At 39.9% G+C, this 72089-nt stretch overlaps 1 long non-coding RNA gene across 1 annotated transcript; it reads left to right on the top strand.

The window, feature by feature from the left end:
- Positions 1-18453: 18453 nt before the first annotated feature.
- On the top strand, positions 18454-51913 carry LOC124870581. Its single transcript, XR_007038820.1, has 3 exons — positions 18454-18609; positions 50863-50925; positions 51454-51913. It is a non-coding gene; the product is annotated as an uncharacterized LOC124870581 (long non-coding RNA).
- Positions 51914-72089: the final 20176 nt, after the last annotated feature.

Here is a 72089-nt window from a genome sequence, read left to right on the forward strand (position 1 = left end):
GTGGATGTTAAAGAGACAGCGGCAGAAGCACTCGTGTCAGGGCAAAAATCAGATGTTAGTCATAGCAGCAGTCACACTGCATGATTTTTTCAGAAAATATGAAACACTGCTTGACAGATGAATCCTACACATTTTGCATTTCTTGTGTCAAGCCACTCCTGAACCAGAAAGAACATCAGGTGCATTCCACCTGGGCTAAGGAGGGAAAAAACTGGAAAGTCATCCAAAGTCCTGTTTTTTAGATTAAAGTAAAGTTTGCATTTCATTTGGAAATCAAGGTCCCAGAGTCTGGAGGAAGAGTGTAGAGGCACAAAAACCATGTCATTTGAAGCCCAGTGTGAAATTTCTACTGTCAGTACTGATTTGGGTTGCCATGTCTTCTGCTGGTATTGGTCCACTAAATTTTCTGAAGTTGACACTCAATATAGATATCTACCATGGAATTATAAAGCCCTTCATGCTAGCTTCTGCTGAAAAGCTTTATGGAGTTGCTGATTTCATTTTACAGCAGCTTGGTACCTGGGCATACTGCCAAAGGAACCAAAAGCTGGTTCAGTGACCATGGTGTTACTGTGCTTGAATGGCCAGCAAACTGGCCTGACCTGAACCCCATAGAGAATCTATGTAGAACTTTCATGAGAAAGATGAGAGACACCAGGCCCAATCCATTACACTTCAGCTGAACCACAGGCTGATCGCCTCCATGGTATGCTGCACTGATGCAGTAATTCATGCAAAAAGAGGCCTTACCAAGTATTGAGTGTATAAAATTTTTTAATTAATTTCTTTTTAAAATATCAGTTGTTTTTGATCTTGTGAAATATTCTAATTTTTTGAGATACTGAATTTTAGGTTTTCATCTGTAAGACATAATTATCACAGTTACAAGAAATAAAGGCTTGAGGAGCAACCCATGGCTCAGTGGTAGAGCACCAGATGCAGAGACTACATGTCCCCTGTTTGATTCCCAGACCTGAGCCATGTGCTGCATGTCTCCTTCTCTCTGTCCTTCTTTCTGTTCACCTACCAATGAATGAAGACCACTAGTGCCACAAAAACCTTAAAAAAGAATTGAAGGCTTGAAATATTTCTAATTTTTCTATTAATGAGTATTATTGAATGGTATTTGGTGCGTTAATATTTTATGCTACATGGGTTTAAAGTTAGCTGTATTACTGAAAAATACTGATGCTGAATACCAAACAGAATTTTCACTATTTATATTAATGTTAATAGTAAAGCATTGTTAGTACATAATATGCTTGTTTTGAGCCATTGTTAATGTCTCTGATACATGATGGTGTTTGATTAATTAGCATCAGGTCACTTTAAAAACTTTTTCACTCATCAGGCCTTATTACATAGGTGGATAAATTTCAGCATAAGCATGTTTTGGTGTTCAATTTGCATTACTTAACTCAGGGATGTCCAAATTATGGCCCCTTGACCAGTTGCAGACAGGGGTTCATTTTTGATTGGACTGCAGCAATTTTTAAAATTATTATTGACCAAGGCTCACACACGCTCCCACCCACACCTGGCCTTGAATATGTTGTAGTTACTCAGTCTTACCACTAAATGGAGACACTGCCTCAGATATGGTAGCATCTCTACAAAACAAAGATTATAGAAGAAAATGTAGAATAAAAATGAATATTGTTTTATTGAAGTCAAGGTGAAGTGTGGCTGTCTGATTTGCAATGAATCAGTCACAGCGATTAATTGTTTTAAGACGACACTACAAAACCAAACATCAGGCCTACGCATTCTGTGCTGGTGCTGAGTGGGAGAATAAAGTTGAGCAAATGGCAGCTAGCCTGTTAGGTCAACAGATGATGACAAGTTTTGTGTTACAGAAGAGTTGCTCGATTGTAGGAGTCTAAAGGGCACAACCACAACAACAAAGACATTCTTGAAACAGTTTCAAATGCAGCTGAGCAGATGGGACTTAAATTGGACAAATTGCGTGAAGTTACAAAGGATGGGGCTCCAGCTTATGGCGGGGGGAGAGCAAAGGAATGGCTGCTGTGCAACAAGGTGAAAGAGACCGGAGATTAGGCTGTTAAAATGCACTGCATCATCAACTAAAAAGTCCTCTGTGCAAAGACAGTCCAGCTTGAGGATGTAATGAGCACTGTTGTAAAAACTGCTTGAGTGAGGGTTGTACCACAGAGAAATTCAAGCTTTTCTGTCTGACATTGATACTGAATAGGAAGACCTGCTGTACCACTCTAACGTGCACTGGCTAAGCCATGACTCTGTGCTGCAGAGGTGTTATTACCTAAGATTGGAAATTGATACATTTGTGAAAAAAAAAAAAAACTACCACCTCAAGAGCTAAGTGACCGCCTATAGTTGGCAGACCTTGCATTTTTAGTTGATATTATTAATCATCTCAACGTAGGAACTGCTCTTTCTCTCCCAAAAGAACTCTGAGCTTCCGTTGCTGACTTCCCGATGCTATGTGCAGACCTCAGCTTGGATTTCTCTGAGTAAAACAGAATGGGTGGGATATGCTTTAATATCAGGCTGGTGCACTGATGTCACACTACTACAGAAGACATGTAAGCAAGTCCTCACCAAGAGACATTTTTTATAAATTGTAAACCATTTTATTCAGAGAGGGAGTTCTCCTCGTTCATTCTCATCTGAGTTTACATCCCTCCATCCTGCATTTCAAAATCTAAATGAAAGCTCCCTAACCTGATAACAGACATGGAGAAAAAACAGACTTTCTTTTCATTGTTCTTGGGGTTTATACAGTGCAAATCACTCTAAAGAACTACCTATATGCAGACATCATGTTAAATGCCCAAACAGAGTTAAAAGCACACTGGATCACTTTTACACAGATTTATACAGTGCCGTCACCTTGGGTTGGACTCTCTGATCACTGTCTGCTTTATTTCATACCAACTTGCAGGCAGAAACTGAAAACCTCTAAGCCTTTGGTTTGGACTGTTGTGCAGTGGACTGATGAGTCAAAGCAGATATTACAGAACTGCCTTAAATGCACAGATTGGAATGTTTTTGAAGCTTCAGCCTCTGATTTCAACCAATAAAAGATCCTACAGCGATACCATAAAAAAACAGCTTCTCAGCTAATGACACTGCTTCAGTGTGGAGGCGTCTGCACACTATTGCCAACAATAGGAGCCCTACCCCCCATGTTGTAATGACAACCCCCAAAGAAGCTGAGAATCTGAACCATGAGTTCAGATTCTCAGCTCCTTGTACTTCCCGAGTTCCTATGGCAACTCATGTTTTCATTGAGGCACACTGAACTTTTTTCTTTTTTTTATTAGCATAAATGGTCTAAGATCATGCTGGAGCACTTCAGTCTGATTTATGTCTGGGCTTTGACTAGGCCACTTCAAAGTCTTTATTATGTGTTTTCTTTAGCTTTTCAGAGGTGTACTATGGTTGCGTTTCAGATTATTGTCCTGTTGCATACCCCAGCTCGAGTTCCCAAACTGATGGCCAGACATTCTCCTTCAGGATTTTTTTTTAAAGAGCAGAATTTCCGGTTTCATCATATGAAACATGTCATCCTGGATGTCAAGCAGCAAATTGACACATACCCTAAAACAACTGTTGTTTCTTTTCTTTACTTTAGTTTTAGCCACTCTACTATTGTCTGATTGGTCCACAGAAGATTTAACTGAAAGTTCTGAAAATAATCAAGGTGTTCTTTTGGAAAAACAGATCTCTGTGTTCTGCTTGCTCAGTATTGGTTTTCACCTTGAAACTCTCAGTTGAATGCCATTTTTGTCCAGTCTCTTTCTTATAGTGCAATTATGAACACTTACACTGAGGCAAGTGAGGGTTGCAGTGCTTTACATGTTGTTTAGGCTTCTTTGTGACCTACTGGATGAGTAATGATGAGCTCTTGGTAGTCCAGCTTCTTCTGGGAACTTTCACAACTGTTGCATTTTTATACATTTGTGGATGATGGCTCTTGCTGTATTTTCCTGGAGTTCCAAAGTCTTGGAAATGCATTTGTAAATCTTTCCAGAGTGATAGATGTTAATGTTAGCTTCGTATCTCATCTTTTCTAGAATTCATTTAGACCAGGGCATATTGTGTTGCTTTTGGAGCTTACCCAACTACATGTTGTCAGACAGGGTTTATTTTTGGGATTTGTTGACTCAACAGGTCGGGTAGTGATCAGGTCTGGGTATGGCTAGTATAAATCAAGAAGAAATGTGGTTAATTGCAGCTGCTTCATGATTTACCAAGGATTTAATTACTTTTTTAAGTAGGTTCCAGGTTGGTTTGGATAGCTTTTCTCCCTTAATAAATTAAATGATTATTATTAGCCTTGTGTATTTATTCAAGTTACCTGATATTAAAGTTTGCTTGAAGTTTGAAGCAAACGTTTAAGTGTGACAAAAAGCAAGAAAAGAAGAAATAAATAAATACATTTCAGATTGTACTCTAAGAATATCAAACCATCCAGTTCAAGGGGTCAGTTGCACTGAGGGTCTGAGCCCATCGCAGGCAACAGGTCCCAGTGTGTTTCCATATTTGTATTTAGCAGAGAACACAAGGAAAAACACATTCTGGTGCCTGTTGAGCTTTGGCTTCAGTGTCAATTCCACCTAAATTCTTCCGGGCTTTGATCAGAAAATATTTCTTTTTGGGCTTTTCAGTCGCATCACTACCTGGAAACACTTTGGAAAGTGGCTTCACCCTTGCATTTTTTTCTTTACCAGAAGATGCATGAAACTTTCAAGGCTTCAGTAATTCTTATTAGTCTGTGTAGTTGGAAACATTAGGAAATACTCAAATATAAATATGTCAAGTCTCCCACTGGAGTGCCTTAAAGCAGTGGAGTAGTGTTAATCTGTGTTCAGTATAATTCATGTACAAACTTTATTACTTTTTGATGTACTGCTCCATATATTTATATCCTTTGAAGAGTTTTGGCCATGCTGGTCTTGACGATGTGTCAGAGTTTATTTTCTCTCAAAAGGGGTCTATAAAGGGCAACTGCTGCACATGCTGTTTAAAATGACTGCATAATTTACTGAAGAAAAAGTGATGTTGTGATCTAACTTTGGTGTCCAAGGCTTTTTCAGCTGCCTCACAGCAGAGCTACTGTTTTCTTTTTAACCCTCACACACACACCATTGAAAATGTGCCGCATCTTCTACACCATGCCCAACTGATTGGTGGAGCGTTCTCTGTGTAGCATTAGAAACCCTCAGAAACATGATGTTTTTGCAGACATATCACTCTGACAAAGAGAGGGGTAAAAGTTCTATATCATGAGATTACATTGAGCTGAAATAGTATTTTATCCCGCAGGTGATGATCCTGTAATTTAGGTTTCGGACTATGAAGCTGTTGTGATACACATTTCACTTAGACTCATGCTGATTCATTTTATATGTTGCTGTTTGCCTGTTTTCCACCAGTGGGGCAAGACCCAAAAATGTTTTTAGTGGGTCGAGTGCTTTTGCCTGAGGAAAAAAAAGGAAAAAATCTACACAGTCTATTCATACTAAATTACAGAGGGTTGCAATAAGATCACACAAGTTGACACCAGCCGTTTCCCACCATAGAAGACAACCTTCAAAGTTTGTTTACATATCGTTACCTCATAGCATAATTGCCAAAGTCATATAACTTATGCAATTATGCTATTAGGCTAACCATATGCTAATATTGTGCCATGCAGGTACAGCACAGACTATTTCAGATATGGATTTTCCTGTTTAGGTACACTTTTTATGTTACGTATGTTGCCCTAAACCAAATGTTAAACTGTTTGTCTTCAGTGAGGGGGTACTCAGCTACAGCTACATCTTTTGAGTCTTTTTAAACTACAGTTAAGTCTCAGTAGTTGGACTTCTTTCTTTCAGGTTTGTGCATAGAAGCACTGCTGAGTCTGATATAAAAAGACAAGTCTCAGAAGTGTTTTGGTTTTAATTAAAATCCAGTTAACGGAATGTGAATGGGAATATTACTCCCACAGCATAATTACCTGCTGGTAGTTTTAGTTTATAATTAAACTTGTTTTTGCATTGGCATAATGCAATATTATTATTCTATCCCAGGTTCAAACTGCAGCACCTTTTCAACCTTTTTCATAAAGGTTAGAAATTGAAAAATGTCCTTGATTTGGGTCTGGATTTGTTATTATAAGGTTGATGGTGGGTCCTAATGCCAGACAAGTTGAGAAAAACTACTTCAAAGTAAATTATTTTTCTTTGCAAGTTAGGAAACTCAGTAAGCTTCTGACCTGAATGCAGCTTCTTCTTTATGCGTGTTGGTAACCTTGAGTTAGACGTCTGCTTCCAATAGGTGCTGTCTCTGCTTTGAAACACTACTCTGTAAAGGTAAAACATTAGGTTTTCATGGAATACTGGCTAGAGCTTTGCTGCCTCAATATGATAATGTGAAATTTTAGAACACGTGTTCTAAAGTCCTCTTTTAGTGTGTGTCTGATGAGAAAATGCTCAGGCTTGTTTCTGTGTGCCCCGAGGGCTGAGCCAAACTCAAAAAAGACTACAAGAGAGAATGATTGACTGACCAAAAGAGACAAGAACCTGCACCAAGCAAGAGTCCAATCAATTCTGGATCAAATTGTTTAAAATATGTAATTCTTTTTATTACTTGTAACTTTCTGATTATCATTTAATCTTTAAGTTCCAGCCAGTTTTGCCTCTTTACACCTGTGGAAACAACCCACTCTAGTGAAACAACTTCTTTGCATGGGTATAACTGGGGAGAAAAGGGAAAGAGAAGAACCACCAAGGTATCCTGATAGTGCCACAGAACCAACAGCCTCACAGCCACAGACTGACCTCCCTTGGCAAACAGAATAGTTGTTAAAGCCGAGGTCAACAATCCCTCCAGCCAAGAGAGAGAGAGGACCAAAAACTGAGGAGGCCGCTAACAGAAACTTAAGTTGGCTATGAGAAAGTAAACAGCGTCTGACCAAACTGTAGGTGTCTAGTTCTCTGATGACGGCTGTTTTCTGGTATCAGAATCTGCCAGATTATAAAGGCCTTCCTATAATGGAAATTCTCTATTTTTCCTCTGCAGATATTTCTTCAGGCTTAAATCCAAATTATGCGCAGAAACCTTCAGTTTACCTTTTAGAAAAAACAAGATGTATTAAAGTTAAATGTTTTTTTAGTTTACGATACTCTGAATGTTCGATCTTTTATGAATTTTTCTTTAAGAAGATTTCATGTTTGTTTGTTCAACTTTATTGTTGTTTCTTCATTCAAATAATCATTGACATAGATTAGTATGATTACTGATAGGTAAACGACTAATTCTATTGACTAAATTCAACATTATCATTCGATTTCATTTGAAGTATCAGTATTGTGATTCTGAGAATAAATGTATTTTTCTTATACAGTCCTTTTTAATCAATTCCATTATGCGGTATATACCCTGAGGTTTGTTTTAATGATCTTCTGATTTATTGTATATGACTCTCCTTCCGTTCCATACAGTAAAGACTAAATACTTGACTAAATAGTATGCTTGTTTCTGTTAATATAACCTACAAATGAGACAAAAAGATGAAGACAGCAGGAGATCAATAGTGCTATTAAGAAACCAAACCAATGTGATTTCTCTGTTGCAGTAAGGGGCAGTAATTCTTCATCATATCACCCCCCTCTCCCCACACACCATACGGATTATAGCATATAAGATACAGACTAACACAAAGTGGTGCATAATAGTGAAATTAGAGTGAAAATCATTAGTGCGGTCTAAAACGTGTGATGCACATTAGTATTCAATACATTTATTCTGATACTTCTAAATAAAATCCAGTTAATGACTTTGCCTTTTGAAGTCACCTAATTAGTGAATAGAGTCCACCTCTATGTGATTTAATCGTTCTGTGAAGTCCTGAGAGGTTTGTTAGAAAACATTAGTGAACAAACTGTCACGTTCCGCAGGTTTTAGACTTTGTGTTTTCTTTTGCGTTTTCATCATTTCCTTGTTTATTATGTTCTAATAGGTCTTGCTGTGTTCAGTTCATTCTAAATAGTTCATTGTTGCTAAAAAGGTTGCCATATTAGTCCATTCCTTTGTGTTTAGTTTCTTGGTTCATTGTTGTGTTCTGTTTTTTGTGCATTTGGATGTATTTCTCTCACTTCAGTGTGTTGTGTAATATGATGCTTAAGTTATTTAATATTTAATTAAACATTTTTTGGTCTTTTATGTATTGTCTTATGAATACCAGCCCAATATGGCGGTGGCATTAGAACAATACATGAAAGAGTGATTCAAGCAGTGGCATTCTCAAAACGGCAAACTCTTCACATATATAGAATGAATTCACCACAACTTTGCTTCAAAATATAAGAAAGTCAAGTTTATTTTAACTCTATACTCTAAACTACCAAGCAAAATGAATAAATAAATAAAACTTATGAGCTATGTATGAATAAAGGAACAAGGGAAAAATTAAACTGAATGATATGATAGTTCAATGTGGATATTTTTGTTTAAGAACAATGGTCTATCTTGAGGAATTCGGAAATTGGGTTAAATTAGATGTTAAAACTAATTAAGGATAACAATTGGTATGTCTTCAAACAACCAGTTACAATGCAAAATCAGGTAAGTAAAACATTCTTTTAAGAAAATAATATTTTAATGATTTTGCCTAATTAGAAGTTGGATAATTGATTCTTAATGTTGTTTTAATCAGCCTTCATTTTCTTTGTAAAAAAACTATTTATGGAAAAATATTTGCTGAATTATAAACCAATAATCCTTGGGACAATTTATCTTAATGTTATTTTAACTAGCCATCACATGGAGTATTGGACTACTAAAATGGCGAAAAGGAATGTCTATGGAGTCTCACATGACGACAAGCCATATGTAAATATTTGACATTGCTATCGCTAGCATTAACGGTTTGGGCTAACAAAGGGAGGTAGTTTCTTTGCCAACTTTTAGTTTCACATATGCTCCACAATGGATTAAAAGGGCTTTAGAAGTGGCGCAATTGGTAGAACTGTTGCCTTGCAGCAAGATGGTCCTGGGTTTGACTCCCGGCCGGGGGTCTTTCTGCATAGAGTTTGCATGTCTCTCCGGGTACTCCGGCTTCTTCCCACTGTCCAAAAACATGCCTATTAGGTTAACTGGACTCTCTAGATTGCCCTTGGGTGTGTAAATAAGTGTGTGCTTGGTTGTTTGTGTGTTGCCCTGCGATGGACTGGCGACCTGTCCAGAGTGTACCACGCCTCCCGCCCATAGACTGCTGTGACCCACTATGGAAGAAGGTATGACCAACATTATGACCAATTTATGTCTAAAACATAAATCGGTCTGGTGTTATTAAAATAAAGTTTAATTAAAAAAAAAACTTTAATTGTCATAACTTTAAAACACAACACATAACAAATAGACTAGCCTCAAGGCTTAGAGGCCCGTTTGTATCAGCTTCACCATGTAACTGTTTTATGACCACAAATGAAGCAAAAAACCATGAAATAAACAATATTTAGATTTTTTCATCCTAAACTAATATTCTCTGCCCAAACACCACCTCTTATGTGAACAATTCTGAAGAACAGGAGGACGGGAGCTTCTGGGGGTAGCTTGTAGTGGATAGGACCAGCACATGGGAAGACGTGCGATGCTGGCAGTTCCTACAATGTCCTCATGCACACAGGGGGAAATCCACTTCATTCTGGGAAATATCTGGCTCAGATTCCTTTTTTGCTGATCAGAAAAAAAAGTTCAAGATATGTTTTTAGCATGAACGCTGGGTACCTAAACAATAATTATTACTTAATTTTCGTCTTTGAAGGTACTCAAACACCAGTCAGTCATTTTCTGACTCACTGTTGCCTATTTGACTGACTGACTGCTGCCTATATCCAGCAGTCTATGGGCGGGAGGCGGGGTACACTCTGGACAGGTCACCAGTCCATCAGGGCAACACACAATCAACCAAGCACACACTCATTCACACACCTAAGGGCAATTTAGAGAGACCAATTAACCTAACGGCATGTTTTTGTACAGTGGGAAGAAGCCGGAGTACCCGGAGAGACATGCAGACCTCATGCAGAAGACCCCCAGCCGGGAGTCAAACCCAGGACCATTTTGCTGCAAGGCAACAGTGCTACCAACCGTGCAGCCCACTCAAACACAAGATAATAGTCAATTTTGGTTCTAAGGATTCTTCGAACTTGTAGAGCCTTATACCCACCAGCAAGTTTCAAAGACCTTCAGCTGATGTGTGCTGCCTCTCTGTTAGCTGCTAGGCAGCAGCATAGAGCTAGAGGTGTGACTTGGATAACTCAGTAGAACTCTATCTGAGCCACAGGTTTAATAATGACATATGAACTACTGTAAAGTTTAACATGGTAAAGCATCAAAAGGTACATTTAACATCAACAAATGCTACATTCAGCTAAAATAGTGCAAAAAGAGCTAAAAGTGTGTCCTTATATTATCGTGAACTTAAATCTTAACAGAAATAATAAAGGTTTTCATTGCTGTTAATTAGAAAAGCAAATCCACTCGTGATTTAGTGGTAGCAAATTAATGTTAGCCTGACACTAGCATGTTTTCTTTAGCAAGCTCATGGTCTTGAAGCCACCAAGATGACCCATATAGTTCAGCACAGCCCGTCTACAGCCTGTCACCTTCATTTTCAAAGTGCAAAAAATCTTGAAACAGGAAATAAAGTTAGAAGAAGAGAATAACATTTCCTCTTCTCAAAATCAGATTTTTTTTTCAAAATAAAAGATTGCAAGTGTATTAACATAATGCAGAGAAACGTTTTTTTTTTTTACTGGGTTACACATGTATGTTAGGCTTTCCATTACTCTGTCTGCCTCTCATTACCTGTTCTTACCAATGATCTCTAAGTTCTCCTTATTGTTTTTTAAACAACTTCGTTTTTAGTTATGCTCTACACTTCGGTCCTTTATAACCACAACCATTACTCAAAAAGCATCATGAAGACCAAGTAACACACCACACAGGTCATTAAAAGGTTTGTGAAAAATTAAAAGCATGGTTAGGCTATACAACAATACTTGAATCCTTGATCTTCTCACAGAACTCTGTTCTAACTATCAGTTGTGCCACATTGAGTCCGTTTTCAAACTTTCCAAGATATGCCCGTCCACTTAAACTCAAGGGCTGGGTCTGGACAGTCTTTAATCCGAGAAGCAGCCCAGAGGAGGAGCTGCTGAGATCCACATCTAAAGTGGGAGATTCTGTTGACAAGAAAACTATTAGTGATGCACTGAACAAATCCTGCGTTTATGGTCTGGCAAGAAGAGACTGTTGTAAGAAAGCCGTAGTAACGCCTGTTTATAGTTTACTCAAAGCCACGCTGGGTACACATCAAACACGTGGAAAAAGGTGCTGTATCACCCTGAACACACCATCCCCACAATGAAACATAGCAGACGCAGCATCATGCAAGGTGGACAAGTTTCTTCAGCAGGGACCGAGTCAAAGTTGCAGACAACTTGGATAGAGCTAAAAACAATTTAATCCTGGAAAGAAAACCTGTTAGAGGCCTCAAAAGACTTTAGACTGGGATGGAGGTTAGCTTTCCAGCAAGACATGACAACTGTCTTTGCAGACCCCCTGTTTTATTTTGTGGCACTAGTGGCCAATATATTGTAAGCTGACCAACAGGAAATGGGGTAGAGAGAAAGAGGGGAAGACATGCAACAAAGGTCAACAGGTCAGGGCTCAAACCGTTGACAGCTGCGTCAAGGACTTTAGCCTCAGTACATTCATGCTTTACCCTTGCGCCACAGAAGCTCTTTGCCTCCTACTGAGCTGGAGCTATTCTGAGAAGAAGAAGGTGTCTGTAGATGTGCAAAGCTGGTAGAGACATGCCCTAAAAGGCTTGCACCTGTATATGAAGTGAAAAATGGCTCTAAAAATTAACTTAGGCACTTCAATGTAAATGCCTGCCACAATTTTCAGATTTTTATTTTTAAATATTTGAAAAACAAGTTTTATCTATCTCAAAGTAGCATCTATGTGTTACTTTGTGTTGACCTATCACAAACATTCTCACAAAAACGTTGTGGTTGTAAACCTACAAAATGTGAAAAAGTTGAAAGGTTATGAATAATTTTGCATGGGTTCCTTGCTGAGGTCTTGCCTTATAACGTGGATATAAAATCTGACCAAACAGCCTCATGTTAATTTGATGCTGGTGACATCAGCAGATCAGTGTTAAAGAAAGCCAGTAGTTATTAGTTAAGATGAGAGTAAAAACATATGCTTGTTATAACATTGAATAATTGATTGGACACAACAGAAAGCACTTTTTCCATTAAAATTAATCAGAAAGGTTTCAGAGAACTTGTGTTGCCCTGGAAACCAACAATTCTGCATGTGATTTCTTCCTTACAACTTTGATAACAATGACATACATTACAGTTCTCCTCTGCAATCAGAAAACCTTTTTCCTGTCTATATTACCTTTATGTGAGAACTAAAGAAACTTTTATGTGAAACCTTTATGCATTTCTTAGTCTTCCTGAAGATGTAATAAAGTCTGTAATATTTGGTACTTTAATGATCTTTTTATCAATGTATAGGAAGAGTTAATATAGTCATGTGTACTGACAACAATGAGAAACTGGTTCAAACTAGCAAATCGAAGCTAAAGTTAAATGTAACATTGTGAGACATTTCATATCTGTATTTTTAAACACAGTGGTACAGTTACAGCTCATTGCTGGTGTTTTTTATTGAGCTTAGAACTTATTTGTTCACCACACAAAGTGACCCAGTAGCAACTTACTTCATTATGTTATAGATCTCATCGTGATTTTTCTTCACTGCCACCCCACAACACTGCATACAAACTTATTAGTTATTCTGATTATCTTGTGCTCTAATTAACACAACTCATTTGGGACTCATTAAAGGATTTTTAATGAATAAAGAAGTGACTTAATGTGCTCCAGTAGTGACCTGTGATGATTTAGAATTTCATTAGTATCACCACCGCCATCAAAGTGTAAGCTGATGCTGGCTGATAACCAAGAATGGGTACTAAAGCTTTGAAAAGGTTCAAGTAAAATCCATGTAAATGTGATTGGTTTGTATTGTATATACTGCTATTAAATTATTTTTCTGTATGTTATTTAGTTCTTTGTTATAAAAGAATAGAATTACTATCAAAAGGAAATTCATAGGTTGTTTAACTGAATGTTCACTGCTTTGAAAAAGTAATTACCTTTTTATACTTTGTTGTGTTCCAGCAACAAACTTCGATTTATTTTATTGAGATTTTATGTCTTGGAGCAACACAATATAGAGCAAAATTGTAAAGTGGGAGGAAAATGACAGATGGTTTTCAAATTTGTTTTACAGAAGAAAAATTGAAGAAGAGTGCCATACATTTATATTCTGCCTCATTCAGTTAAGATTTTGTAGCATTACCTTTTGCTACAATCACAGCTGCTGCTTTTAGGGTATGTCTTGATCAGCTTTGCAGTTCAAAAACAGTTATTATCCTCTTTTTTTTGGCAACAAAGTTCAAGATAAAGTGTCTGTGAACATCAACTTTCAGGTTTTGCCACAAATGTACAATTCTCATGAATCTGTTTTGATCTAAACCATTCCATTTTAGTTCTGGTGGTAGGTTTATGGTTGTAGTCCTGCTGGAAGACAGATCTCCACACCAGTCTCGAATCTTTTGCACCCTCTTATCAGGTTTTCTTCCAGGATATTTAGCTCTCTCCATTTGCCATCAACTCAGCTTCCCTGCCCCTGCTGAAGAATAACGTCCCACAGCATGCCACTGCCACCACCATGATTTACCTTGAGGATGGTGTGTTCAAGATGAAGGGTAATGTTAGTTTTCTTCAACACTTGGGGCAAACCTTTTAGCGTGTTTGCCTTCAGGATTATGCAAAACATATGATAATGACCCAAATAAAATTAAACATTTACAGAGTAGAAAACTATCACAGAGCCAGAGGGACATTGAAGGAAAAACAAATAATAATAATAAAAAAAAACTGTCCTGTGTGCTCCTTGCGCACACGACATATTTAATTATTTTTCTCCCTGAATGTTCCGTTACAGCTCAGCGTGAAGCACATTCATGTTGTATTAAATCATTATGGTTCTTCCTTGGTTTGCAATGTTTGGGTCAGCGGGTCATGTCCCTCAAGTGTTTTCATGTTTTCAAATGTTTTTATTGTTGTTTTGTAGCACTTTGAGATCCAAATTTAGTTTTTTGAACAAGCTATTTAGTGCTTCTTTTTTGAATCTCTTGAAGATCAGGCCCATATTATGTAATATGTAGGCCAAAAAGTTTTAATTTTGGTCTTATCTGATCTTAGCTCTGTGAGAGGTTCACAGATTGGGATGTTGTTGTATAGCCTAACCATGCCCTATATCCCAACCTGTCTGGTGTGTTCCTTGGTCTTCACATCGATGTTTTAAAAACCATATATCATTTTCCTTCCACTTCACTACATTTATGTTTGTGAAGTAGAAGTATGGGTATTATGTGAACGAATGAGACCATTGATGAAAGCAAAGTCCCCTTTGGAGTCTCCTTCAGTAGGAAACCATGCAGTAACTACTTTACAGGGATCTTTATAAATCTGAAATACCAAGAATGAACTTATTCCCAGAAAGAAAAAAAACATAGCTGACCAAGGTACAAATCACTGATTTCAATTAAAATAATTTCACAGAGCTTTTCTTTTCCACAAAGAACCGGAACCTCACACTATTGTCTCACTGTGAAAACCTTTAAATGGAGTCCTTCAAGCTAAATGTCTCTGTTCTGCATTTCATCATGTACTTTGAACACAAGCAGACATGACTTGTGGGTATGAATCCTGGTGTTCGTTGACCCCACTGTCCTCAAGAGAGAGTACTGTAATGAATGCCTTCTGAAGACTGCAACATTTCTCTCTAAACCTGACTTCAATGAGGTACTGTAGAAATAAAAGAATATTCATGTAATACAGAGCATTGTATGAATCTATGTAAGTGTGTTTCTCTACAATCAAACATCTCCCACTCATTCAAGGCTGTTATAGCTTTGCTTGAGCTGATAAATATTTTTAACAACACATTACACTACTGTTTAAAATCTGCAGATCTGCAGAAAGAGTTACAAGTATTCACGTTTTTTGACTGCAAGATTGTATTTATGTCTTGCAACAAAAAAATAAAGTGGGCAAATTATTGAAAATTTCCTTTAAACTCAAGCAGACTGTTACTGGACCATAAAGACCATAAAGCAACATGAAGTTGCACTGTTCCATCAAAAGAAAATGCTCCCACATGATGCAGCCTCCTCCACTGTGTCACAGACAGAACAACCCCAGTGGAATCGTATAGTCATGCTAGTTACATTTTATCTGGACATCAGGACTGTCCAGATAAAAGTTTCTTCATCACATAATGAATCTTCCTCCCACCTTTTAATGTGCTATGTTTGATACTCCCTTGCAAAGTCCAAACGGGCATGTGTGTGGCCTGGTAGAAGACATAGCCAGTTAAATGCATTCTGTCATTTCTAACTTTGCTCTCAGACGACTGTATCAGTACACCAAAAAAACTGCACAAAGGCAGACTGTATTTTACTTGTAAAATGATTTTGACAGCTGGTATCCTTAAGCAGAATCAAGATTTATTAAACCTTGTAGTGCTAAAAGAGGCTGCAATTACAAATGTAGTCCTTCAAACAAATTAAAATATGTGAATAACAGAAGCTGTGTTGGGAATTTGACAAAAGAGAACAGGGTTAATTTAGACAAAGGCAAATAACCTGGTAAAGGCCAGGTTGAAAATACTGCATGACCAATCAATATGCAAGGCGGTAAATGACATCATGACCTCTATACCTTTTAAAACCTTTGAGACAAAAAGGCTCAATGACTGAAAGTTACTAGTTGAAGTTGTAAACTTAGCTCAGAATGTTTGGCTGCTAAATTGTGAACATGAATTATCCCATTGGATCATGGCTGAACTGTACTTAAATGTGTGTCCTGTTAAGGATAAACATGATGCATATCATTGTGACACTTTGCCTGCTTGAGTAGCTGACTCGTGAAAAGATGAAGAAGCTCCATTCTTTCTTACAGCCATATCAGAGACAACCCCTAAGCATCCTTCATCTTTTTTGTTGGCCTCGAGAAGTTATTGATTGATACTTTGTTATTCATTGATACTTTGTTATTCATTAATACTTTGACATTTAGCCCCATTCCGTTTTTTTTTTTTTTTTTTGCATAATGATCCGTAATCACATACATTAGAATTCTCAACGACCTTTCAACTACCATATGCAGAGCTCATATTTAGTCAGTTATCATTCTCACCCGTTCCTTTAGGTGTAATAAATGTTCATTACAAGTAACTTAAAGTTTTGTTAGTGGAGCAGCGTGAAAAGGCAGCAACTTAGTGGTCCTCAAGAAATGAGGCACAACATAAAAACTCACAAGTATTATGTGTGAGTGTACTCCAGGGACCACAAGAACAGTAACTAATGACAGAGTAATGAATAATGAATGAGACAGCACTGGAGTGCATCTGCTTTAGACTTCATAATCGGGTCTCGTAAAACAAATGGTCCTTAATCCTTAGATACTATCTTTCACAGCTCTGTAGCAAGTATACACATTTTTTTAGTATATTTCCCTTAAATGAGTTATTGAGTGAAGTGTAAATCCATCCATCCATCCATCCATCCATCCATCCAGAAGTATACATAGTTTTTCATATTTCTTTTTTAAAAGTAATAAAGTTTTGCTATGCATTTGTTTTCGAACCCCTTTACTCTGATACGTGGAAAATAAAATTCAGTGTGACCAGTTGTTTAATTAATTTATCTAATTAGTTTATTCTCTCTCTCTCTCTCTCTATAGATATATATATTTCTAAGGTAATTTCTACAGTCATATTTGTTTACACCTCTGTGTCATTTTCTCTCGTTTTATATTTTTATATTTAAAAGAAAGAAGGAAAAAAATTACATGCAACAGTTTCCTGACCAAACACTTCTGAAGGTGCTCTTTGACAGATAGTTGTCAAATTTTCAGGTCTGGTGTTCTATTTTTATGTTGCCAAGGAAAATTGAAATAGACTTGTGCAAAATTCCCAATGCGGTAAATGACTAGCTATGGACGAAAAATGTAGAAATTATTGTATTTTATTTTTTCTTTGCACAATAAATATGAAATCTATAGTTTTACAAAAAATCCCCACAGTTTTAGAAAACATCAGGGATCTGTAAGACTTTATGTTTTTATTTGATAAATTAGTAAGACAAACTGTAAAATGGTCAAAATGATTGCCATGTTAAATCTGATAGAAAATCTGTGGCAAGATTTAAAAGCGTTGTTAACAGCAGCTTTCGATCCAAGGTCAAACTATTTCATAAAGGATAGGCAAACATTTCAGTCTCAAGATGTGTGAAGCTGGCAGAGGTATCACCCAGTAAAATAAAAGTGGCAATGTGCAGGCCACACTTGTCAGATTAATATTTGTGTAGAATTTTTTATTCCTTAACTTTTCAATTCCAAACTGCTTTCACTCATGTTTTTTTAGTTTAAAAACCTTGTGTTAACTAACAACAAAGAAAGTGTTCAGAAAACTTGCAGGTATCTCTGCATTCATCGGAAAAGGTTGAAAACCAGTACTTGAATACCAGTAACTCTTATCCTCAAGGAGCATGGCATTTAAAGCGTAACTGTACTGGAAATCAATAAAATGATCACATAACAACCTATCAAACAGTGAAGAAACACAAATCAAACCTGTGGTCCTCATAAAATGTCATCCCCACTGTGCCCAAGCTCTTTTCAGTGGACTACAGCCAAATTAAAAACAGTTTGTGTTCAGACAAATAACTGCAAGATTCATTTTGGAAATCATTGTGTCCTTGAGCTAAAAAGAAGATTGATCAAGCGGCTAGTGTTGAGGCAGTAAGTGTTACTGAATTTAAAAGAGAATGAATTGTAACCACTTTTCTTCCTGTTAGCATTTGATCTGCTGTTTTAACACCATTGACAAGTAAATATGAGGTTTAAATGAAAGATTTTATATATTATAGATGAGTGTACAACTCATGTTTTTCACATATCACCATAAACACAGTAACAACAGTAACAAGAGAAGTTGGATTTTACAGTTTGTTGTAATATGTCATAGAAAATTAATAGAAGAAAAATATCGCTCTTATTTCAATCTGAAAAGACTCACAAAGAACAGGGATGGCAATTAGAAAAGTTTTAATGATGTGAAATTACATTATTATATCTTTGGCGCTCGGACCTGGGAGGAAGACATGAATGCTGTGAATGATATGAGCTAAGATGATCATTTGTAAGGCTTAGATTTAGAGATGTCTTCCCCCTGATCCAGCACTGGTGGTGGATTGGCGGCCAGGGAGCGAGGAAGCCAGGAGTAGATGTGAAGAAAGATGGTGGAGATGGAGTGGAGGAGGGATGAGCTCAGCTGACAAGCGAGGAGGAACACAGTCGAAGGTCCTTTAAAAAGAAGGCGTTGGAAGGTGATTGGATGATGAATCAGGCGGACAGGATGCTGATTGGAAGGCCGGGAGACGCACGGGGAAGTCATTGGACGGTGGAGACGGTGAGGGTGAGTCTTTCATTCTGAATTTTTGTTTGAACTCCATCTTTTGGCACTGCCGGATCTGTCGATGTGTTCCATTTTTACATAAAAACTGAAGTTTGAGGTAAAAAAAATATCAAAAAGGTCCTGGGAAAGATGGTTTCTCACTAACCCTGACCTCAAAATTCAATATGGCCATCTTACATGTATAACAAAAACACACATTCATTTTAACACTGCATTTTGCGTTTGCTATGTTAAATATGTGAATCTGTTTGACATTTATGCGTGTGATACAAAAAAAAAAGAAATCATGAAGGGGGTAAAAGACAGTCATAAACGAACAGTCAATTAATTGTGCCTGCCATGTTTTAATAGTGAATCATCTGTAATTGTGTTATCATTGAATTAAAATTGAGGGAATCTCTAAATTTAATTAAGGTAATCCCACTTTTTTCAAAATACAGTAAACTTCTGCCAAAAACAACTCTGTATGAACAATATCTTTACATGTTTACAGTACAGTGACTGCTGGCAATAGTACTGCCTGTACTGGAACCAACATGTCAGTGAGTGCGTTCAGTAGATATTGAGATATTTAGAGGCCAAAAATGTTGAAAGCAGCTCCATTTCTCAGTCTGTTCTGTTAGTCATAGACTGGAGGCTCCAACCTTTGTTACAGTATTTCAGTATTAACCAACTGTCAGTCAAGTTCATGCAACCTTGCTACCAGCATGATGCAACAGTGACACTAACTGCATTTAGATAAATAATTGACCCAAGCTGAACTTTCATTTAATTTGGCAGTTTTTGCTGATAGGCTTTTCCATTTTCCTCTTCTGCTTTCATCTATCAGCAGCAAACACACACAACCACATGCTTTTTTTCTCACGATATGAGTATGTGGAAGAAAATGTGCAAAATTTACAAAGATTAAACCCATAAGACCAAACGAACATCTTGATTCATTGAATTCTTTATATGTTGTGTTCAAATTGCAATGACATTCTCAACTCTCAACACAAATACGTCAGATGACGTACCAACATGCTGGAGTATCTTCATTAGATGCTGAAGTGAAACAGTCTTTCATGTTGGGTTCAAAGGAATTACCTGCAACAACATTAAGAAGAGTACCCATCATTGTTGTTTTGGTTCACTTTTCTTTGCAGAATTAATTTAGTTCAGTCAAAACTGGAAGGTTTTTCAGCATTAACAGCCAGTTTCATGTCACATAATCTCAACTGGATTTAAATCCAGTTTTGACTAGGCCATTCATTTTGCCAAGCCGTTTAGGAGGAGCGTGTAATGTGTGCTTTGGATGATTGTTCTGCTGTCTAACTTCAGTGTGCTTTAGCTTACAGTCACAAACAGATGGCTGGACAATCTCCTTCAGGATTTCCTGCAGGAGAGTAGAATTCATGCTTCCATCAAACTGTCCAGCAGGCAGCAAAGCAGTCCACGTTCATAACACTGTCCCCCACATGTTTGGCTGTATGTATGATGATCTTTTTCTGAAATGCTCTGTTAGTTTTACACCTGCTGTAACAGGATGAACACCTTCCCGAAAGTAGCGCTTTTGTCAGTCCACATAGTATTTTCCTTAAAGTTGTTGTGATTATTAATCTGAGAATATTATTTAATATTTAATGTTAATAATTTAATATTTTATCAAATAATCTTTCGGTCTTTTAAGGGTTGTCCTGTGAATACCAGCCCAGTAAGGCGATGGTATTAGGACAAAATAGAAAGGTGTGAGACGAGCTCTGACATTATTGAACAGCATAAACTCTGCCCATATATGGAATGAATTCACACAATTTCTTAAAATACAAGAATTTAGTAACAAAAATAAGTCAACTCAAAGTCAAACATATTTCAATTAACAAACTCTTTACTATGATAAAATAATCCAAATAAACTACCAAGCAGAATTAAAGAATAATGAAGACTAATGGGCTATGTACAATATAAACAAGTTGATTAAAGATGGTTGAGAACCATGACTGAAGGAGTGATGCAACATTACCATGCCGTGTTTATGTTAGAGAACCAAGAATTATCTTGAAGAATCTGGAAATGAAGTTAAGTTAGTCTTGGAACCAACTTAGGCAATAATCAGCAAACGTTTAGACAACCATTCACAATGCAAGATCAGATAAAGTATTATTTTAATAAAATAACGTTTTAAATAATGATCTGCTGAATAAAACCAACCTTCTGGATGACCATTTCTCAACGGTGTCTAATTAGCTGCTTTTATTTATTGAAATAATATTTAGAGAAACATTATTAAGGGAATATTTTGGAAAGAGCTAAATCTTTCTGGAGAAATGGGGCTTAATGGTGTTTACTTAGTTATCAGATTTGGTAAAATAATGTTTAGGGACTATTATTCACTAGCTTGAAAACTAACAACCTTCCTGTTAAATATTCTGTAGCAGCAAGCACGTGTTCTTACCGGTTAGCGTTGAGCTAACATAAGAAGCTGATAGCTTAGCACCAGAAACAAACACATACCTTTAAAATACCTTAATGTAAGGGTTAAAATGCATTAGCACGGACAACGCTTTATGAGCAATCTTCTGTGTTTAAAATCACCCTTGAAGTAAAGTTTGACTTAACTTTAAAAACACAAACACAGAACACAAACAGGGCACGTGTGCTGCAGATAGCCTGCTAGCACTAAGATAGCCGAGTTTCACACAAACAAAACCAAACTTCATAAGATGAAAAATGTTTAGATCATTTCAATCTAAATCTTTCTATTATTTTTCTGCCCAAACCTAACCTCTGACCATGCTGAGGGAACGTTGTCCAAGGGGCGAAGTTTGAAGAAACGTCCACAGTCAACAAGCGGTTAACTTTCAGCTAACCCGACCTCCGGAGATGATGCTTGAAAGATGGCTCGTTCTGCCCGTCAACCAGCTGTTCATTACCGTAACCACGGTGATGTGGGCTGTTGTCCTTCCTTCAGACTCGGCTTGTAGAAACAGCTTCTCTACTGGGGATTTCTCTGCGACACAGTTTCGGCAGGCCTCGTATGGGGTAAGAACGCTGTCAAAAACAATGTGTATGTAAAGATGGAAATGTGTGCATATTAGTCAATAGTTGTGCATAGGTAAAATCCAAAAGAGGTTTGTATATTTTCTCTATAATAATACAAAATAAAATGTTACAGCTTCAAGAAATTCCAAACACAAAGTTCAAGTTTACAGTTGTGATTTATTCTTTATGAATACAATATGCTATAACAGTTTGTGAATACGATTTCTTTTCTATGAGAATACAAATTTAGAGAAGAAGAAGCAGCCAAATAAATGGACCAAGAGCATATATTAACGACATTAAGACATATATAAACTTTTTAACATTACCTGGCTTTGTACCGTAGTTTCTTGGTCCGTTTATTTGGCGCTAGTGCTGCTTCTTCTTCTTCTCTTCTTCTGCTGGCGGTTCGCAACAAATTCAGAGGTCCATACTGCCACCTACTGTACATCATTGTATAACTCCATCCACTATATTCTGAGCCTGAGATCACGTGACACCAAGTCGCTGATGTAAATTCGTATTCTCAAAGAAAATAAATCGTATTCACAAACTGTTATAGCATATTGTATTCATAAAGAATAAACCACAACTGTAAACTTGAACTTTGTGTTTGTAACATTTTACTTTGTATTCTTATAGAGAAAATATACAATACCTCTTTTGGATTTTACTTATGCTCAACTATTGACTAATATGCACACATTTCCGTCTTTACATATACATTGTTTTTGACAGCGTTCTTACCCCATAGCCTCGGAGAGAAATAAGCAATGCTTATACCTTAATTTCCCCTCTTTATGAATGAAATCACTGGGTACACAAACAGTGCTTCACTCATACTTAACTTGTGCATATGATCGCGTGATCTTATGACACTCTCGGATCCAGTTTGAAGAGTTTGTCTTTTTGCCAGCAAAAGATATTAGTGCGCTGGGCTTCTCCTGAACGGTCCCACTAGAGGCAGTGTGGAAAGAGGGCGGATGTAGCAACAGCTGTGCTTTTATTTGGGTCGTGGCATCACAGGAAGTCCGCAGTTATCCCGTTTCCTGGCTGTGCCGGAAGGTTAATGCACTTTATTTTGAAAGTTCCAGAAAAGTCCGTACCGGAGTTTAGTATTGTATCCATGGCTATGGGTCCCAACAAAGTTAAGCTGATCATAATGATGTTTTACAGTAAATATGAAACAGCCCTTGTGTTCTTTTTGTTCAGCTTTGGTTTTGGCCCTGGAACTCTTCCACAGAGGTCATTTTTGCTCAGTCTCTCTCATTGTTGAATCACAAACACTGATCTTAATTTAAGCAAGTGTGAGCTTTAGATGTTGTTCAGGGATCTTTTGTGACCTCCTGGATGAATTGTTGGTGGTTGGGGTAATTTTGATCCCATTGCTGGGAAGGTTTATCACTGTCCCATGTCTCAAATATCCTAAATGACTTTGTAATCCCTTTCTAGACTGATAGATGTGAATGACCTTGGAATTTTTTTGTTAACTTCATATAGTCAGACAGGTTGATTTAGGTACTTTACAGGTCTAACAAAATTAAATTGTCAATTTAAAACAGCAGTTTATATTAAGGTAGCCTTTATCTGCTTTAGAAAAATGTTTCATGATCTGAAACATTTAAGTGTGTGTTATCTGTGATAGGAAGCCAGAGTACCCCAAGAAAACCCATGCAAACTTCATGCACAATGCCAAAATACTAACGTGAGTGGTTTATTGTGAGGTGACAGTAAGAACCACCAAGTGCAACACACCTATGTTAGCACATGCTGTTATTAAAAGCTGATTGTCCCTCAGGAGCACATTGGTGGGGAATGATGTGTTCTGTATGTTGCATGAATAAGTTACCATGACTCTTTGGAGAAAGAGAGACTCTTGAAATGAACAACAATCCACTCTTCCTCCTGGGCAACAACCCCCAGAACTGTTGGTGAAGGTTTTCCTCAGTTCATATGTTTCATTAAGATTTTAGAATCTTGAAACATCTTTGCTAATCACTCTAATAACCATACCCCTCAGCTGTGTCCTTGTTGGGATGTATCAACTCAGCATCTTCCCTGTGGTCAATCGAGTTGTTTTGGCCTAATTAACCAACTAAGATGTTGTCTGAGGCTAGGATTAAATGATACCTTTCTTTCTGTGCCAGCAGTCAGCCTCATTTCTCTTCAGGATACGGTTTTTGCTGTTTAAATGAAGGGTAACATAAAAAAAAAAAAAAATAAAACACACTGGACAGTTTGAAGCAGGACGTTGGCTAAAAGGCATTCTTATCAGAATTCATTCATAAAAGAAAACTTGTGTTTGAGGAGCTGTTCATGTACATCTTTTGAAGTTCCTGTCAGAAAGTTTCAGTCCGGGTGCGATTGAGGACATACTTTCTTGCCCAGATTCCTGTTATTGAAGCTAATTAAAAGGCAGGACAAACACACAGCTTCCAACATTCACTCTATACAATTAAAACGATTTGCACAGACTACTCATCCTGAAAATGTCAGTTTGCAAAAGATGTTTTTTTTTGGCATAGTGAATTAATCAGCAACTCAAAATGTGCCTGTCAAACACTTGAGTAATGAATAAGTAATTCAGGTGTTTGCCACAAAGGCTGAAGGAGAAAAGAGATAAATTGAAATGATTGTCAAAACACAGCTATATCACTCACTGACAGAGGATGGGAGAACAATCAATATGTCAGTTTTCCACTTAAATCAATTTAAGATATACTTTTTCAGCAAGGACCTTTAACAAATGTTATCTAAGACACATTGTTGACCAAGGCAGTAATGTTTCCAAAGCTCTTTGACTTGTCAAGCTGAAGGTTTTACTTTAAACTTGTCAAGATTTTTACAGCCAACTTAACCCATATGCAGAGACTCTCAGAGAACTTTGTAAAAGGAATAAGTTTTTATTGAAAGATTGATTGTACCCTGCCTCTCGCCCATAGACTGCTGGAGATAGGCACCAGCTCCCCCGTGACCCACTATGGAATAAGCGGTAGAAAATGACTGACTGAAAGATTGATCAGAAACAACAGGAGCGACGCGTCTAATCTTCCCTACTGTGAAAACACAAAGAGAAAAGATAAATAGCTGAACCTCAGAAACATGAACCAACATAAACGTATCTTACTGGAGATTCCGGAATAACCCGCCAGGGAGAGAATAAATGTCAGGAAAGGAGTTCAGCTTGCCATGCACAGACTAGATCAGGAAATAGCCTTAGCCACTATGGAGGACTGGAACAGATCAGGTAGGATTCACACCTGGAAAAGGTAACAAAGCAAGTTACAGTTCGCAACAACAGATCCTTCAAAAGATATCCATGGTAAAAATCATGCAAAGATTTCAGAGCTGGCCAGAAATTACCACAGAGGCAAAAACACTCAGGCGCTGAGGTGTTGGCAACCTTCCTCTATATGCTTCCCAGCTGATGAGTAGATGCACAACACCTGTCGCCTCAGGTACACTCCTACTGGCGGCACCTAGTGTCGAAAAGGTGTAAGCAGCAGGCAGCAGAACTCCAAATCCTGAAAAAACTTGTGAGCTCTTGAACTGCAAACTCACTCAAATCCACAGACGTTAAAGTCCAATTCAACAAATAGCAGTAAAACCTTCCTGCTTAGTGCAAGAAATAATGCTCAGTAATGTTCACTTTCATTCTCTTCAATTCTACTCTGAAAAAAGTGTTGCTAGATATAACAAAAGGCTGAGCTTTACTGAGCTGATTTCATTGTTATCACCTACAGGAAAGAAGGCAGTTCTTACAGTTTATTTCTTGTATATCTAAAAGGCAGTGCATCATATTACAGAAACAGGTATACAGGTCCTTCTCAAAATATTAGCATATTGTGATAAAGTTCATTATTTTCCATAATGTCATGATGAAAATTTAACATTCATATATTTTAGATTCATTGCACACTAACTGAAATATTTCAGGTCTTTTATTGTCTTAATACGGATGATTTTGGCATACAGCTCATGAAAACCCAAAATTCCTATCTCACAAAATTAGCATATTTCATCCGACCAAAAAAAGAAGTGTTTTTAATGCAAAAAACGTCAACCTTCAAATAATCATGTACACTTATGCACTCAATACTTGGTTGGGAATCCTTTTGCAGAAATGACTGCTTCAATGCGGCGTGGCATGGAGGCAATCAGCCTGTGGCACTGCTGAGGTCTTATGGAGGCCCAGGATGCTTCGATAGCGGCCTTTAGCTCATCCAGAGTGTTGGGTCTTGAGTCTCTCAACGTTCTCTTCACAATATCCCACAGATTCTCTATGGGGTTCAGGTCAGGAGAGTTGGCAGGCCAATTGAGCACAGTGATACCATGGTCAGTAAACCATTTACCAGTGGTTTTGACACTGTGAGCAAGTGCCAGGTCGTGCTGAAAAATGAAATCTTCATCTCCATAAAGCTTTTCAGCAGATGGAAGCATGAAGTGCTCCAAAATCTCCTGATAGCTAGCTGCATTGACCCTGCCCTTGATAAAACACAGTGGACCAACACCAGCAGCCGACACGGCACCCCAGACCATCACTGACTGTGGGTACTTGACACTGGACTTCTGGCATTTTGGCATTTCCTTCTCCCCAGTCTTCCTCCAGATTCTGGCACCTTGATTTCCGAATAACATGCAGAATTTGCTTTCATCCGAAAAAAGTACTTTGGACCACTGAGCAACAGTCCAGTGCTGCTTCTCTGTAGCCCAGGTCAGGCGCTTCTGCTGCTGTTTTTGGTTCAAAAGTGGCTTGACCTGGGGAATGCGGCACCTGTAGCCCATTTCCTGCACACGCCTGTGCACGGTGGCTCTGGATGTTTCTACTCCAGACTCAGTCCACTGCTTCCGCAGGTCCCCCAAGGTCTGGAATCGGCCCTTCTCCACAATCTTCCTCAGGGTCCGGTCACCTCTTCTCGTTGTGCAGCATTTTCTGCCACACTTTTTCCTTCCCACAGACTTCCCACTGAGGTGCCTTGATACAGCACTCTGGGAACAGCCTATTCGTTCAGACATTTCTTTCTGTGTCTTACCCTCTTGCTTGAGGGTGTCAATAGTGGCCTTCTGGACAGCAGTCAGGCCGGCAGTCTTACCCATGATTGGGGTTTTGAGTGATGAACCAGGCTGGGAGTTTTAAAGGCCTCAGGAATCTTTTGCAGGTGTTTAGAGTTAACTCGTTGATTCAGATGATTAGGTTCATAGCTCGTTTAGAGACCCTTTTAATGATATGCTAATTTTGTGAGATAGGAATTTTGGGTTTTCATGAGCTGTATGCCAAAATCATCCGTATTAAGACAATAAAAGACCTGAAATATTTCAGTTAGTGTGCAATGAATCTAAAATATATGAATGTTAAATTTTCATCATGACATTATGGAAAATAATGAACTTTATCACAATATGCTAATATTTTGAGAAGGACCTGTAGATAGTCTTCCTGCAGAGGGTCTGTAATGTGTTAGAACTAACCTGAAATGAATTTACAAACAACTGAATACATGCGGAGCTCCTGGCATCCATGTTACCATGACCAAACCAGTAACTGCAATATTTTTCTAGGATAAAGCACCTCCATCTGAACAAACGTTATGAGATTTCGGGTTTATTGTATATCAAAATAATGTACGGAGGTTTTTTGCTGTTTTGTTAACAATTGATTTCTATAAGTAGGGCTGAATTAACAAGGTCCCAGGGCTAGAGCCAAATTAGAGGCACTGTCGACAAAACCTTGTTTGGTGAATCTAAATATTGATGGGTATGTAGTACACACCAACCTGAAGGGCCTGAATTAGATAGAACTTAGAATCAAAATAACTGCTGCATGATGTTACATAAACTGGTAATTGCAAAACTATTGTTCAATATTGCATAGACAGTTTTTAAATATGTTTAACCCACATTTCCTAGCTCTTTTTGTTAAAATCCTTTCCAATATCCCCAGCATTTCTGTAAGCTTTAGTATCTCAGCCACTAAAATCATATATTTGGTGGGGGCATTAAAGGCAGACAGTGTCACTCCAACTGGCCAAATATATAGTTTGGCCAGTTCCACCCAAATAATCCATCGTGTTTTGCAAACATTGATATTTCAATGACAATTGCGATTTAACAGATTGTGCAAAGAAATACTAAAAGGTATCCATCAGAAAATATGGTAAAAAATCTAAGGCTCAGCAAATTACTCAAATTAATACACGGATGATTCTGCAGTCGTGGGGTGGATCAGAGATGGACGAGAAGCTGAGTACAGGAAGGTGGTGGACCGCTTTGTGGCATGGTGTGGAAACAATCATCTCATTTTGAACGTGACTAAAACAAAGGAGATGATTGTAGATTTTAAGAGAAACAAGAATAAGTCAAACACTATTTCCATCATGGGAGAAGAGGTGGAGGTGGTGGAGGAGTATAAATACCTCGGTGTTCACCTGGACAACAGACTAGAGTGGAGATGCAACTGTGATGCCATCTACAAGAAGGGACAGAGCAGACTGTACTTCTTGAGGAAGCTTAGGTCCTTTGGTGTTTGCAGCAAGATGCTGCATATCTTCTATAAGTCTGTTGTGGAAAGTGTGATCTCTTCTCCATCATCTGCTGGGGAAGCAGCATCAGAGCCAGGGACTTAAAAAAACTCAACAAGCTGATAAAAAAGGCTGGTTCTGTTCTGGGGACTCCTCTGGAACCTCTGGGGATCATTGTGGAAAGACGGATTCTTCATAAAATGAAGAACATTATGGAGAACCCTGAGCATCCTCTTCATGAGACTGTCCTACAACAACAGAGTGTCTTCAGTCAAAGGCTTCTTCAGATCTGCTGTAAGACGGAGCGCTACAGGAGATCCTTCCTCAGGCCAATGTAGTTTCTCCACACCAGACTTTATACACCTGCAGCCATAGAATTGATTGGAACACTGGAATTTATAGTGTAGGTCAGTATTGGTTTACCATAACGAGTTATTACCATTGTTTATATAAAAGTCCAAGTGAGAAGCTGATTGTGTCTCCTTGACCTCTTGTCCTTTAGGCATTTTGGGCATGGGCTCAGGCTGATTTGCTATTAATAGTAAGGCCAATGTTCTTGGTCTCCATTCCACTATAACACATAAGTAGTCCAGAGGTAAGATGGTCCTGCTCATCCCCCCTCCCTTCCCAGGCACAGATAAAAGTCAACCAATGAGAATCAGGCAATCATGATGGACAGTAAATTCTAACGAATTACAGGACATCACATGGCATGGTCTCAGTTGACTTGCAAAGATAAAATAAAGGCTCTCCCTGGCATTTTTTCAGTTAAACAAGAACATTCTAAATGCCATGCCCATGGGCTCATGCCCCAGTGAGCCATTGGTAAAGTCTGGGCTTCTTGATAGATAAGGTTTATGAAAGCATCTTTACAGCCTTCTCTGTGGTTTCAAAAAGGAAATGTTTTTTGTTGTTGTGGTGATGAGTCAAATACAGGAGGATGTGTGAAAATAAAATATTAATTAACAACAAAATACAGTAGAATAGGTCAAACACAAGAATAACCAGGACTGATGCAGATCAGGAAAGAAAAGGTGAGGAGTAACTGGTTGCAAAGCTGGGACAATGATGGAATGAACTGGAGCCAAGGCTTGGAGCAGTGGGCCCTCACAATGTAATATGTGTCTGAAAAATGGGCCTTACGTTGTAACAAGAACACACCCACAAACACACACACACACACACCACTTCCCACCAACTCCAAGGTCCAGGAGGACAGGTATGGTTTTGTAGTATTGTGTCTTTATTTTGATCCATTTTGCTTCAGTCCCACCAGCTTACAAATGGCTTTTTCAAACAACAACCGAATGCCAACACTATTAATGATGAAGAGAAAAGCTGTGCTGCAAATGTAAGCCTTTCAAATGCTGGTTCTGAAAATCAAATGCCACAACATTATTTACCTGAGTTTGGGATGATGTTTAATCACTAAAGTAAGGAAAAAGTAAGCTTTAAGATGCTTGCATTGGAGAGCAGAGAAATTGAAGATTTGTTCAGTTCTGATTAACCTTTCCCTGACTTTTTACAGTCATGGACTGAAGAAACGATGTGAAGGAGACGAGCCAAAATTCCTCTACAATGGTGTGAGAAACTAAAAGAGCCAAACAGAAAAAGGCTAAGGCTCAAAGTAGTTCTACAAGTTATCCAATGATGAATGGTACTTACAGTAATTTTTCACCCATAGGTTTTCCATTTTGGCTTAATTTTTGCTTAACACTTCTGTATACTAGAGGTTAGATATAAATAAATTTGATGTTTATTATGAGGGGATTGCTGAAATAAAAGTCTTTATAAGCCCACCATAGGGCCAAATCACTGCTGTAGCCTTTTTGTTTTATCGATATAGGGGATATGTACACCCGATAAAGGATCTCCATGGAAGCATCCTGGAAATCCTTCCTTGAACACGGAACGCTAAAGAATAGGTGTTGAAGATAATTGCACAGACGTACAATGGCTCTCTTTTCAAGCACTAAACATGGATAAAAAATGTGGGCAGGTTAAGAAAAGATTCAAACTTATAGATTCAAACAACCACAGCTCATATAAAAACAATTTACTTTTCACTACTTAAAGAATTTATTTTACTTTAAATGCTTGTGTCACTGTTTTACTCCATGGCAGCCTCTTTTTGCCTGTCCAATAATGAGGCCTTTGAGCTGTTTTGAGGATGTTAAGTGATGCAAGCATCTATTTTGTATTCTGAAATGTGGCAAGGCTTGCATATGAAGTACGCATATTCTCTTAGATGTTTGGGTAGACAGGGTGGGGTGGGATTCTGCTGACAGCACAAGAAGGAAAAAAGCTATAAATATGCTTTTAATATTCACAGAGGTTCACTGACCAGTGCTGACACTGGGGCTCCTCATTCCGCTCTGACACGTCCAACACAAATGAGAGAGGGAAACATTTGCACATCTGTCACTCTCTCCATCATATAAAGTATAAACTCACTGTTATGCATCAAAGAGGGCACAGCATGTGAGGGCTTTGAAAATAAAACTGTGTGAGAAAAGCAGTAGATATTTGAGTTTCAGGGTGGCATGGTGATATTTATGTGCTGAGACAAAAAGTGTTTTGTGTTTGGACAAGACCAACCTATCAGAGAAAAGCACTACACTACAGTGCCTTGCAATAGTATTGCAATTATTTTTCAATCATAAACTCTAATGTGTTTTATATTTAGAGATGTGTGCCATTCATTGGAATATTATCTGAATCCATACTCTGTAGAACCACATTCCATTGCAATCACAGCTGCATATTTTTTTCTGGTATGTTTCTAAACAGTTCGCAAATCAACAGAAAAATATGCAAGATTTAACAAGGTAAGTCTTGTTGGATGAAGAGCTTCTTTCAAGATCAGTTTTCAAGTTAGGCCACATATTCTCAGTTGGCTTTAGTGTGGGACTTTGACTGAGCTATTCTCACACATGAATGTGGTCTAATTAAACAATTTCATTGTAACTCTGGCTGTATTTTTAGGGTTGTTGTGCTGCAGGAAGGTGAACCTTCTTCAGGTCATCCCCACAGCATGACGGTGCCACCACCATGTATCCAGAACAGTCAAATGGATAGACAGTCGAATCTGTCTGTCCTTTTTTTAGTGTTCTTTACAAGAGATAAAAATGTAACAAGTCTCAGCTATATCAAAGAATCAGTCTGTCAAGTTTTTCTTTGTACCTTGTTCTCTACCACAGGACAGCAGATGGCCACAAAAGAATTTCTCTTTCATTGCCTCTGCCTTTTATCCCTGCTCATTAAAATAACCTCTTTGAAAAGCAACACAACCTTGAGCTTAAGTACACTAGCTGCCAAACAATTTGTAACACATTGGGTTTTTTAAATATAATACTTTGTCCAAGCGATGAATTACTTGGGTCTATTATTCATACAGGTATGAGCCAATGACCTCTAAAACCTGAGTAATGATGGCAGTCTGCCCTTAAAGTGATAAGTATTGAGCAGTGTGACGAGTCGCTGGCTTCTGATGCCCTGCCTGAGCTGGGTAGAAAATGGAAGGGAAATAGAGGGGGTACAAAAAGCTCTCTGGGCTGTGACTGCCAGCCCACCACCTCTCATGTAGTAAAAATGTAGCTCTTACCTCTGATCCCATGTCCTCAGCTTGATCCACACTGATCTAAAATTACTTCGTAGTTCCAGAACATTATCCTGCCTCTCTGCAACCATCAGTGGCACTGGCCAACACACAAGCATTAATTATAAATCCATTAAAAGGGCTAGTTTTTCAGCAATGCAGCCATTATCAGATGACATGTCATTATTTTCCCTCTTCACTGCTGCAATGAGCAGTTGTGGCTGTGGGCCAATTCACTGGAACAAACATCTCATCTGTTTGAGGGGCCTAGTTTTAGAAATATGTAATGCCTGGTGAGTGGGTGAAGAGGCTGAGGGACTGAAGTGGCATCCTGCCCGATGAAGGGACAGTGCTTTGGATATTAATTACAGGGATAACCAGGGTAAATAGGGAAAGCTATTTTCAAATGGTGATTTCTTTTATTGAGAAAAAAAGCTATCCAAAATAAAATGGGCCCGTGTAAAAATGTAATCACCCCCCTTGTGAAATCATGGATTCACTGTTTTAACTACATGTTTTTTGAAAAGCTGATTTTAATGTCACCAAGCACACATTTCCTGCTTTGTCCGAGTCGTGTAGAATTCCCAAGACATAAGGAAAATATTCTGTGGGCTGATGAGACAAAAGTGGAAGTTTTTTATCTCATTATCCCTGGTCTAACAATTACACAGGATTCAGAAAAAAAGGATCATGTCAACAGTCAAACATGTTGGTTGTAGTGTGATGGTCTAAGGCTGCTCTGTTGTTTCAGTATCTGGACAGGCTGCTGTAATTGATGGAACCAATTATCACCGTCCTGCTCTTTACTAGAAAATCCTTGAGAAGAATGACCGGCCATTAGTTCAGGCCCTTAAGCTTGGTGCACCCGGTTTACACAGCAGGAGAATGTTTAGAAGCAAGCCAGCAGATACGCTTATGATTAGCTAAAGATGGCAAGGCACAATGAAGGTTTTGGAGTAGCTTGATTGACGTCTGGAGTTAAATCCAGTTGCATGGTCTTAACATGGCCCTTGATGCCTTGATGCAAAAAAAAACTCTGATGTAAAAGCGTGATTGCCATTTCTTACAAAGAAATCTGTAAGGAGGCAAATACTTTTCCATTGCATTCATCTCAGAACAAACTCTAAAAATAAATAAAAACTTTGTAGGCATGTTTAGGTTTGATTAGATTAAAATAGTTTCCTGATACCACTTGGAATTCATGAAATGTTGGTTTTGGGGTATATTGTTTTCAAGGCAGCACTGAACTATAAAAAGCTAGCGTAGTCAAAAACCTTTGAGAGCAAAATGACTGATCTGCAAATTAATACCATGTGATGCACCAAAAAATCTTCAGAAATTCAATGAATCCCATTTCAGTTCCCATGTTGTTTATGCTTTCATGAAGCTTTCATGTCACACCAAGAGAGTTTTAAAGAAGGAGCATATTTTATCTGAGAAACAATTTTATAACACAGATACAGCCATGGGAAAACAAATTACTATTTTTCAGTTCTAGGCTTTTATGTATCAGGATATAATAGAATAGATGTGGTCTTTATCAGTTCTCTACAAAGATGAAGTCAACATGGAAATAATATGTATGGGAAATTAAGTACACCCTTGATTCAATAGCTTGTTGAACAGCCAAAACTTGAAGTAGTAATTTTTTGTATTATTTCAATAATTTCCCACATTTTTGTGGAGACATTTTGGCTCACTTGTCTTTGAACCTTGGCTTCAGTTCAGTTCGGTTTGTAGTACTAATTTCTGCACACCTCTCCCAAAGTCACACTGCAGCATTTCTATCAGTGAGGTCTGGACTCTGACTGGGTCATTTCAAGAAATTGATTGTTTTCTGCTGCTGTGCTTGGGATCGTTGTCCTGCTGAGTCATTCTTTATTAGCGTTGTTCTAACTGAACTTTCATAATTATTACCACTTAATATGCAGACTGAGGCCCGTAGCTTCTGTGATGGAGCTTCAGGTTTTTTTTTCTGGGTCCTGACCTCAGGGAGAATTTGCTGGGACGCCCACTACTGGAAAGATTGGCAATTTGAATTATCTCTCTCTCTGATAATGGACATCCAGTTGTTTTGAAATGACCATCTACACTTTGCCATATTGATGGGCAAAAACTGCCTCTAATGATGATGTTACACTGATTCCAGTGTATGCTGGCATTTTAAAAAGCATGTTACACAGGTCTAAGCATGTGGTAATGAAGTGGATTTTGTGTTGCTTTTGATATGCTTCCTGTTTATATAGTGTGATTGTATTGGGAAACAGGACGTGGAACGTATTTTACTGTTTTACCTATGCCTTGACTATGTGAGCCAAATTAATCAGAAAATATGTAACGCCTTCAGTTTCAGTTTCAAGCATCTGGCATCCTGAAGTAAGTGAATCATCATCAATGCAGGCATAATGTCTGCAACCTGTTAAATGAGATTAAAGGATGTTAATGTACGGTCATCACTTTTGATAATTAAGTAGTTGTATAAATACGGTAACAGAGGTGCACATGTGTTGAGTTTAATTCGTTTTTTTATTAAATGGAGCATTTAATGAACATTAGCTTTAAAAAATAGGTGAGTTTATGGCTATGTGGCTAATTTCCATCTCTAGTCTAGGCTGGTGATGGAGCATTACTTGCCTAAGGCAGTGTATGTTCCTACCTGACTGAAATACAAGCCAGATATGCAGTAGTGTGATGAGAGAAGAAGGTCATTGCTGATCTTTTCCTTGTTGGCACTGTGGTAACACACACTTGTATGATCCAGAGCAGCAAACTACCCAATCTCCAACTTTTATAGAGGAGGTCACACTTGCTGATAATCAGTTAATCCAATTCATTTGATAAGCAGCAGCATGGTATTACTTTCCCTATTAAATGTTTTTGAAGCAGCAATGGTTTGATTAGATTTTCACACATGATTTTTACATTTTGGCATTATTTATGTCTAATAAATAGTAAGAGTGCAATATCTGTGTGCTTTGCCCACTTGGGGTTAGATGCTGATAAAAACTGGATCATTTGTACATGTCCTGACACATAAACCCTAGAATTAAAAGAGTGTGTACTTCTTTTTTGCCATGATGACGTTATACTCTGTGGACTTCAGGTTAGTTTTTGTATTTTGATAATTCTGTGTTATGTCTGTCTTGGTGTTTGGATCATTTATCAGTCAGTTCCTTGGTCTGTAATTTTGCCCCTGGATTACTTATGACTGTGGGTTTCCTTTATCTTTATCAGGTCCTTGTTGTTTTGTTTTCAGTCTTTAGGATGTCTTGTCCTGAAGCAAGAACAGTTGTTTTGATACCTCTGACCAAGTCTTTATTTCAGTTCACATTTATAAAATAACGTAATCTTGGTTCCAGCAACCTGACCATCTAACACCTTTTCATTTTCACTCTTCAACACATAACAATACAACTAAACTGGATACTGCTGTTTCTCAGTTTCTATTAGTAAAATTTAATAGGTACGCAAAAAAAGGATTGTTCTTTGAACAGAGTGGTGACATGCTTTGGGAGAAATCACAAACTTTGTTTCTAGTACCAGTAATCTGCAAATTATAGCTAAAATCCTGCAAAGCTTCTATGTGATGCAGTTTTGTTTTCTTTTGTCTGTGTTCTAGACATTTTAAGTGCAGTTCTAAAGAGAAGCGGATTTTCTTCCCGACAGCAAAGTTGCAGGCGAAATGCTCTGAGGTTGTGCCAAGAGGACATTTGGAGTAGTGTACATTTTCAATCTACTACAAAAAGAAATTATATAAGCTAAACTTGTGTTTTCTCTCACTTTTTTTTTTGATTTTGAGAGTTTCAAAGTGAATAAAAAAAACTCATAAATTACCTTGCAAACATAGATTTCTCAAATCTGTAGATGTCAGATCCTGGTCATTTTTGCCTGCTACTAACCCTCTTCCACCAGTAGGGGCGTTAGAAGCTGAGTTCTGGGTGGTCAGGTGTTTCGCATGAGTGTCATCAGCTGGAGGACTATAAGAAGGAGGCGAGCCAGTACTTCGACGCCTGAGTGTTTTGCCTCTTCGTGGTTGATCAAGCCTCGTTCATGAGAGATATCAGAAGGAACTTACCAACAGTTTTTAAGGACTCTGGATTCTTGTTTTGTTCCGCTGGCAGCCAGATCTGACGTTGTCCTCACAGCTTCAAGCGAACCCTGTCCACCCTCCACCATAACTCTCAGGACTCACCTGCTACGGCAGTGTTGCATAGCCCGCCGCTCACCAGGATCACAACATCTTTCCCTACCCAATGTAAGCTTTCTCTATAGAGTATATTTGAGAATTTCAGTAGTGGTTCTTACCTGTGTCTGTTTTCCCTTGCAGTCTCTCTGCTACTTCTGTTTCCTGCACCTGAGCCTGAAAATAAAGTTTTCTTAATCGTTTCTCTGTTTAATCGTGTTTTTCTGCATGTGGGTCCAGTCGGCCTTAAACAATATGACAGTAGACCCCAATGTCATTGTTTTTGCAATAGATCTGACCCACATACAGAGAAACACTCCGAAGTACAAAATAAGTAAAAGGTTGTTTATTTAAAGGAAGATAATCAGGAACGCAATGGTCGAAACTCCAACTGTACGGAAAAAGGGGAAGAGAACGTGTGAGAACAGGGAATCGAAAAGTTAAAGAAATTAAGAACAATAAACTAATATGATTGATAGTTCTGCTTACTAAGTAGCTGTGGTCAGGTCGCCAGGGGTAGGGAGATTCAGGATCCAGGGTAGACGAAGGTGAGTCTGTAGGAAGTTCCTTAGGTGCTGTTTAGTGTGAGCTTGGAGCAGACAGGAATGAGTTTGGTGTGCAGGTGTTTACGTTGGAGGGTGGACAGGTTACGCTTACGGTTTGGTCCAGGAGACGACAGGAGCAGGAAACTGCGAGCTTGATGTGAATCCAAACAAAGACAGGAGATAGGATATGAAATCCACAAAGCATAGATAGGCTTGATCATCCAGAGTAATTTCCGAAGACGTAGTCAGTACACAGTGACGTAGATCCAAAGCTTAGGTTTTCTAAATCTGCAAAAGGAGCAAAGACAAAATTACATGAGGTTGAAGAACGAAGCATAAACTTAGTGTTTGGCTCAAGCTTGTACCACTGGTGGCAAAACACTCTGGCATCGAAGTGCTGGCAGCCTCCTGCTTAAGTACTCCTCAGGGTAATCAGTGGAATGAGTCATACCTGTCACCCAGCACACCTGAGAGCTGAAAATGAACACATGAAGCAAGCACAAAAACACAAACACAACCCAGATCCTGACATCATCCCCCCCTCAACGTCTGCCTCCTGGCAGCCCAGAAGAAGTAGAAGGCAGGGAAGCACGGTAATCATCAATGAGGGACGAGTCTCAAATAAATGACCGGAGCACCCAAGAGCGGTCCTCGGGACCGTAACCTTCCCGGTCGGCAATGTACTGCCAACCATGACCTCGCCGATGGACGTCCACGATCCGTCGGACAGCGAGTCACTTCAGACCACTGGCTTAATCTGGGATACATGAAATGTAGGATGGATGCGAAGACTTGCAGGTAAACTGAGACGAACAGCAGACAGACTAATAATAGTCTCAATCTCATAGGGACCGATGAAACGAGGTGAAAGCTTACGTGACATAGACTTAAGGGGAACATCTCGTGCAGACAACCATACCTTCTGTTCAGGCTGGTATTCAGGTGCAGGTCTGCGTCTACGATCAGCAAAACGCTTGTTCTGATCAGCAGTGCGATGTAAACTCTGGATAGTGGAATTCCAAATAGTTTTGCAGCGGCGGATATGTTGGTGGACAGATGATACAGCGATATCTTTTTTGTCAGCAGCAAACAGGGGTGGCTGATAACCAAGGGAGGCCTCAAAAGGTGAACGTCCAGTGGCAGAAGAAATGTGTGAATTTAAGGCATACTCAACCCAAGGTAGGTATGAGCACCAGTCAGAGGGGTTAGTGGACATGACACATCGTAGGGTAGATTCCAGCTGCTGATTTAATCTTTCGGTCTGACCATTAGACTGAATGTGGTAACCTGAGGTTAATGAAACGTTAGCTCCGAGAGCTTAACAAAACTGTTTCCAAACCTGCGAGATTAACTGTGGGCCTCGGTCTGATAAGATGTCCTGCGGAATTCCATGGAGGCGAAAAACATGTTTCGTGAGGAGTTTGGCAGTTTGAAGGGCTGACGGAAGTTTTCTGAGGGGAATGAGATGACATGCTTTAGAAAAGCGGTCCACAATAGTGAGAACTGTTGTCATACCTGAGGAGAGGGGAAGTCCAGTAACAAAATCCAAAGCAATGTGAGACCAGGGTTGACTTGGGATGCTGAGAGGTTGAAGAAGACCCGCAGGAGACTGGTTACAAGACTTATTTCTGGCACAAGTAGCACAAGACTGAACAAACTCCTTAACATCTTTGTGTAAAGATGGCCACCAAAACCTTCTTTGAACTAATGCAATAGTTCAACTAACACCTGGATGGGCAGAAAATTTTGCAGGGTGTAACCAATCGATTATTCGGCATCGTACTGTAGATGGGATATAGATGCGATTAGGTGGTCCATTGCCAGGGTCAGGTTCCTGTTGTTGAGCCTTTAGTACAGTATCTTCAATCTCCCATCTGAGTGCGCCAACCGTCCAACTGGGCGGTAGGATGGGTGCAGGTTCCTTCACCAAATTGTCTGTGGTAAACTGTCTGGAGAGGGCATCCGGCTTAATATTCTTTGGTCCGGGTCTGAAAGAAATGCATAAATTGAAACAAGAGAAAAATAAGGACCAGCGAGACTGATGTGGGTTAAGTCTTTTAACTGACTGTAGGTAGGCCAAGTTCTTGTGATCAGTCCAGACTTGGATGGGATGCTGTGCCCCCTCAAGCCAGTGGCGCCATTCGTCACTTTGATCCCCAGCAGCTCTCTGTCACCACGTCATAGTTCTTCTCAGTATTACTTAACCTGCAAGAAAAGAAAGCACAAAGATGAAGTCTCTCATCTTCTGACTTTTGCGATAGCACCGCTCCAACTCCAATGTCAGAGGCGTCGACTTCTAGGATTAACTGTCTTGAGGGATCTGGATGGACCAAGATGGGGGCATGAGAGAACCTCTCCTTGAGAGCTCGAAAAGCTGCTTCGGCTTTGGTCGACCAGGAGAAAGATATCTTTAAGGAAGTCAGAGCAGTCAGAGGTGCAACAATGAGACTATAGTCTTTAATAAAACGTCTGTAAAAGTTAGCAAAGCCTAGAAAACGCTGTAATGATTTGTGTGAGTCAGGCACCAGCCACTCCAGTGCAGCTCTTATCTTCTCTGGATCTGAACGTACCCGTCCACCCTCAAGGATGAAGTCCAAGAAAGTGATTGAAGATTGGTGAAACTCACACTTTTCGGCTTTTACGAACAGGCGATTCTCCAGAAGGCGTTGAAGAACTTGGCGAACGTGTTTGCGATGCTCCTGTATGTCCTTGGAGTAAATCAGAATGTCATCCAAGTATACAAAAACAATCTCTGAGAACGTCGTTAACTAAGGCTTGAAATACAGCAGGAGCATTACATAATCCAAAAGGTATGACCAAATATTCAAAATGGCCCAACAGCGTCTTGAAAGCCGTCTTCCACTCATCCCCCTGGCGGATCCTGACCAAATGGTAAGCATTACGGAGACCTGATTTGGAGAAAACGGTGGCACCATAAATGGGTTCGAAAGCGGAAGTGATGAGGGGAAGTGGGTACATATTTTTAACGGTGATTGATTTAAGCCCCTATAATCAATGCAGGGACGTAACGAACTGTCCTTCTTCCCCACAAAGAAAAACCCCGCCCCAAGTGGTGAGGAGGAAGGCCAATTAATTCCTGCAGACAAAGACTCATTTATATAATCTTCCATAGATTTCTGTTCAGGACGAGAGATGTTGTAGAGTCTGCTAGAGGGCACAGGTGCACCGAGAAGAAGGTTGATTGCACAATCATAGGGTCTGTGAGGTGGTAAGGATAGGGCCTTACTTTTACTGAAAACTCCCTTAAGGTCATGGTATTCAAGGGGCACATGAGTCAGATCAATTACCTTGTCCTCCTTGTTGGCCTGCTGAGGTAGAGTAGGGGAAAAAGCAGACTGGAGACGAGATGAAGGGCAATTAGTGGACCAGGACTCAATGCGACACTTAGACCAGTCTAAATGCGGATTATGTTGCTTCAACCACGGAAAACCTAAAACTAGTGTGCCTTGAGACACTCGAAACACAAAAAAGGATGTCTTCTCTCTATGATTGCCTGATAATAAAAGTTCAACTGGTTTGGTTCGTTGAGTTATCTGCTGTAATCTCTTACCATCTAGAGCTAGGACTGAACGTGGGGATTCAAGTAGTTCCACTTCTATACCTGCCTGGTGTACCAACTCTAAATCTATAAGGTTCTGTTCGCAGCTAGAATCTATAAGTGCAGATAAGGTCATAGTACGCTGATCCACTATGAGAGTAGCAGGTAAGCTGAATCTGGGGGCTTTACAAATCTGAGCGTGGTCCACCAACGCCCCCTTCAAAGCCGTTGGACCCTGTCTTTTAACGGCCCAGGGCAGACAGGACAAGTTGTTACGAAATGATCTGAAGAACCACAGTAAAAACACTGTTTGGACACTCTGCGTTTCTGTCTCTCCTCAAAAGAGAGACAGGTACGTCCCACCAGCATGGGCTCGGGTTCAGAAACTGGTTGCTGAGGTAGAGCCTTGACAAAGGGTGGAAAATTATTCTTCAGCTGGGAGTGTTAATTTGACCTTTCTGCTCTGGCTCTCCTCTCTCTTATTCTGTTGTCAACTCAGGTTGCTAAAGAAATAACCTCATCTAAGGTAGGAGGTTCATCAATCATAGTAAGTTCATCCTTTAGTGAATCATCTAAAGCGTGCAAAAAGGTAGTTTTTAGAGCTTCATTATTCCTGCCTGAAGTGGCTGCTAACGTACGAAATTCGATAGAAAACTCTGTAATAAGTCGGTGACGTTGCTTTAAGGCCCTCAACTGTCGGCCAGCACTAGACTTGTCTAATACAGGGGAAAAAGTCTTCTTAAACCCTTTCACAAAATCATCAAAAGTACAACCAAATTCCCTGCAATCAGGAAACCGGGCTTCATCCCACTGTAAAGCTTTGCCAGTCAGTAATTCAATAACATATGAAATTTTAATGTCATCATGGGGAAAAGAGCGGGGGGATCGGTTGAAAACCAAAGAACACTGAAACAAAAATCCCCCACAATTGCCTACCTCACCCGAAAACTTATCCGGATTAGGAGAAGTGACGTCACGAGAGTGAGGTAGTTGTTGGGATACTGGTGATGCAGTAGCGCCATCTGCAGGTGTGATGGACTGAGTACCTATGGTTTGTTGTAACATGGAGGCAATCTGTTCTAGTTGTTGATTTGTATGGCGTTGTTGCTCTGAAAGGGAACAGAGAGATGAATCATGAAAGTGGATTTGGTTAGCATGTTCAGAGTTCTACGGAGTGCCTCTGCTGGGTCTTGTTGGCCAGAGTGTTCTGTCATTGTTTTTCGCAATAGATCTGACCCACATACGTAAACACTCCGAAGAACAAAATCAGTAAAAGGAAGATAATCAGGAACGCAATGGTCAAAACTCCAACTGTATGGAAAAAGGAGAAGAGAACAAGTGAGAACAGGGAATCGAAAAGTTAAAGAAATTAAGAACAATAAACTAATATGATCGATAGTTCTGCGTACTAAGTAGCTGTGGTCAGGTCGCCTGAGAGGGAGATTCAGGATCCAGGGTAGACGAAGGTGAGTCTGTAGGAGGTTCCTTAGGTGCTGTTTAGTGTGAGCTCGGAGCAGACAGGAATGAGTTCGGTGTGCAGGTGTTTACGTTGGAGGTTGGACAGGTTACGCTTACGGTTTGGTCCAGGAGACGACGGGAGGCTTTATCATCCAGAGTAATTTCCGAAGACGTAGTCAGTAAACAGTGACGTAGATCCAAAGCTTAGGTTTTCTAAATCTGCAAAAGGAGCAAAGACAAAATTACATGAGGTTGAAGAATGAAGCATAAACTTAGTGTTTGGCTCGAGCTTGTACCACTGGGGGCAAATCACTCAGGCATCGAAGTGCTGGCAGCCTCCTGCTTAAGTACTCCTCAGGGTAAACAGTGGAAGAAGTTGCACCTGTCACCCAGCACAACTGAGAGCTCCAGCACCATCTGAAAATGAACATATGAAGCAAGCACAAAAACACAAACACAACCCAGATCCTGACACCCAACTACACTATGATGGAGAAATGTTTTTTTAAGATTTGCCTTTTCTGCGATGGACTGGCGGCCTGTCCAGGGTGTACCCCGCCTTCCGCCCAGACTTAAAAAAAAAAAAGAAAATCCAAATAAGTTAGCAGATATGAAAAATAAACAAACCAATGATCCAATATGGCCATTGAAAAATAAGTTATTTATTTTACTTATTTACTTTACCCCAAACAGTAGTTGCTCATGTTTTTCTTGGAAATCATTTACTATTCCCATTTGTTACTTTTTCTGCACACAATCTGGAGTTTAATGGCATCTGGGAAAATCTTGATGTAGACTGGTAAAAACATTGCCATTGTTTTGGTGGTATTTAGAGCATTCTCACTACGTAAAGCAATACTTAGCATGCACAAGGTAGACTGCGATGTCAACCTATTCATCAAACACTTTTTATTTTATTTTATTTTGTCTCATTCAGATTGGAAAGAGGGCATCTATCAACACCTACAGATTCACGGTTAAAATTTAAGTCTGGAATTTGACTAGGCCATCCTAACATATGAATAATATGTTTTGATCATTGGCCAAAGTACCTAACCTCAGTTGCTTACATGTAAACCTTGATCGGTGCCACCTCTGCTGCATGCACTTCCAAAAGACAGATTGATTGATCACATCTGCTCACCATCACCTCCTGTGTGTATTTTTTGACTGTGTTCTGTTCACTCCATGCCAGGTCGTCTTGTAGCAGCAAATGCAATTATTCTACCCCTTTACTTTCAGTTTTTTTGATCCCTTGTGCTTTTTGACTTCTGTCTTTCTTAACTGGCTTCCTGTTTACCAACCTTTGGTTTGTGAATTAAACCCTTTGATTCTGGGTACTGCCTCAGTTGTGCATTTACGTCTAGCCTGCGTAGTTCATCGTTTCACCAGTCAGGCTATCAGTGCGTGAATGTATGTATGCACTGCATCTCAGTGAATAAGACTTGTATTGTAAATATAATTTGAATGGTCTTTATGACTAGAAAGCACTATCTAAGATTAGTCCATTTGCCATTCCATTGTATCTCAAGCTGTATGTGTCAGACATAGTCTCGGGTCTTCTACTGCCTCTACTGACTACTCTGTATTTTGCTCAAAAGTAAAAAACCTTGGTGTTATTTTTGATCAGGACATGTCATTTAAATCCTATATTAAACAGGTTTCTGGGATTTCCGTCTTTCACCTCCAGAACATTGCCAAAATTAGAAATATTCTATCCAGGAGTGACGCTGAAAAACTAGTCAATGCATTTGTTACTTCAAGGCTGGACTATTGTAACTCTTTACTATCAGGATGTCCACAAAGTGCAGTTAAATTCTTCAGCTGATTCAAAATGCAGCAGCAAGAGTTCTGATGAAAATTAAAAAGAGATAATATTTCTCCTACTTTAGCTTCCCTTCATTGGCTCCCTGTTAAATCCAGAAAATAATTCAAAATTCTCCTCCTCACCTATAAAGCCCTTAATAATCTAGCTCCATCATACATCAGAGATCTGATTGTTCCATATGTTCCTAACAGAGCACTTCGTTCTCAGACTGCAGGTTTACTGGTGGTTCCTAGAGTCTCTAGAAGTAGAATGGGAGGCAGATCCTTTAGTTATCAGGCTCCTCTCCTGTGGAACCAGCTCCCAGTTTTAGTCTGTGAGGCAGACACCCTGTCTACTTTTAAGTCTAGGCTTAAAACTTTCCTTTTTGATAAAGCTTATAGTTAGAGTGGCTTAGGTTATCCTGAGCTATCTCTGTAGTTATGCTGCTATAGGCTTAGGCTGCTGGAGGGCATAATGACCACTTTCACCCTCTTTGCTACACTCACACTACTCTCCAATTTTGCATTATCTGCTGTTATTTCAGCTTTTAACTTTATGTTCTCTCTCTTTTCTCTTCCTAGAAGCTACACCTGGCCTGACTCTGTGTCTACCTGTGACACCTTTCTGGAGGGGGGCATCATCCAAGCTTCTGCTGGCAACAACTTAATGCTCACCCTCTACTGATGATCCACATGGCCCTATCATTCACTTTAACCCTTTCTCTCTCCTAGACATAGCTACTGACTGAGCTTCTACTGTGACTAACTCTATGTGCTCTCTTTCAGACTAACCTTGAAAACTGGCTCAGAGTTTGTCTGTTCTTTCTTTCTAGATGAAACGACAAAAGGAGCTACATCCATTAACATTTACTTTTCCTTCCCATAGAAAGGACTCCTGGATCAGTGCTTCTTTGTTCTCTTTGTGTCTCTGCTCTGTTCTCTCAAACCCCCAGTCGGTCATGGCAGATGGCCGCTCACACTGAGCCTGGTTCTGCTGGAGGTTTCTTCCTGTTAAAAGTGAGTTTTTCCTCTCCGCTGTCGCTACATGCATGCTCAGAATGAGGGATTGCTTCAAAGTCAATGCCAGTGACTGTCCACTGTCTCTACATGCTCATCCAGGAGGAGTGAATGCTGCAAGTCAGTGACTGGATGCAATCTGCTGGGTTTCCTTAGATAGAAAAACTTTTTTATACAATTTGAATAAATAACAGAATCTGACTGCACTTTTAAATGATTAGGATTAATTGGAATGTATGTACCTAACTTTTGTGAAATGCCTTGAGACAACATGTGTTGTGAATTGGCGCTATATAAATAAACTGAATTGAATTTAATTGATTTTTCCATCAGATCTGACAATCTGCTCCAGCATTCCCACAGCACGATGCTGCCACCACCAAAGGGTATGTGTGTTCAGATGGATGTGCTGTGTTTTCCAAAACACATTTTGCATGCAGGCTGAAGCAAAGATTTTTTTTTTAAAATCTAATCTCACTTGAGCACCTTTATGTTTATAATCTAACACCTTTTAAACCTCTCCACTGCTTTATCCCTGACCTGTCTGCTGTGTACCTTGGTCTTTATTATGCTGTTTGTTCAGGAGGTAAGGAGGTGAATCTCTATGCGTGCTAAACCTTTCACAATTTTGTTACTAAATAAAGCATTGTTTTCTTTTCTCTTCACAAATATGCATACATTTGTGCTATAAAGTTTAAAGAGCATTCTTCATGGATGACAGTATAATTCTTAGTTATTGTCTAAGGAAGGTACTTTTGGATACACATGACTTTACGTTTTCATTGCTGACGACATTATATAGTCACTATGAAGTAGAGTACAGACCAAAGGTTTGGACACACCTTCTCATTCAAAGCGTTGTCTTTATTTTCATGACTATGAATATAGTAGCTTCACACTGAAGGCATCAAAACTATGAATTAACACATGTGGAATTATATACTGAACAAAAAAGTGTCAAACAACTGAAGATATGTCTTATATTCTAGGTTCTTCAAAGTAGCCACCTTTTGCTTTGATTACTGCTCCGCACACTCTTGGCATTCTGTTGATGAGCTTCAAGAGGTAGTCACCTGAAATGGTTTTCACTTCACAGGTGTGCCCTGTCAGGTTTAATAAGTGGGATTTCAAGCCTTATAAATGGGGTTGGGACCATCAGTTGTGTTGTGCAGGAGGTGGATACAGTACACAGCTGATAGTCCTACTGAATAGACTGTTAGAATTTGTATTATGGCAAGAAAAAAGCAGCTAAGTAAAGAAAAACGAGTGGCCACCATTACTTTAAGAAATGAAGGTCAGTCAGTCCAAACAATTGGGGACACTTTCAAAGTTTTCCCAAGTGCAGTCGCAAAAACCATCAAGCGCTACAAAGAAACTGGCTCACATGAGGACCGCCCCAGGAAAGGAAGACCAAGAGTCACCTCTGCTGCGGACGATAAGTTCATCCGAGTCACCAGCCTCAGAAATCACAGGTTAACAGCAGCTCAGATTAGAGAACGGGTCAATGCCACACAGAGTTCTAGCAGCAGACATATCTCTAGAACAACTGTTAAGAGGAGACTGTGTGAATCAGGCCTTCATGGTAAAATAGCTGCAAGGAAACCACTGCTGAGGACAGGGAACAAGCAGAAGAGACTTGTTTGGGCTAAAGAAAAAAAAGAATGGACATTAGACCAGTGGAAATCGGTGCTTTGGTCTGATGAGTCCAAGTTCTAACCACCGTGTCTTTGTGCGGCGCAGAAGACGTGAACAGATGGACTCTACATGCCTGGTTCCCACCGTGAAGCATGGAGGAGGAGGTGTGATGGTGTGGGGGTGCTTTGCTGGTGACACTGTTGGGGATTTATTCAAAATTGAAGGCATACTGAACCAGCATGGCTACCACAGCATCTTGCAGCAGCATGCTATTCCATCCGGTTTGCGTTTAGTTGGACCATCATTTAGTTTTCAACAGGACAATGACCCCAAACACACCTCCAGGCTGTGTAAGGGCTATTTGACCAAGAAGGAGAGTGATGGGGTGCTGCGCCAGATGACCTGGCCTCCACAGTCACCGGACCTGAACCCAATCGAGATGGTTTGGGGTGAGCTGGACCGCAGAGTGAAGGCAAAAGGGCCATCAAGTGCTAAGCATCTCTGGGAACTCCTTCAAGACTGTTGGAAAACCATTTCAGGTGACTACCTCTTGAAGCTCATCAACAGAATGCCAAGAGTGTGCGGAGCAGTAATCGAAGCAAAAGGTGGCTACTTTGAAGAACCTAGAATATAAGACATATTTTCAGTTGTTTCACACTTTTTTGTTCAGTATATAATTCCACATGTGTTAATTCATAGTTTTGATGCCTTCAGTGTGAAGCTACAATATTCATAGTCATGAAAATGAAGAAAACTCTTTGAATGAGAAGGTGTCTCCAAACCTTTGGTCTGTACTGAATGTGTTTACTTCCAAGTCCAGGGTACTTTAAGAGTTAGCAATCAGATTATTACTGTTTTAGTCATACAAAATTTTCTTGAAATGCTTATGAAGCATACATTAGTTAAGCATCACTTAAGGGCACAGCTGGTATTCATATTATGAAATGTGATTCATATTTTTTTCTGTTGCCTCTCCTTTGTTCAAATGTGTTTCCTGAAGATGAATTCTGCTGAGCTCTGTCAGGCTTTGAATGTGAAATAAGTGTGAGTAGCTCCCTATATAAAGCCAACACTGTTTTTATTGCAATATTTCACTTTTACAACCAGTTGAGTTTTATCATGTTCTAAAGTACGTGTCTGTTGGAACTACACAAGAGCTCAGATGTTTACTTGGTTGGCGTTGAAAGGGATCATACGTCTGTGCCAAATTATTCTGTAGTTTGTTTGTTTCGCAGGTGGACTATGGGTAAACAATAAGAAGCAACCCAGTCCAATTTGATTTTTGCTATGTTGTGCAACGTAGATAAGCGACAGTCAAATAGCTCGGTGCGGCTCAGGAACAGGGAAATCATGTCTCGGGAAATCACACACAGAAGGCTTTTCTCTGCTTTGACATTGTTGTCTGAAGCTGTCTGGCATTTTTTCTTGAAACACAGAACACATTCAGATGCAAAATATTTATTTTTCTGACCTAAGATGGCTTCATTGGAGCCTTCCTTCAGAAAGATAAAAAAACAGAAACAAATTAGTGCCAGGCAGATTGCTGCATAGAAATAAATCCTGTCTGGTGATGCTAAATGAACAACTATTGGGAGCAATTTAAATCCCTCTATCTCCTACAAGCAATTTCTTTCGCTGTGTAAAAATAACTGTTTAAAGCTGCATTGACATAGGAAAATCTGCATGAACAAATTTAGCCTCAAGCTGATTGTAATTTTCCCAGATTCAAACTCAAACATCTGAGCCTGAGGGCTGAATGTAGGTCTGAGCTGAGCGCTGCTTCACCTTCCCTTCATTTGTGAATACTTTTCAGATGCTATCCTACTCTACTATGTCTTGTGCATCATCCTTGATCGTGTATTCTGCAACATGGGCGTGCCTGTTTCTGATCTGTTTTTCAAAGTCAGTCTGAAAATTCATTATCTCCAACAGTTAACAGGCATAGCACTTGAGCTATAATTCTTATCCTTATTAACCCCTGCAGACTGAAACAGGTATTCATTATGCACTGATTATGTTTATTTCGGTGGCATGCTGTTTTTAAGTGATGCAATTTGATTCCTTGTAATCTTTGAAACTGTGGGCCTGAAAAGGAACACCACTACATTCCTTGTGGTTACATTAAGGGTGCCTGCACATCACATGTGGAATTATGTTCAGTTTTTAATGAAGGCAAAACAAGATGTTTTCAGATGTAAAAAAAACCCGGATGAAAACATTTAAATCACTCACTATGGCAACAGTAAAAAGAAGTCATTACCATGTTCCTCTTTGGAACCAGTTTCTTCTTTCAGCAAAGCAGATTTGTTTTATTAAAAATAAACATATTGATTTTTATTGCGGTTTTCAAATAATCATTTAGAGGGCTTGTTGTTTGTGTTTTAAAGGCATAGTAAGATACACAGTTTTAACTAAAGCGCTCCACCATTGCCAGCTTATATATTACTTCACTGTAGCACCAACACTATGGTCATCAGCTAACCCAGGCTGTTACACTATGCAGATGGTCTCTCTGCACCAATAAAGGTTCACTTACTTCTGTATAATGACATCTTGGCTAGGCTCCAACTGTTGGCATTCGGACTTACTTTATAAGTAATTCAGCAAATAATTATTTGATCATTGAAGATATAATGTATAGATGGTTGGTTCATCCTTAAATATTGAAAAAAAGGAATAAAACATGACAGTGATCTTAAGGTAAAACTAATTAGGGTGTTCCGTATCTTTATGATTATGTCTTCCAGATGATGCTTTAGTTCATTCCTTCAGGTGTTACTTCTTTCTTGTTCTGTTTATGGTGCATTTTATGTTCTGTTACTTTTGTAATAATCTCCTTTGGTTAGATTGTGTCCTTGGATTTCTGTTTAGTTCCACTCGGGTTTTGTTTTCACTCTCTGCCTCTGTCATTGTAATCAGCTTCATCCGGTCCACCTGCGTATGCCTATCAGTCTCAGTCTATGCTCATTATATGCTCTGCTGTTCTGTTTATCCCTTGCGGACACTTACTGTTTGTCATGCCAAGCCAAGCCAGTCTATGTCCTCGACTGTTGTCAAGCCTGTCCATATTATGTCTGCTGTGAGTTTTTTCTTATTTTTTGGTTTTTTATTAAAACCTTTTTTTATTCACTGTGCTCCTGCCTGCCTGCCTGCATTCTGGGGTCCAACCATAAGAACCACGCATGACAAACTTACTCTGTCCTGATGCATTTGGAGTTGCATCAGAAGCAACATCCATACTTTAAAGATGTGAGAGATGTGTTCCACAAAAGGCACCAGTGTAATGTTATACAAAAACATACAGTCACATTCAATAAATTAGAATATGCTTTCTGATGACCGTTGTTTGTCAGATTAAAAGCACCTTTAAAAAAACAACCACCTTTAAGCAGATTTTGAACATACTTTGGATTAAGCCCACATTATCTGATGTTGGTGAGCTTGTAAGAGATGCAGTCTTAGTTTCTTATATTTACCTGACAGTAGTGGAACCCAATGTGGTCTCTGTTGCTGTAGCCTATATGCATCAAGTTTCGACATAGTGTGTCAGAAATGGGTTTTGCATGTAATTTGGTGGTTTTGGCCTGTTTTCCCTTGGACCATCATTTTGGACCAGTTTGGCCATTCTCCTGTGACCTCTGACATTAATGAGGCATTTTCATCCACACAACTCCTGCCCTCTAAATACTTTCTCTTTTTAGAACATTTGGAACAAAGGGAATTACCTCTGATCTCGAGAAGGTTTGCGAGATTTCCCGTCTGACATCTGAATGTGTTCGGGAGTGAAATCTGTTCATGTGCGGTGTGTTTGCCTTGTGGGTTTACACCACACACTGTAGGACCATACCTCTTATATCTATGATTTTTTATCAACATGTGTGGAGTCTCTCAGGTATTGAAAATCAACAATTTTTAAATCTTGCCTTGTGAACCAGGCATAAGACTTGGACAGTCTCCAGTTTCCATGAGCTTCTAAACGACGAACATGCACTAAGAGTTTCCAACATATCACCCTCACTCATAAATCACCACTAACTGCCTGTCAAGGATCGCATCATTTACTAGATCTTTCTTCTCGCCCACAGTTATGTTATGCTCAATGCCCTAGGTACCTGTCTGACCTCCTGCACCCAGTTTCACATTCTGCTATGCTTCTTCTTTCTGTCCCTTAAACTACCCATTATTTCTAGCTTATTTTAGTTTAGGTTTTTTCAAGTTCTGAAACACAGCTGTCATATTTATTCTTGTAACAATTACACCAGTTTTTGCATCCCTTGAATGTCATTAAGTTTAAATTCTCTCATTTATGAACAGTTGTAAAGACCCCTCTAAGAAAGGGAATTTATTTTTATTGTTTTATTGTAATAAAGAAAATACATTTTTCTGCTTACAGCAGAGTTACTAAGAGGCCGATAAGCACATCTGCTGCATGCATCTCATTATGGAATAACAATCAAATATATTATGTAAGAGAGTTTCTATTTGACAGTCATTCTCATGCAGTAACAAGACCTTATTCCCCTGCTTTATACTAATTTATTTTGCAGCACTGAATTGAACTGTTTTGCATTTTACTGTATCAAAATATTGAATCTGAGTGAATTGCGGTTGTGAGGTGAATCGAAACATATCGAAACAGCATTTGCTGCTCATGTATTTTTAATGTTTTGCATCAATGGCAGTGTATCAAAGATGCATTTTGATTTGGACTCAGACCCAGTTACATATGCAGTCACTGGTCTGCAGGTGTGCCACATTGTGTCCAGATCCAACCATTCCTTCTGGGTTCTTAACTTAGAACTGAGACGTTTTTGTCAGTGAATGAAAACTGTGTTAGATCTGTAAACGTTTAGTTATAGCTACCTATCTTTTCACTAACACCTTCAGCAGAATCTGTTTTTTGTGTCCTTTAGCCCAACTTCCGCTGTCTGTGTAGTGGTGTGGATGCTGCTGTAAGGATATTTTTCCTGCATGAGGTAAGGGTGCATTTACATGTATTTGCCAGCTTTTCAGTCCACTCAAGATGCATTAAGTGAGTCATACTTTAAATGGGTTTAGATGTTCAAATCAGTTTCATGATGCTGCACTTTCCATACATATGAAAAGTGCACCTACTCTTTTCATACTCTGTTTTGTATTTTTCTCACACATCTCATAATTACACCCCTATCTCTTAGTTGTGCCCCATGTCAGCATGCTTTGGCATTAAGGTCAAAAAAACTCAGCTAAAAAAAATAAGGCTTTTCACCAAACACCAAGCCACCTGGGATGTTATGTGGACTCTACAATTGTTGTGTTGTGTTCTGCTTCCTGTGCTGACAGCATGGCATGAAAGGTGAAAGTGTGCTCGTGAGGATTGCAGAACTGGCAGATTGGATTAGGGCTGCTCCCTATGTGAACTCTGAACACTGGTTTGAATGTGGCAGCCAACCCGTTCCCTAAAAATGTGGCTGTTTGGCTGTGGATCTAACTCAAATCACTGACTATCAGTCTGTACTTGACAGTGTCTCCAGATGGCAGTAGACAAGGGGGCATTGCCACATGACCGCATCATTCTGTCCAGTCCTCGCTGAGACGACGATGGCAGGATGGCTTCGGTGTGCGGTGACAGATTGCTGGAGGAGAAGTGGTCTAAATAAAGTACAAATATGGATAATGAACCCAATCCATATTTGTGGCAAGGAAAAGAAAACTGATAATTGAGCAGCATGTAAAATAATTTTATCTAAGATTTCTAATTACTGTACTGAGAACCATGTTTGCAGCATGAAGTGTAACAAAGATGCTGAGTGATGTTATACTCTGTATGTACTACACAATCAAATGACATCAATGTTACTCTGTTAATTATGTATATAGCTGCTGGGAAAAATTTGCTCTTCTTCATCTCCTCATTTGGTGTTTCTCTTATTTTTTAGCCTTAGGATAATACATTTGATGCACTACTGCTCACTTTGTGGTCATTTTAAGACGCTGTTCTACTGCTTCGAAGTCTGACAAAGGACCACAAGGCTACAGATGTGAAAAGACAAGCTTTCTCATGAAATTAATGGGTAAAAGCATACTCAGAGCCCCCTGGAGGTACTCTTTCAAGCAAGTAGGTTCTTTAAAGGTTTCTTTACTTTTGGGAAAGAAGTCGTTCTGCTGCTCCACTGAAAGCATTTCTTTCTTCTGGCTTTGTTCATTGCTTTTAATGTTTAGTGTAAAACTTACTTTATTTTTTATAAACCACAACGCTTTGGGCAACACCAGGTTAGCAAGGATAGGTGCATGCAGAGTGCCAATAACAGGTTCACATGCTTTTAAAGATGCATTTGAACTGTTCTTTTTCCAGGGCGGAATTATTATACAACAAACAACCTAAAATGTTATTTCATTGCTCAAATTCATACAAATTCTCCTACTAATATTTGGATAAACATCCTTTAACAAGTTGTAAAGAAATCAAATGAATTTTGTCACCTTTAGCAAGGTACAGACACAATGCTTATTTGACATTTGAGCTTTTTTTTAACCAGAATTGTCAAAAATGATTAACATTTTTTGACTTACTGCCAAAGACTCAGCTTTAAAACATAATCCATAAACTTTGAATTATCTGGGCCATTACAATAACTGTTAGCTGCTTTATTCATTCCAAAACCCATTTTGATTCTTTTTTTATGATCACTGTCCAGTTGCAACATGTAACTGTGTCCAAGTATTAACCAGTTGTGGATCTCAAAGGTACTCTTCCTTCTTTATTGTTCCATCAACATGGTATTGAAATCGATCCTTACATGATCCTACCATCATCATGCTGGACAGTTGGCACAGTATTGTCAGGAAAAGATCAACTTGACTTCTCCAAGCACACTTCTTATTGTGGCCAAAACGCTCAATCTTTGTCTCGTCTGTTATGCATTTCTCCTCACAGTATTTAGCTTTTCCATGCAATAGCTGCCAGTTTCACAGAGCTTGAAGGTGCCAGCAGTGCTGCCTTACAGCAAGAAGGTCCTGGGTTTCAATTCCTGATGGGCCCTTTCTGTGCGAATGTTCTCCCTGTGCATTCTTTTGCTCTCTCAGGGTATTCCGACTTCTTCCCACTGTCCAAAAGTGTTCATTTTAAGCTAAGGGGTCACTTTAAATTTACCTTACATGTGAGGGTGACAGTACTTAGTTGTGTGTCTTGTGTTACTTTGTGATAGATTAACAACCTGCGCCCATTATTGGACGCAGGTCGGATGAATGGATGGATAGATAGATGGACGAATGGATGGATGGATCGAACTTACTTTTGAATACTGCTTTCTTCATGGTTATCACCCTCTCATTACTAATTTCATGTTTATTAAATTTGTTACACTTTAGTGTAGATGTTTATCATTATTGATTATAAATATTTATAAAAAATTATAATTAAAAATAATAATTTAGAAGAAATAAGTTCTAACCAAAAATCATTTCTTACGAATAAAGATAAGAGCTACACCATGGTCGTATGATTATGGGGCTTACAGCACTTAATAATTACAATTAGTTAATTCTCATAAATAATTAATAATTATTAAACAAAACCACACCAGATATCACTGAATGGTGGGATTCGCTCTTACACAAAATAAACACAAATGCTGTCTCCTTATCTATTTGAAATTTTATTTAACCGATAGTCCCTCTTAAAACCACGCTATTCTGGTCCAAATATGTTCGCCTAACTAAGCATGCACTATTCTACAGGCGTATACTAACAATCAAAAATAAGAATATGTGTTGGAGGGTAAATGGAGATTAAACCAGCAGTTTATGGACAAATGAGTATAAAAACAATTTGGATTAACTTGGAAAGCTGAACAGAGGCGATGGGACTCAACGAGTTCCACACAGGCAGTGCCCTTCGGGTGCGGCTTAGCTACTTATCAGCATACTGTCATAAACTGTAACACAATGAGGTACACATGAGGCTCAGTTCGTAGCCTCAGTCTGCTTTAAGAATTTACTTTAACCTTAACTGAATCAGCGCTCAGTTGTTAAAAACACAGTAAAAGCTTTTGGGATCAACAGTATTAAAGCAATCAGAAAGTACCCCAGAACTTCAATAAAGCATTGCATGCAATATCCATCTTAAAGCACACTGAGTTAAATGAATGGTGATTCTGACATTCCCCTAACTATCCTACTTTATCCTGCCCAGGCAATTTCTGTCGTACCAACAAAAGAAACAGGATTACTTGGTCTCGTCTGCTCTGAGCAGCAAGTAGAAGCGGGGCTTCGTTTTCACGCGTCCGTGACATACTGAGGAACTTCTCCAATTTTGGCAGAAAAGGGAAAACATGATGGGCCATGCAAAGTCGACTGGAACAAAACAAAAGAGAAAAATTTGTGTTCTTTGGAAAACCTTTGTGGGTTTTTCTTGATTTGCACATTACAGACACGCCTTCGATCGGTAAAGTAAATCTCCTGGTCTTCTTATCCCAGTGAGATTTTTGGCTATGTTGAGCTTCTCGTGAGGTTGGCCAGTGATGGAGAATGGAAATGAAACCTGCCTACGAGCTTTTGATTCTCCAGAGATTGACTCCTCACGTAATCTTATGAACCACGTCTGGAAATGGCACTTAAAAGTTTGTTTCCTCAGCTTTTATAGATTCAATGACGTCAGGTATGATGTCCATCGCTACTGTGAATGATGAGCTGGTCCATCCAACCAAAATGGATGACCCAACATTAGCTTTATTGTGGAAAATTTTAGATCCTGGATCTTTCCTGATTATCCTAACCAATTTTCCTTCCGTTGTAGGTGACAGCTTGGCTCAGATGGTTGAGACTCAGACACAGTTGGGTGATTGAGCTATTTGGCCATTCACAGAGCGAACGCAGAGGTTCCGCTTGTTTGACTGTGGACGTTTCGTCGAACTTCATCGCCCTTGGACTACATATCCTCGCTACGGGCAGAGGTTAGGTTTGGGCAGATTAACAGATAGGTTTAGGAGGAAATGATCTAAACGTTTTCAGGTTATGAAGTTCTGTTTTGTGGAACCTGGCGATCTTTAGCACTAGTAGGCTAGCTACGGCACGCGGCGGTTCCATGTTCTTTGTATGTTTTAAAGTTAAGATAAACTTTATTTAAAGGGTTGTTTCAACTAGAACGTTGCTCATTACGCGCCGTCCTCGCTTATGCATTTTAACCCTGGTATTTTAAAGGTATGTGTTGATTCTGGTGCTAAGCTAGCTTCTTTGTTAGCCCAACGGCCAGCCGGTAAGAACACGTGTGCTAGCATTAAGGCTAGTCAACAGAAAGGTTGTTGGTTTTCAAGCTAGTGAATAATAGTCCCTGAACATCATTTGCTAGAGTTGATAACTAAGTAAACACCATTAAGCCCCATTTCTCCAGAAAGATTTGGCTCCAAGACTAACTTAACTTCACTTCCAGATTCTTCAAGATAATCCTTGGTTCTCAAACATAAACATTGCATGGTAATGTTAATCAACTTGTTTATATTGTACATAGTCCATTAGTCTTCATTATTCTTTAATTCTGCTTGGTAGTTTAGTTGGATTGTTTTAGCATAGTAAAGAGTTTGTTGATTGAAATATGTTTGACTTTGAGTTGACTTATTTTTGTTAATAAATTCTTGTATTTTAAGAAATTGTGTGAATTCATTCCATCTATGTGCAGAGTTTATGCTGTTCAATAATGCCAGAGCTTGTCTCACACCTTTCTATTCTGTCCTAATACCATCGCCTTACTGGACTGGTATTCACAGGACAATCCTTAACAGACCGAAATATTATTTGGTAAAATATTAAAATATTAATATTAAATAATATTCTCAGATTCATATTTACAATAACATTGTACCTACTGTCAAGCATGGTATGGGCAGCATCATGCTGGGGATCTGTGTTGCTGCCATGGGTACGGCTGAATCATACAAAGTGGATGGAATGATAAAGACAGTTGAGTGCTCCAACAAGACAATGATCCCAAAAACACATCAGACTGGCAGAAACGTTTTGAGGTGGCCTTGACCTCAGTCCTATTGAAAGTATATAGACTATGCTTAAAAACTGGGTTTGTGACCAGGTGAAACCAATTAAATTAAAAGTGATCTACTAAATGTGTCAAGATGTGTAGTCAAATATCAAGAATTATGCCGGCACTTAAGGAAAGAAAAAGCATCAGGTTTCAACTTCCTAAAAGACATTAATCCATATATTATTGTTTCTATGTAATTTGAAATTGGGTGATAGGACACAGTTGTCTATTCTAGCTTGTTTTGTACCCAGTTCAAGTTTGGTGTAGAAGCTTAGAGCACAGCAGATTTCTGAAAACATTAATCTATGTGGCTGTGATAGACAGGGAAAGCAATTGAATAAAGAGAGAGTTCCAGTTAGATGTAACGGGAACCATCTGGTGAAACGTGGTCTGGAAGAAGTTCAACCACTCAAGACCTTGTTCTCAGCTGCTGTGGCAGAGTGAGCTCCAAGACTTTTACATGGACACAGATCAGTACGTCAGCCTGAAGGTAAGCATTACAGAGTACATGACGTGACAAGATGGAAAGTGACACGGAAAACAGATGTCGAGACGCCGCGGGAGAAGATCAATTGCATCTTCTATGCTTTCATCAGAGTTTTTTTTTCTTCAGGAAAGAAAACTTGTATGGGCTTCTCTCACAGCCCCCAGAGATTTATTTGTAAATGTCACACTTGTCAAACCGTCAGCGGCTCTGTCTCCTGTGGATGCTGCATTATACGCACTGGCAGATGCAAATTAGGAAATAACCCGCTGCTTCAGTTTGGTTCTCTATGATTTTCTTGGTCATCTGCAAACAAACTAATCCTAAAATTGAAATCTTCAACGCAGTGTCCATTTCAAATCAAGAACACACACAAATCAGCATTCGGAAAAACACAGAGATGTTACAAGAGCCACTGTGTTGTGTAAAAGCAGACAGACAATATCCAGCCATTTCAAAAGCACATTTTGTTTTGTCTCTCATTAAAAATATTTGCCTGGATGAAACCAATCTGTCTTTAACCAACTGTGACCAAGTCATCTGTCCTAAAAATTAGATTTTTTAAAATCTCAACAGGGACGAGTTTTTGAAGAGAACACAATGCAGAAATACTGATTTTCTTATAATTCTCTCTCCTGTCATTGGCCGTAGGAAAGCTGCTGTGACATGTTTCTCCACAGTCATCCCTATGTTTTCCCCAAAAGCAGCTTTCTGATTCAGGTTGGTGTCAGACTTATAAACACTTAGAATCACACTAACAACCATCAAAAGGCCAGACAAATACCTTTCTCATTAAGTCACAGCTGGCACAAAAACACAAAATAATTTAAAGCTGGTTTGCATGTTAAACTAGCTTAAGCATTTTAGGGAATAAAAAAAAAAAAGATAATTCATAACAAAGAAGAATATAAAATATATAATAAATGGTTAATATAAAAGAAATAAATTGCTTTCATCCCAACATTTGTATGGGAGCAGCTTGCTATACAAAAACAGCAGTCTTCAAGCGTATATTCAGGACAATGTAGGTTCTTATCATGACCCCGCGCTTTCCAACCAGCTGACAACATTTCTGACAATCTAACGTGTCATGATTGAAGTTGAAAGTCTAATTTTCATTTAAGACTTCATGTTACATGCTGAAAGTCTTGCTCTCGCACTCTATCTGAGCCTAAATCAACCTGAATGATATTGCAGAAATTTGTTTCCTTTTAAATAGCTTATTGCCTATCTATGCTTCTTCTGACTACCTTTCAAAAATCACTAATGGAAATAAGTGTTGTTGGTGACCTGACACTTCACTTATTAGGAAAAGATTGGACAGAAGAAACTCAAAAATTGGACAGAGACAGGCATAAATTCAGACAGCTCTTCAGGTAAATGCATGCATAACAGAGCTGCAGTTTCTTAGTGGATCTTGCGTTAGATGTAATAAGATAAAAAATAAAAATAAAAACATCAAATAGGTGAAATTCTTCAACAAAGTTTCTGTGTTAGAAGTGTGAATATTTTGCACGTGTTCTTAGTAAAACAAATTGCTCTGTCGAGATGTTGGTACATAAGCACAATGTGACAATTCTCAATGATCAGTGCTATGTGAGGTCAGCTGCACTGCCTTGAATCTTCATCAAGGCAGAGCCACAAAAGAAAGAGATTGTGTTTAGAGAAGAAAACTAAAAGGAATTCAACTGTTTCCATCTTGACGTAACTCTCACTGAAATCTTCTGATCAAATCATCCCTTTTGATGCCAAATATGTACAAGGTTTTGTTAGCAGCAGGGGGGCGAGACATTCAGAATGACTGTCTGTGTGAAGGCGTTAGAGTTCAGCCTTCAGGCTAGATCCCAGCTTTGACAGACAACACTTCCAACAAATCTATAAGTTGACTGATCTGGAACAGGCAGAACAACCTTACAAACTTCCATAAACTGTGGGCTTTTGTGTTTTGTAAATTTGGCTTTCAATGTGTTATTGGTATAGTTGATTTTGTCTTTATTATTCAGTTAGCTCTGACCTTTATTCCATTAGTTTTAAGTGTCCAGGTTTGGATTCCTGATTAACATAAGTTCCCATTTTATTCTGTGAAACTGGTTCTTTAATATTTTTGTTGATTTCATTGTCTGCAAAGTTGTCAGGTTGCTAACACTAGAGTTTGATTCAATTCGTTATGAGTCTGCATAGGCTCTTTGATTTCATGTTTCAGTCATTAACCTTTTGCCTACTGGCCTATTTTGGTTTCATGTTTTTTTTCATGTTTTTGGTTTCATGTTTTATTAGAATATTTATAGTCCCAATTATTAAAAAAAGTCCCTGTCCTTCAAGTAGGATTTAAACCAGTTGAGTGCTGTACCAGAAAGGCCGACCCAGTTTTCCAGGCGCTCTAATAAAATGGAGTGATCAACAGTGTCAAATGCTGCACTAAGGTCCAATAATACCAGCACTGTGGTTCTTCCACAGTCTGCATTTATACGGATGTCATTGAACACCTTGACAAGAGCCGTCTCTGTACTGTGGTGAGCAGGAAGCCTGACTGGAAGACATCGAAGCGGTTGGTCGTTGTTAGGAAGTTAACTGTTGAAACATAGCTTTTTCAATAATCTTACTGATGAAGGGGAGGTTTGATATGGCCTGTAGTTCTGTAGTAGCAGCTTGTCCAAGTTGCTCTTTTTTAATAGAGGTTTGATAATTGCTGTTTTCAGGGCCTGGGGGAAAACACCTGACAAAGAGTACATGTTTATTATTTGTGTTAAATCAGATTTTATTACAGGCAAAGCTTTCTTAAGGAAAGTTGTGGGTAAAAGATTGAGACAGCAGGAAGAAGAGATTAGTTGCTGTACGATTTCTTCCAAGTTTTGGTAGTTTATTTGGTGAAATTGGGAAATTTTGTCGAAATCAGTTCTAATTGGAGACAACATTGGTAATGGAGTTGATGTGGATGTAGTGACTGCCTCTCTGATCTTTTGGGTTTTTTCAGTAAAGAATTGAGCAAATTAATTGCAGGCCCTGGTAGAGTGGAGTTCAGATGCTACAGTTACAGGAGGGTTTGTTAACCTGTCGACCGTGGCAAATAATGCACGAGCATTGTTTATGTTTTTGCTGATGATCTCAGAAAAGAAGGATTCCCTTGCATTTTTCAGTTGTAGGTTATATCTGTATAGTCTCTCTTTATAGATAATACAGTGAACCTGGAGTCCAGTCTTTCACCACCTGCGTTCAGCTTTTCGACACTCCTTTTTTTCACTTCTGACTGGTGGAGCAATTCTCCATGGAGACATTTTCTTCCCAGAAACAACTTTCACTTTAGTTGGAGCAATAGAATCAATGATGTCCGAGATTTTAGAATGAAAGTTATCTACCAGCTCATCTACAGTGTTACAGGGCAAAGTGGAGGTAGAAGAATACATCTGGTTAAAGGTTTCAGCAGCACCGTCCTTAAAGATGCGTTTTCCTATAATGTCTCTTTGGCAAACCGAGTCATTGCAGATGATGCTTTCAAAAATAACAGAAAAGTGGTCAGATAGGGCAACATCAGTTACAGACACCTTATATTCTACAGACACCCATATATTCTCATCATGGGTCTGCCTTGGTCCAGTTGCAGCTTGTGTCTGCAGCAACATCAAATCATTTTAGAAGAATCAAGCCACACTAAGGACCCAGTGACTGAAATTAAAGTGTTTACTCTTTTTGACTATTTTAGCTGGAGAAATGTATGAGCCGGCCGAAGGACTATGTGGAGCCAGAATCACCTTACTAGGGCTGGATTGCTCCTCCGGCAAGCAGCCCTCAGAGATCCAGTTCCTCTCTGTCTCCCTAGCCCAGACCACCAGCTTGGTGTCAACGATGCCAGAACATGCATTGTTGAAGCCGCAAGTTAAGTTATGCCCATGTTAATAGGAACAGCTGTGAACACCCCCAAAGTTAGGTACTTTTTCGGGTATGTGCAATTATCATAACAGACAAAAAAGGACGAAATCCAGTCACTTGGAAAATAAAACTAGCCATATATGATTAGCTACCAAAACAAATTTTGCTACGAACCCATTGGACGTTGCACCCAAATTCCATTCAATAGAAACACTGCCAGGAAATAGGTGAGTAGGTAACATAAGTATCAAGTTAATTCAAATATATATATATATAATTCAAATGCATACTTCACAGGAGCAAAGAGGAAAAGCAAATTTCCTAATATATCAATTACAGTTTAAAATTGTAAGTAATAAGCTGGCACAACAACCATCCCATACACACTTAGGGTCTGATCTTCAAAGATCCCAAATAGCGGGTGCTAATCTATAAATAAATTAATAATAATATAAATAGTATAATAATAATATAAATAAATAAATAAATTGCACGTGCAATAAATGACCGCCCTATTTAAATAAGGAAATTTCGTGTGCTACTGGCTGGAACAAGAGGAAAAGCAAACAGATCCTCTGCTGTGTTGCTAGAAATATGCAGGGATTGTTACACTGCTTCATTATAAATGATCCAGTTGCTGAATTTTTCCTTCCATACCGTTCGGCCCTTACTTTTATGGACTGTTACAGTTATTTAACTTTTGTTGTGCTATTCACTGCATGTTTGTCATCTGCCCTGATGAGATTATTTCTCTTATCTTGCTTGACGTAACTCCAAACAATATGAACAATATAAAAGACAAATATGTCTGTTGATTAATTTGTCTCCCTTAATCTTTTAATTCATTTCGGAGACTCACCGGGTTCTGTTGTTTTTTTGAGAGTATATGTTTGAAGAGTTTATCATAGCCACAATATTTTAAGCCTGAACGTAATATTAGCAACATAAAAATAGATTGTTGTAGGAGTGTGCAATCTGTATGTTATAGCTTTGCTAAATTTAAAACATAGAGTCACATAACTGTCCTGCAAAAAAGAAGAAATAGAACATTTATGTACATAAAAATAAATTATTTTCCAATGATCTGACAAAATTCGCTTTGTTTGTTTGCCAATATTTTAACGATATACAGGCTGCACGGTGGTGCAGTTGGTAGCACTGTTGCCTTGCAGCAAGAAGGTCCTGGGTTCAATTCCCAGCCTGGGGTCTTTCTGCATGGAGTTTGCATGTTCTCCCCATGCCTGCGTGGGTTCTCACCGGGTACTCCGGCTTCCTCCCACAGTCCAAAGACATGCCTGTTAGGTTAATTGGTAACTCTAAAATTTCCCTTAGGTGTATGAATGAGTGTGTACATGGTTGTTTGTGTGTTACCCTGCGATGGACTGGCGACCTGTCCAGGGTATACCCTGCCTCTTGCCCATAGACTGCTGGAGATAGGCACCAGCTCCCCTGTGACCCACTATGGAATAAGCGGTAGAAAATGACTGACTGACATGTTTGATTATTTAAATTGTTTTTTGGTGACACAAAATAATATTTAACTGCATAAACAAAACCCTCCTATGGCATATGTTCACATTTAAACAACGTAATCAAACTGATCCTGCTCTGACTGCCCTGCAATGAAATAACGTTACTGTCAATAATGCTTGTTTAGTAACAAGGTTAAAGTATACACTGTCTTTGTCACTACATGGAAAAGCTGCCTTAAATGGTCATTTTTCATCTGCTAAGAAGTGATTTAGTGATTTAATCTGCATTAAAATGTCTTTAGTTCTTTCCTATTAATTATATTATCAACATCAAACAACAGTGGGTCTTTTGCCTAATGTGTGATTACAGGCTATGCACACTTGATCAGTTATGTGCGCATTTTGCCATGATCAGGTTTGTGCGCGTTTAGTAGAGGATCACTAACAGCGATGTTACGCTGGAATGATGTTGAATGAAGTGTTGCAAGGAGTTTTACCAAAAGGAGTAATATCATGGCTTTTGTTTGTGATTGGCTCCAAATCAGAGCTTAGATAATCCTACATAGAATCCTCTATTATCATCTATTTTTAATATTTTTATTTTTGACAACCCAAATCTGTTGGCACATGTACAGAAGATTCTCTCTCCCTGTCATCTGTCATTCTATCTATGCCTCCTTCTGGCAAAAGTGACAGCAAACATTTTTGCGACCCAGTTAGCACCTGCATTTCAAACGTGCTAAATCCACACGCAAAAATTGCACCCTCAAACCATTTCAGGCTTTGAAAATCGCATTGCGGGTGGTAAGAGATGATATTTGCATATCCTCCTCCCATGAATTCGCATGTTTGCGTCTTTATCATATGTTTTGCACATACATTACGGCAGAAAGGTTAAAAGGTTTGCGCCCGCAGTTCTCCTGCAGTTTGCATACACAATCTGATTACCACCTCGTTTGTAGATCAGCTTTGCCAATGCAAACAAGTTTTGTACACGCAAACCTTTTGAAGATTGGGCCCTTAGTGGTGCTACAATTTCAGGGACCCAAAAATAGAATTTTCTGCGTGAAGGCCAAATTGATTAAAACCTTCTGCATCTTAATAACACCACTGGACAGCAACATTTGTAAGAATGGCTGGAGGTATTGCAACAATATTTCATGATTGTAATGAGCACATTAAAGGAACTACCTGTTTTTTTAGCAAAAAGAAAACATAATATTAGGTAGTTAGTAGTTTGTTCCGCAGCTTGTTCAATTGTAGTTTTTCCAAGACTCTTAAACTCTAACCACTAAAAACTTGCAATGGTTTATACTTTATTCCCAATTGACAAAGTTTTTTTAACCTACCATTTTTAAATGCAGAAGGTCTTTTGAGGTTTGTCTCCACCACGTTTGCACATTTAAACACTGATATTTTCATCTATTCTTCTTTGCTTCTTCAGATTGGATGGATTAATGCTCTGCTTGCCTGGTCTGTCAGTTTTCGTGGACAGACATGTCTTGGTAGATTTGGAGTTGTCCCATACTCTTTTCATTTTTGCATGACAGACAGAAAACAGCTCTGTGAGATTTTCAAGGCTTGGGGTATTATTTTATAGCCAAGCATACCGTTAACTTTTCCACAACTTTCTTCCTGATCTGTCTTTTGTGTTTTTTGGTCTTCATGATGCTGTTTGTTCGAGAATGTTCTCTAACAATCTTCTGATGGCTTCACAGATCAGCTGGATTTATGCTGTAATTAAATGATACATTGGTTCAGATTGTATTTATGGTTACCAGAGTAAAGTGGAATGAATACAAATACATCCCACATTTTCTGAAACTTTTGTTTTAAAAGAATTTTCAAAAACATGCATCATTATTCTTCTGTTCACAATTATGCCCTACTTCATGTTGATATGTTGCGCGAAATCCCAATAACAGACATTGACGTTTGTGGTTGTAACATGATTAAATGTGGGAAATATATGAATACTTTGCAATGAACTCTAAATGTGAAACTTGAGATTAATCACAAGGTTTTGGTCATCCTGACCTGCTCCCCTATAGCATCCCTCAGTTTACTGAGACTTTTTTTTATGCACAGCATTTCATTGACTGAGAAAGTGATAGATATCAATGGCAAAGTGTTAATTTAGCACAAAAGCAGAGGCATTTTTGCTTTTCAACTCCAGGGTTTCATTTATCACAGCTGAGTGGCTTTACCTGACACCGTGTCAACATGTTGTAATGCTCTAACTCTGTGAAGCGACAGGGAAAAAACACGACGACAGACCTTGTTTTTATGTCTCTGTCTATCCATCAAAGCCTCTGCCGCCCTGACCTACTCAGTGGAGCACACTCAACAGATTACAGGTTTCTTAAAGAAAAGAAAATTACCCTTCACCTCAGTTGACCACTAAAATATGTGCTCTGTATTGAAAATAATTATCCCAGCACACACACCCATACGTTTCCCTGTCTGCAATTTATCATATGAGTTGGAGTTAAATTTCCAGTTTCTGTTGTACAAAAATGGCAACTTGATGCAATTGATGAGTGCATGGTTTATGTGGGCAGTGGCCTAGTTTAATTTTAGTGTTTGATTGATGGCCGCATCCATCACCCCAATGTCATTTATTCAGCAAGCATCAAGCAACTATTGAAAAAAGTGGGTCAAAAGAAGAACTAAAAGTGCAGACTTATTTCTCATAACGGAGGGTTGCATCAGGACATTTGAAGTTGAGTTTTTGGCTCCCTGCCTCGTGACGAATCACGGCGGCGCTGGAGTTAATGCCAACGCAGTAACTAAATTAACATTATATGAGCAAAAGCACGAGCAGAGGCAGCTAAGGTAGAATTTACCTCAGGGTCTAGGAAGTTAACACCTAATCCTGCACCGGAGGAATACCTGATGAGGACATGTTTATATGGATGAGGGTTGTTTCCACATTTTATATCGCTGTGAAACGGTGCAGCAGATGGTAGTAAAATTCACATGCCTAGATCTTAATGTTTTGTACAGGGTGAATTTGTGTGCAGAGGCACAAGTGAGCCATCCCAGTCTTACTCGTCATGGCACAATATTTTCTCTGACAAAGTTAAAGTGAGAGTATATTTGTAGATGATCAAAAAAAATGTTTCTGTGATTATTCTTTCTTTGCTAATTTTTAATTACACGCAGGTTGTTTTAAGTTGTAAAACAGTAATACAAATGTGGCAGATATGCAAACTAACTTTCAACTTAATGACTACATTTACATGCGTACAATAAAGCATGTTACTAGGAGTAAAACCTGGTGAAGGTAACAAATCAAATATTGTATTTATATGCATGGTTGTATCCTCATTACTGTCAAACTCCTCATGCCTGACCCATATTTTCCCTAAGATTGGGAGGTTTTATGAAATACAGCTCCACAGCTTCAAGAAATTTGGTCAGAACATTCTCAGTGACAGCACAGATTCTGCAGCAACATATGCTGGAGCAACAGCAACAGCAAACACAGCAATTTTTGGTGATCTTGTACAACAGTCAATAAAATCCTTCTTAAGCTAAGAACATGAGAAAAACTATTTAAGGCCAAATTATGTTATTAATAAAAACACTACAGAGCACAAGGAGGAAACCACCAGAGATCTAAGGATGTAGCAGTATAGGTAATAGGTCCGACACTATTTCCAACATGGGAGAAGAATTGGAGGTGGTGGAGGATTATAAATATCTCGGTGTTCACCTGGACAACAGACTGGAGCAGAGACGCAACTGTGAAGCCATCTACAAGAAGGGACAGAGCAGACTGTACTTCTTGAGGAAGCTTAGGACCTTCAGTGTTTGCAGCAAGATGCTGCAGATCTTCTATAAGTCTGTTGTGGAGAGTGTGATCTCTTCTGTCATCATCTGCTGGGGAAGCAGCATCAGAGCCTCTGGAGATCATTGTACAAAGAAGGATTCTTCATAAAATGAAGAACATTATGGAGAACCCTGAGCATCCTCTTCATGAGACTGTCCTACAACAACAGAGTGTCTTCAGTCAGAGGCTTCTTCAGATCTGCTGTAAGACGGAGCGCTACAGGAGATCCTTCCTGCCCACAGCCATCAGCATCTACAACGGTTCTTTGAAGAAACCTTAATAACATGAGCTACAACAACATTTAATTTCCCTTTGGATGAATAAAGTATTTTTGAATTGAAGTGAATTGCATAAAAGTGATTATTGTGTAAATCTTTATCACAGTTATGTATAAATATTATTTTTAGTTGTGAAAATGTGTCAAACATTTGTAAGAAATGTTACAAAATAAAGGTATGGCTGTTATGATTTGGGGTTGTTTGGTTTTTGGTTTCTGGGTTCTTGTTGGTCTTATTCACAGTTCAGGTCTTGAATCATACTTCTGTTTATTATTTTCCTGTTTATGTTTTTGTTTCATATTTTTCTAGTTATAGTTCTATTAGTTTGTTTCCTTGGATTTGCGTTCTGTTCAAGCCATGTTTTGCTCCTGTCACGTTGTGTTCTCTGTCAATTAAATTTATTCGGTTCACCTGTCCAAATTAATCTGTCTCCTTGCTCCACCTGATTTTCACGCCATATATACACACCTGATCTGTTAGTCGTTGCGGAAACATCTTTTCATTTTCATGCTCAAGTCTTGTTTTTGATGATGCCATGCCTGTCTTGCCTGCCCGGTTGTTGTTTTGTTCCAGTCTCATCTGTGAGTGAGTTTTTGTTTTTTATTAAATTGTTTTTCACCTACCGTCATGCTGCCTGCTAGTCTGCATTCTGGGTTCGTCCGTTGTTCACGTCCTGACAGAATGTTTCCGCCAACCAAGGACCCCGCGGACACTCTGAAAGCTGAAGCCTTGGATCTATGGGTTGAACGGCAGAAGGAGGAGGCGATGAGGAACCTGCCGACCAACATGGAGGTTGTGCCCTCTCCTCTTCTGCTGGAGCAGATGGAGCGTGAGGCGGTTCAGCGCCGTTCTCCGCTTGCTCCCTTGGCTGCGCACTCTGGTCCGGCAGTGAAGCCCTCGCCCTCCTCCCGCCGCAAGAAACGTCGGCGTGGAGCACCTTCCTGTGTTTCGGCTGGTGAGGAAGTGGTTTCCCTGCCAGCCGACGTGAGGGCTGCGAGAAGTAAGCCCGCATCTTCGTCTGCTACAGCACTGTTTCCCAGGCTCGCTGAAGCTCCGCCCATGCCGTCTTCGCTCGCTCCAGCCCCGTGTTCTGAAGCGACACCTGACGAGCTGGAGCAGCGTCTACGGTTCTATGCCCGCCAGATTAAGAGCTTCAGGAAGACCAGCCTCATGTATTCCTCTCCTGAGTTGATGGACAGAATCAGGCAGATGGAGAGGGATTATGAGGCTGCAGTAAGGCAGTTTTACTGCCGTCCACTTCCTTCCACGCCAGGACTCCAGGGAGCTGCTGCTGAGCAGCCCACGTCAGGACCTCAGCCTGACACACCCCAGCCACAGCCTGACACACCACAGCCAAGTCACTGGGGGTCCTGCCGATGCCTCAGCTCCTGCTCAAGTCACTGGGGGTCCTGCCGACGCCTCAGCTCCTGCTCACGCCACTGGGGGTCCGGCCGACGCCTCAGCTCCTGCTCACGCCACTGGGGGTCTGGCCGACGCCTCAGCTCCTGCTCACGTCACTGGGGGTCCTGCCGACGCCTCAGCTCCTGCTCACGTCACTGGGGGTCCTGCCGACGCCTCAGCTCCTGCTCACGTCACTGGGGGTCCTGCCGACGCCTCAGCTCCTGCTCACGTCACTGGGGGTCCTGCCGACGCCTCAGCTCCTGCTCACGTCACTGGGGGTCCTGCCGACGCCTCAGCTCCTGCTCACGTCACTGGGGGTCCTGCCGACGCCTCAGCTCCTGCTCACGTCACTGGGGGTCCCGCCGACGCCTCAGCTCCTGTTCCTAGTCTGCAGGGGTTCAGTGAGGAACTGGTCCTCGTTCTGGCCTCTGAGCCCTGCGACGAAGGGTTCGAGGAGGGATCGATGCCGGACCCTGTTCCTGAAGGGTTCAAGGAACAGTTTGTCCTCGTTCTGGCCTTTGAACCCAGAGACGAGGGTTCGCCAGGCTCTGCTTCAGCCTCTGAGGGTTTGCCAGGCTCTGCTTCAGCCTCTGAGGGTTTGCCAGGCTCTGCTTCAGCCTCTGAGGGTTTGCCAGGCTCTGCTTCAGCCTCTGAGGGTTTGCCAGGCTCTGCTTCAGCCTCTGAGGGTTTGCCAGGCTCTGCTTCAGCCTCTGAGGGTTTGCCAGGCTCTGCTTCAGCCTCTGAGGGTTTGCCAGGCTCTGCTTCAGCCTCTGAGGGTTTGCCAGGCTCTGCTTCAGCCTCTGAGGGTTTGCCAGGCTCTGCTTCAGCCTCTGAGGGTTTGCCAGGCTCTGCTTCAGCCTCTGAGGGTTTGCCAGGCTCTGCTTCAGCCTCTGAGGGTTTGCCAGGCTCTGCTTCAGCCTCTGAGGGTTTGCCAGGCTCTGCTTCAGCCTCTGAGGGTTTGCCAGGCTCTGCTTCAGCCTCTGAGGGTTTGCCAGGCTCTGCTTCAGCCTCTGAGGGTTTGCCAGGCTCTGCTTCAGCCTCTGAGGGTTTGCCAGGCTCTGCTTCAGCCTCTGAGGGTTTGCCAGGCTCTGCTTCAGCCTCTGAGGGTTTGCCAGGCTCTGCTTCAGCCTCTGAGGGTTTGCCAGGCTCTGCTTCAGCCTCTGAGGGTTCGCCAGGCTCTGCTTCAGCCTCTGAGGGTTCTGAGGGTATTGACCAAAGGTTTGGACACACCGTCTCATTCAAAGAATTGTCTTTATTTTCATGACTATGAATATTGTAGCTTCACACTGAAGGCATCAAAACTATGAATTAACACATGTGGAATTATATACTGAACAAAAAAGTGTGAAACAACTGAAAATGTCTTTTATTCTAGGTCCTTCAAAGTAGCCACCTTTTGCTTTGATTACTGCTCCACACACTCTTAGCATTCTGTTGATGAGCTTCAAGAGGTAGTCACCTGAAATGGTTTTCACTTCACAGGTGTGCCCTGTCAGGTTTAATAAGTGGGATTTCAAGCCTTATTATCATTAATTTACTCAGGTTGTCGAAATATAACCAAATCAGAAGATGACACAGATTCGATGCACAGAATTAGATTGAAATGAGGTTTTATTGTTCCAACTTAGGTAGACCTTGATTAGAGTTGTTAGAAGCCAGAGGATGAGGAAGCCCCAAGGATCCGAGCAGAGAGAGAGTGTTCTGGCGGTGGAAATATTTACAGTGCAGATTTCCTGAAGAAGAGTTCCATATGGCGACAGGCAGGCAGACAGATGGGCAGATCGACAGGAAGGCAGGACAACAAGCGATCAGGCAGGCTGACAGAAGTCCACATAACAGAGACTATGTTCCAGCAACAGACTGTGTCAGCAGCTGTCTTAAAAAGCCATGAGCTCATTAGCTGGATGAGTTGCAGCTGAGAACAATGAAGTGCCAGAACCAGCCAGCAGAGATCTCACAGTACCCTCCCCTCAACGATTGCCTCCAGGCAATCCCGAACGTTTCTCCGGATGACGTCTGTAAAAAGATGTAATGAGAGCAGGGTCCAGGATAAGAGAACGAGGTACCCAGGTTCTTTCTTCAGGTCCATATCCAGCCCAATCCACAAGGTACTGAAAACCACGCCCCCTACGTCGAACATCCAGGATACGATTGACCGTGTAAGCTGGATGGTCATCAATGAGACGAACAGGGGGAGGGAGCTTGGTGGGTGGATTCAGGGGACTTTCCGAGACTGGCTTGATCTGTGAAACATGAAAGGTAGGATGAATGTGCATAGAAGCTGGCAACTTGAGTCTCACCGCAGAAGGGTTGATGATCCTTTCTATGACAAAAGGACCGATGAAACGGGGGGCCAACTTTCGAGTAGTATCCTTTAATTTAATATTCTTGGTGGAGAGCCAGACCTTCTGATCAATGCAGTAGACCGGTGCGGTGGAACGGTGACGGTCAGCAAACCTTTTATTCTGTTCCAAAGTGCGTAGAAGTGTCCTCCTGGTCTGACGCCAGATCTTACGACACCTGGAGATATAATGCTGAACAGAGGGGACAACAGTGTCAGATTCAATACTGGGGAATAATGGAGGTAGATAGCCCAGAGAAATCTCAAAGGGAGATAAACCAGTAGCAGAGGAAGTATGAATATTATGGGCATATTCTATCCAAGTGAGATGTCTACACCAGGAAGAAGGGTTGTCATTAATCACACATCTCAATGCTACTTCCAGTTCCTGATTGCATCTCTCAGTCTGCCCATTAGACTGAGGGTGGTAACCAGATGAAAGGCTTACGGTAGCACCAATAGCCCTACAGAACTCCTTCCAGACTTGTGAAATGAACTGCGGGCCTCGGTCAGAGACAATATCCAAGGGCATGCCATGAATACGGAAGACATGAAGAACCAGAAGTTGAGCAGTCTCCAATGCAGACGGAAGCTTAGTTAAGGGAATAAAATGAACAGTCTTAGAGAATCTATCAACAACGGTAAAGATGACTGTGTTTCCGTCAGATGGCGGGAGACCAGTGACGAAGTCAATAGAGATGTGGGACCATGGGCGACTGGGGGTAGACAGAGGTTGAAGAAGACCGGCAGGAGGTTGATTTGAGTTCTTGTTACGGGCACATGTGGAACAAGCTGCGACAAACTCTCTAATGTCGGGATTCATAGTGGGCCACCAGAAATACCTCTTGGTAAAAGTGATCATACGATTAATCCCCGGATGACAGGTAAGTTTATTATTATGAACCCAATCCAGAACTTTATTGATGACAGAGTTCGGAACGAACAGTTTGCCTACAGGACCAGTACCTGGGTCTGGTTCAGATTGTTGTGCCTCCCTGATGTCCTTTTCAATGGCCCAGGTGAGGGCGCCCACAATGCAGGATCCCGGTAAGATGGAAGCTTCAGTCTTGGATTGCTCAGAATGAGAAAATTGGCGAGAGAGAGCGTCGGGCTTGATGTTCTTGGAGCCGGGTCTGTAAGAGATAGAAAAATTAAAACGAGCAAAAAACAGGGACCAACGGGCTTGTCTGGAGTTAAGTCTCTTGGCATTTTGGATGTAAGAGAGGTTTTTATGGTCAGTCCAAATGAGAAAAGGGACTTCCGCCCCCTCTAACCAATGCCGCCACTCCTCAAGCGCCAACTTGATAGCCAGAAGCTCTCGATTTCCCACATCGTAATTCTGCTCTGCTGACGACAAACGACGAGAAAAATAAGCACAAGGATGCACCTTGTTGTCTATAGGAGAACGTTGAGACAAGATGGCCCCTACTCCAATGTCAGAAGCATCAACCTCCACAACGAATTGCGCACTAGGATCAGGATGAGTCAGAATGGGTGCAGAAGAAAATAAAGTTTTCAATTTGCAAAAAGCTTTCTCTGCCTCAGGGGACCAATGGAATGTCTTCAGAGAGGAGGTAAGTTGAGTGAGAGGCACAGTGACCTGACTGTAGTTCTTTATGAACCTTCTATAAAAATTTGCAAAACCTAAGAACCTTTGGAGTTGCCTGCGATCCGTTGGAGTAGGCCACTCTGCCACTGCCTTGGTCTTCTCAGGATCCGTTCTGTACCTGCCTGCTTCAAAAATAAAACCCAAGAAGGTCACAGAAGAAACACCGAATTCACATTTTTCGGCTTTTACAAAGAGTTGGTTTTCATAAAGCCTCTGGAGTATGGTCCTGACATGCTGGTGATGCTGATCAATGTTCTGAGAGAAAATCAAAATATCATCCAGATAAACAAACACAAAGAGGTTGAGGAAATCACGGAGAATATCATTTATAAGAGCCTGAAAAACAGCGGGTGCGTTAGTCAATCCAAAAGGCATCACCAAATATTCAAAATGTCCCAGGGGAGTCTTGAAAGCTGTCTTCCACTCGTCACCCTCTCGGATCCGAACCAGATGATACGCATTGCGCAGGTCGAGCTTGGTAAAAATCTTGGCAGAGTGTAATTGGTCATGTATAGAATCAATGAGTGGTAAGGGGTACTTATTTTTTATTGTGATTTGATTCAACCCCCTATAATCAATGCAGGGTCTTAACGTGCCATCTTTCTTCCCCACAAAGAAGAAGCCGGCGCCAACGGGGGAGGTAGATGGCCGAATGATCCCGGATGCTAAGGAATCCTCAATGTACTCCTTCATGACTCTTCTCTCCGGTCCAGAGAGATTGTATAGTCTGCTGGATGGTAACGGAGCACCTGGAAGGAGATCAATAGCACAGTCATAGGGGCGATGCATGGGTAAAGAAAGAGCCCCCTGTTTACTAAAAACAGAAGCAAGATTGTGG

This window comes from Girardinichthys multiradiatus, chromosome 6, assembly GCF_021462225.1.
Source record: "Girardinichthys multiradiatus isolate DD_20200921_A chromosome 6, DD_fGirMul_XY1, whole genome shotgun sequence".
NCBI classification, from domain to species: Eukaryota; Metazoa; Chordata; class Actinopteri; order Cyprinodontiformes; family Goodeidae; genus Girardinichthys; species Girardinichthys multiradiatus.